This window comes from Strongylocentrotus purpuratus, unplaced genomic scaffold, assembly GCF_000002235.5.
Source record: "Strongylocentrotus purpuratus isolate Spur 01 unplaced genomic scaffold, Spur_5.0 spur5_scaffold_16, whole genome shotgun sequence".
Lineage (NCBI taxonomy): Eukaryota > Metazoa > Echinodermata > Echinoidea > Camarodonta > Strongylocentrotidae > Strongylocentrotus > Strongylocentrotus purpuratus.
The window spans coordinates 21,891,359-21,963,447 of NW_022145601.1; the positions used below are offsets into that span (position 1 = coordinate 21,891,359).

The following is a 72,089-nucleotide window of genomic DNA, read 5'->3' on the forward strand; positions in this document are numbered from 1 at the left end:
TGAACTTTTTATCTTGGCTCTTTCTCTCTCTCTCTCTCTCTCTCTCTCTCTGCCTCTCTCCCTCACTCGCTGTCCCCCTTTGATCTATCTACCCCCCTCTCTCTCTCTCTCTCTCTCTCTGCCTCTCCTCTCTCCCTCACTCGCTGTCCCCCTTTGGTCTATCTACCCCTCTCTCTCTCTCTATCTGCCTCTCTCCCTCACTCGCTGTCCCCCTTTGGTCTATCTACCCCCCCCCCCCCCTCTCTCTCTCTCTCTCTCTCTCTCTCTCTCTCTCTCTCTCTCTCGGTTTCCCTCTTTCTTTTAGTTTCTTTCTCTCTTTCTTTTTCACTCAGCTCCAGTGTTTGATTTATAGTTTAAAAATTCCCCTATAAGACAGTCTTATGAAACATTTTGATTTTTTTTGCCTTGAAATGCAGTTACTGTTCTTAATTTTCTTACTTCTCCCTTTGAAAATATACATGGCCTTCATGAATTTCAAAAAGTATGTTTGTATATTACGCTATGAATTTGTAGGGTGGTGAAAATTCAAGTCCTTTGATTATCTTGTCCATCCCCGGATTTGGGGTCAGAGTTATCATTTATTCTGACCAAGCGTTTGTCTAACGACCAATAAATCCATTAGGCGAATAACTTGTTATGGTTTAAAGTTACTATGTCCCTTTTGCAGCCAACCTCAAATTCTGTAGAACTTTGCAGGAATTATGAATATGTCATGTATGTCCTATCTGTGAAATTTAAACGTTAGCAGTGTCCTCATATTCAAATTATGCAAGGAAACCCGTTTACTCGCTAGACTTCACTGTCAGACACTATTGAGTGACTGACTGGCTTTTTTCCTTCTTTGGTAATAACATACATGAAAAGAGTTGTAAATGATACATGAGCATTTTTCTACATCAATAACCCACTTATTGTGATGGCCAAGATTAAACTCATTGAATCTTTGCGCAGCATAAAATGTATGACCATTCGGTACAATAATTGTCTGAAAGTCAAGACTATTACTTTTGGGCTCTATAGCCCTAAAGTCGATTTGACAACTAATAGTCGTTATTTTCCCACTTGAAGACATTTTTAAGCCTTACCTTTTTTAGGGGAGTTCTAAATTAGTATTATCTTTCAAATGCAGTTGGAATTCAACTTTTTCATTTTTTTGGCCTGCAAATGGGACATAGTACCTTTAACGCCTCTCTGGCTCCTAACGATTTAGTTTGACCACCGTCTTTTCAGTCGATTGACTCTCTTATGCTAATGTTTTGCTAAAAATTAAAAAACCGGATGACCCAAACGTATTGCTTTACTAGCCACTGGATATCAATAATAAAATAAAATAACAATGGTCTATCAATGGCAGCTTGAGCCATTTCAATAAAGCTATTGAATATAATTTCTCTAGAAAATGATGGCGTATACGTGCTGACCGAGTACAGTAAACCATAGACGTAATACGTCTATGAGTAAACATACCTCACCAATCAGTGCCTAAAGCATAATGTCACTATCTATACATAAACATTAAAATGCTTTAGAATCCGAGTACAAAATAAGGGAAGATTAGAACCAACATCTAGAAGAATAGACTTTTATTTCATACTTGCAATTGCAACTATGGCTTTAAGCTCTCATGCATTATTTTCATTTTATAAAGTTTAAAGTATATAGTCTAAATGAATTCCGAAAATGTTTTTCTGTTTTGTGGGAAATCCCGTGAACTTGATGAAAGCAATTTCAAAATGATCATGTTCAGGTTTTTTAATTTTGGGGTTAAAGATAGGCATTTCTTTGCATTGTATAGAGAATAATCATAGTGTGTGGGTGGACAATAATGATAATGATAACTTATTACTATCATTATCATTATTTTTGTTATTATTATTATTATTACTATTAATAATATTATTATCGTTATCATTAGCTTTATTATTATTATTGTTATTATCATAATTATTGTCATCATCATAAGTGGTAATATTATTATCATTATCATCATTATCATCATCATCATCAACAACAACGACGGAAATAGCAGTGATAATAGTTATTTAAAAAAAATTGTGTTGCATGTAGGGTCTATGGTAGTATTAGCAATACTAACGAGAAGAAATAGAAGAAGAAGAGCTGAAGAAGAAGAGCAGAAGAAGAAGAGCAGAAGAAGTAGAAGAAGAAGAAGAAGAAGAAGAAGAAGAAGAAGAAGAAGAAGAAGAAGAAGAAGAAGAAGAAGAAGAAGAAGAAAGAAGAAGAAGAAAGAAGAAGAAGAAGAAGAGAAAGAGGATGTAATGGTAATGCTAACAAAATTATAATGATATTCACTTTTGTAAAAAGCTGTATCAAGTAAGTAACTTGTCAAAGCGCTTTCAAAGTGTATTATCACTCCGGTAGTTAATAAGGATAAGTTGTGCTAAAAAAATGACCTAAAACTTCCTTTGACTTTAGAGGTTATAAAAGGCCATCGAAAAACGTTTTATATGAACAAAGAGACGGATAGAAAGTGAGATGAAGAAGGCAACGTTAAAAGAAAATTATTCCCCTAATCAAAGGCATATTGAACTCCTATAATTCAGGGGCGGATCTAGGGAGTTCAGGGGTTTACCCCCCCCCCCCCCCTTGGGCTGCCAAGTGGGAAAAATGTAATTTTTAAAAATTGAAATATTGGTCGGCGCGATTTTCAAATTTCGTCCCCCCCCCCCCTCTTGGAAAATCCTGGATCCGCCACTGGGTCAACCCCCCCCCCCCTAAGAAAAAGCTTGATCCGCCCCTGTATAAAGGCTAAGCTTATACACCACTATCGTAATTTCTTGGCCCCGTCTTATAAACAGTTGCGATTGATATCGATCGCAATTATGTACATAAGAGATAGGAGACTGCAAACTTGCTATTGATTAGAGGACTTGCGATTGATTCAGGTCAATTATTGCACCTATAAGACGGGGCCCAGGATTTCTAATCAGTCTATTGTGAACAACAGTTTTATTTGAACCATAGAACTAAAAACAAAAGAATGCACAACTGAAATATTTCACTCCAATTGAATGATAATTAAATGTTGCTGTACATTTTTCCATTATATTTGCCCAGAAATCTGATACATGAATTTTGTATTAATCACTTTTGGAAGTTAGGTGACTATTTCACAACTATTATATTATAGAGAGAGATACAGGGAGAGATAGAGAGACAGACAGACAGAGACAGAGACAGAGACAGAGACAGAGACAGAGAGAAAGAGCGAGAGAGAGAGGGATAGCAAAAGGAGGAGAGGGCAAATTCTAAACAAAAAAGTAAAATTTCACACAAAATCAATACAAAGTCAGTATTGTAAAGTAAAAATGTTATACTATAAAGATTTAGTTCCACTAATCGTGTCGATTCTATATGTGCCCCGAAGTCACCTTTACTATTTGAAATTTATTACGTAATCTCCTAGTGTTTGCATATCGGTGTAGCTTTAATAAGAGTCAGTAGGCCGTACCTAAATCTTCATTATGCGATGGGGGTGTATATACATTCTATTATGCAAGGCATGCACGGCACATGTGCAGGCAGACAAACGGCCACCAAATAATATGGCGCGTCTTTGTATAGGATTTAATCGCCTTTAGAGTCATCACAAAAACATGTTTATCATTTCGGGGGGGGGGGGGGTAGTTTTTTTCCGAAGGTTCTTTTTTTTTTTTTTTTTTTTTTTTTTATAAATCAGGGACCCTATTCATTTTTCGGGGATTTTTTTTTTTTTTTTTTTTTTTTGGGGGGGGGGGGGTCGGAATTGAGAATCCTATTTCATTTTTGGAATTACAAACCCTATCCAAATTTTTGGCATTACGAACCCTTTTTTTGATGAGGTAAAAAGGCCTTGTTTTAGATTAATCTATGATGAGTTATGAGCCCTTTCACTTTTCGAAATTACGAAACTTCAGAAAAACAAACGATTTTAATTACGAACGTTCGGAAAAACAATATGCAAACCTGCCTTTTTAAGAAAAAAAAGATCAAATTGATGGTGCTGGTATAGATTTCTTTCAGGGTTTGCCCGGCCAACAAGAGAGCACTGCATAAGCACTGGTGTACTTGGTGAATGGAATGGAGTGAACAAGGCGATCGAGCCAGTGGAGGGATGGGGTCGTACGTAGCCCCCGCCCCACCCCCTCCTCCTCATTTCAATTCCATTCATAGATAACTAAAATTTGATTATTACGAAGTCTTTATATTATGTGCGTGGTTTAATAGCACTCAATATGCCAGTGATGATGATAATAATAATGATGATGATGATAATAATAATAATAACGATAATAACACATGTAATAATAATAATAATAATAATAATAATAATAATAACAATAAATACACAAGTCATAGAGGTCTCTGCCTCCCATGATCAGAAAATTCAAGGTCTTTTTATCTTGTCCCAATCTGCCAATAAAAAAATCTTTATAAGTCGTTGTATCCACCGCAGAATTTTGAAAATGAAAGAAAAGAAAAATGAAAGAAAAAGATAATTATACCATCCGCCTATATCAAGGTTAAGAATATATTGTCTTTTTAAACGAAAGTCTTCTTTCTAACTGATTCGGACATTTAAAAGATAAAAACACAAACTGACTGATTCGGACATAACACATAGTCTAATTTCACATACTTAGATTCCAATTGCAAAACCTATAATCTCTTCATTCCGCATGCGCACGCATCGCATCGATAATGAATGATTGATGCAAAACTAAAAAAAATGAACGTTAATTTGACACTCTGAACAGGCAATTTTGTGTAAAGTAATCAAATGTACTGCATACGTCTTTGTGAAGTGCCTCGATATGAATTGTTTCATTCAACTGTTATGGTAACTGCGATGAATACGTCATCATTATTATGATCCGACGAATCCACTCCAAGGAGGATTATAGCTGGTATCTCTTTGTCCATACACAGTGTTATCCCAACAGTCAGAATGCGAATTGCATACACGTCGTTATTTTGCTAGGTATGTATAAGAAACACTTCATGGCTTGCCCTACCTAACAACAAGTAATATTATGCATTTTACATTCTAACTATTGACATACAATTATTCGTGACAGTTGAATGGAAACATTCGTATCAAGGTCCTTCACAGACTGAGGCGTTTAGTTCATTACGAAAATGGCTTATTAGTAATAACCATGACCACAGCTGCTTATACGTGGCACATTTATTCACGACCTTTTTTAATATTTTACGAGCATGCAGTGACAACGAAAGCCACTCAGGCATGGTCAAATTTCCATTGTAAACGCCATGTTTGTCAATGTACTTCCGTATTTTCTCCACGTAACTCCCTCGCGGAGTGTTGTTTTATGATGAAAAGGGAGATCGTGCGTCAGAGATAAATGTTAGGTACCCCTCCCCCTTCCCTTAATTTGCATCCATGCATGGTTAATTGGCTGTGGCAGTTCTATACTAGCGACATAGATGCATAATCTTCTAAGTTTAGGAAATGGACGACCCAGTATTGAACTTGAACTTGAACTTTAACTTGAAATGTATAATCCAATCATGAGCATACACATAACAACAAGTGTAAACAGTCATATAACCCAAAATAACATAAAATGATTTCAGGAACCAGGAAATAGCATGAATGCTTATCGAGCCTGGTACCTTCGAACATATGAAAAAACATTGTCTGGGTAAATAGAATAAACAAACAAGTATGAATTATTACATATAACTCTACTTACTAACACAACTATAATAAAATTGTATAAATGGATGAAAGGTCAAATCAAAATACCGGGCAAGGCCTATTACCAGTTCATAAGATTTGTACTAAAAGGAACTACAACATGTATATAATTGTTGGGGTACATTATATAAGCTAGCTATGTTGTAAAAGGTTTCTGTCCTACAAGAGGGGAAAGATTTTGTTGACATTAAAGTCACACAAAATATTAGTTCATCTATCTCCCTATAGATCATGAGCATGAAACTCCTTGCATTGAAGCGTATACTGCTAGCTGTACACTGTACTGGTCACGATGACGTCATAAGGGAGATCCCCATCTACGGTAAAGAACGAGCTTTTTGAGATTCAGAATGGACGCTGAATTCTACGTTAACTGATATATTATGGCTAACAATCCTGCGCCAACACCCGAAAGGGCGATTTATGGATTCGTCCTCTATCTTGGGTCAATTCTAGGGTTTGGTGAGTGCTAGAATATAACAGTTATAACAATGTTCGCAAAGTAGTTGGTGCCAATTTGGATTGTTCAGTCCCATGTATTGAGTCCTGTGTTACGCACTTTAGGAATTCAGTTTAATCGAACCTGTTGATATTTGAAAGGTAACTAGATCTACTCATTTTCTTTAGTTAAAACTGAATAGGATTAGAAGTGTGGTAGAAAGCTGATAAATTTATTGAGAACTAAAATCTACATTGATTGTAACAGGGGGCTCCGATGCTGAAGGGGTCGAAGCTCCACAGCCCGTTTATGAAAACGATTCAAACGGCGGGTTGGGTCACATTTTTTCGCAATGTAAAGAGGTAGTAATTATAATCTTGGCTTACAATGTTTTTCGTCTCCTCTGGGCATCTTTCCAACCACTCGAAATTATAATTTGAAGAAGTCTTTGATGGGAAAAGGGTGATTCTTCGTCCTAACCCGACGATTCATCCATGTTGTATCGTTGATTCAACTTGGCAGTAGCAGCGCGGCAAATATTCATATTCATATTATAGAGCGCCATTCACTCAAAATTGCTGAATATGCATGAATCGAAGAGACACAGCCCTTCTCAACCACTTGCATATATTCAGCGAAGTAAGTCAATAAAAATATATGAAGACAATGAAGTAAAACTTATAATCTAAAAAGAGAAACTTAATTGTAACCAGCAAGCATATATGTAGGGACGTTACAAAAAAATTAAATCTCAGAATTCAAGCTCTTGCTTTATGCCATTAGACAGAGCTTGATAAGACCTTTTATTTGATGCCTCATTCATCGTAATAGCCCCAGTAATAAGAACGTTATGCCAATTTTAAACGCCCGGAAATCATGTATTTAATTGCTTTGTTTTCCTTTGTTTTTAAACCAAAAGTTGTGATCTCATATGTGACCGAAAGATTCTATTTCATTACATAAAATTGCCCCAAAATGTATGTAAATACACAAAAGATGCTAATTCGGCCGTCATTTATGCATGACATTTTCACATTCCTCATAAAAAAAACATATTTCTAATCGATAGATTTTGCTGAAATTTCACCAAAAGCAAATTCACATGTTAATCAATCATCCTAGATACTTTTTTTAAATCCTGTAGGTGGGATCAGGGTACAGAATGGCACTAAACACGGCTCTTGTGAAACAGTGCAGCAAAACAAACTGCCGAAAACATAAATCATAAAAAGTTTAGTATGAAATGAAAGATAACAATGTCATTCTTCTCATCCAATAGAAATCATGAAACAAAAATCTAATCAGCCCATCAAAAGATCACATTTACCTAGGCTATCCAAATTGGTCTCCAATAGTGCATAACAGCCCCATGGCAGAAACCTTCATGGCGAAAGCACACACATTGTAACATACCTAATATATGTAAGATCTTAAGTATGGCTTCAAAACTTAAACGGTAATGGCTGTTTGAAGAGAAAAGAGTAACTTGTTCAAGGAGCTGATGATGCTAATGCTTTACCCCCCCCCCCCCCCCCCCCCCCCCCTCTCCAGGTTGTTTTAGTCCGGATTTCCTTGAGCCTAATATCACTAGATTAATGTAAACCAGAAAGAAATGTGGAATGGGTTGTTACAAGGGACAAAATATACTCTGGACCAGGTTATCTAGTGCATAATAGGTTAAGAGCAAAATTTTGTAGATTATACGCTGTTGAACATGGAGCCAATGAATAGATATAAGGATGGGAGTGATATATGTGAGATACATGTAATCTTCTCGAGTTAGTCTCAAGACGAGCAGCAGCATTTTGAACTTTTTGCAAGCGGTTAGTTTGGCTGTTGGGTAATCTAAAGAGAAATGACTTGCAATTATCAAGGTGAGAAGTATCACAAGCAGTTGAGTGGATGGAGGGGGGGGGCAGATATTGTCTAATCTCAATTTGGAACATGTGTTCAACTTCAAGTGACATAGAAGAATTGACTATTACACCAAGATATTTACCAAATATTTACCAAAGGGCACTAGCACATCAACTTGGTTTCGAACCCCGGACCTCCCGGTTACGAGACCATTGCTCTACCGCTGAGCCATCGCATCTCCTTTGAGCCTCTCGATCATCCACTTCCTGTCAGATATTCAAGTTTCAAGTATTTCCAGCAATGTATGCAATGCATGCCTTTCTCATTATTTTCCTTTAGCAAATCACCCTTGACCAAGAATGTAAGTATTCTGTTACTGTATTGAACATGTACATATGTATTTTATTTCCAAGAATTCACAATAAAAGTAACTGTCCATTTGTTATTCTTTTGGTTTCAATTGCAGGACTTTATGTGATATGGGCTTTTGTTCCAGATGAGTGGCTTAATTCTGCTGGGCTGACCTACTGGCCTCAAAAGTAATTCTTTTTCATTGTCTTGTAATTCGTCTTTTTCCACATCAATCCTTTGGTAATCTGTCATTTAGAACTGCTTTTACATTTTATTTCTGGTATTACATCAGTATTTGCAATTAATCTTGGATCAGAAATGGCATGTACATGTAGCAATTGTCAATTTTCTTCTTTATTCATTGTTATTACTTTTTTGTTCACATCAACATGTAAATACGCTTGATGTAGATCCATATAGATTGCTATATAAAAATTCACTTGTTATTATTATTATAATTATTATTAATGATGTGTGCTTAATCCTAGGGGAAGTAAAAATATACCTTTAAAAGTACTTAAATACAAAACAAAATGCTTGTTAAAAAAAATCAGTCCAAAATGGTTATGTGGAGCAATGATCCTGGTGTTGACATTGGTATGAAATTCCTTGAAAATATATTTATCTAGTTATGTCAATATCTATGGTTATATATTAACAAGTAAATTGTATTAAATTAAAAATAGAATTTTTATATTGGAGATAATCAGTTTGTATCTTTTCCATTCTACAGGTTCATAGATTTTTTTTACAACCTTCATGGTTTTTCTCTTTTAGATTCAAAGACACATTTTAGAACAAATTAACTGCTTTCCTGACTATACCAAAATGTTAAATAGTAATGCCTTCAACTCTGTCTTTGATTACTTGATTTTCAGATACTGGGCTTTAGCTCTTCCCGTCTATGTGTGTGTCTGCATCTCGTTCATCTATGTCTTCTACGCTGCGCACAGTCTACTCATAACGCCACCTCCCGATTCTATGAAAACACTGACCGGTGAGTGTAGTGATTATATCAATCATGACCCATGAGACCCAAAATATTGGTTTTGTGAAGCCTCAGATAGGCTACCTGTCAGAAAGTTTGCTGTTCCTGTGGACTGCCGGTCAACTAGGCTGCAAATACATGTGGTCTAGCAATGATCATCTACATAACGCATGTCACGTCTGGAGAGCCAGGAGGGTATTGATTACTACTTAATCAAGATAATTTACAAGTACATTCAAACCTGCTTTGGTGACCACCTGTCTACAAAGACCACAATTTTTATTTCCCTTGAAAATGGTTTCTCATTGAAACATGTACTAAAGGAACCTGTCTACAAAGACCACCTGTCTACAAAAACCACTTTTTGTGTTTCCCATGGGCAGTCACTATAGACAGGTTTGACTGTATAACCCCCCCCCCCCCCCCCCCCCCCCCCCCCCCTCTCGCATTGATCTTATAGATGGAGTACTTGGTTTAACAGTTTTGGAAGAGGTTACATTGTCTAGTGGATATGTTGATGGACTGTTGTATAATGATATGGGCTTGAATCACTGCCATGGCCCTAATGTCCTTTGGCAAAACATTACTGGTAGTCTTCATTTGCCTCTGTTGCCCCTGATGAAATAAATGGGTAGCTGCTGTAGGGAGATATTCACTGAATGCTCGTCTGAAGCTGGAATAATGCAATATACTGTACATCATTATAAATCAGAATGATTAAATTTGATAACTTTAGATCTTATTAAACTATAAGTAGTACATTCAAACCCGTCTATAGCAACTGCCCAAGGGAAACTTAAAAAGTGGTCTTTGTAGACAGTTCCTATAGTACATGTTTCAATGAGAAACCATTTTCAAGGGAAACAAAAAATGTGGTCTTTGTAGACAGGTGGTCACTAAAGCAGGTTTGACTGTAGTATCAAAGTTCAAATATATTTTTAGCAGTTATTTGTCTTGTATGTGGAATAGAAATATATATTGAGAATTAAGATGTTCAAATGTAAAATTTCCTTTTTAAAATCTCATTGCAGATAAACATGCAAGAGGCCCACCAGAGATCGACCCACCTCCGGATGCGATTCCACCGATTTATGATATTCACATCAGTGATGTTAATAGGCATTTATATCTGAACAAGGACCAGGGTAGATGACAGAGGCATGTCAGTGGATGGGATTATTCTTATCCCGTTACTTCTAGACTTGATTCCACCAAATTATAATACTCACATCAGTGAAGTTTATAGGAATTTATATCAGAATAAGGACCAGGAAAGATGACAGAGGATAGAGGAATGGTAGATGGAATTCATTAGCATCCAGTCAGCTATAACTCCTGTGCCCCGTCGTACAAAGAGTTGATATCAATCACAACTATGTACATAAGAGATAGGAGACTGCAAGCTTGCGATTGATTTGGATCAACCGCAACTCATCTTTATAAATTGCAAGTTTGCAGTCTCCTACCTCTCTTATGTACATGTACATACATGTAGTTGCGATAGTATCAACTCTTTGTAAGATGGGGCCCGGGTCTGAAGGATGTTGCCCATAACTTACAAATGTGATACCAATGTAGGAGGACTGATGAACAGGATTGGTGCCCCCTTCTTTAATAGCATTCATCAATGTCAGTGATTTCTAGATCTGATAGTTATTCATAAACTTCTATCAATAATTGGTGCTTTCTTTAGGGTGAACATGTTAACTTATGCTCAGTTGGCCCTGTCAGTGTCATGTCATATCGCCTGCTGATCGTCAGACAGGCTCTCGACAGACAATATGTGTATATTTTTATTGTCTTGTAAATTGCATTATGAGTTTGCGGTACATGTACCATACATGTAATACAATTCCTTTGCTTTTACAATTCTTTTGCTTTTATTTCATTGTGTCCATGGCTGTGCTCCACAGTACAGCATTACTTTGATAAATCATTACATTCCGTCCAGATCTTTACGCTCTCAAAACTGCAGATTTCTTGTTCTTCCTAAGTTCAATACCGTCTAAGTGGGATAAAGAACCTTTGCTCATGTCGGGCCTTCGCTGTGGAATGCTCTTCGTCAAGAGATTCTTAATTGCAGATCGTGAAGTGTAAATAATCTTAAAACGTATCTTTTTAATTTGGCATATGATTAATTTTTTTATCTTACTTCTTGTCCTGTGTTCATAATGCAGATCTCCTTTTTAATTATGTTCCACACGAGTGCCTTCAGCATTTGATTTCAAGTGTATTCGGTGCCTTTCAAATAATAAGGTTGGGCAACCTCCATCACTATGCTGTATTTAAATTTGATAAAAAGTATATATTCAATATAATTCAATATTTTCCATTTCTCTTTATTTGTTATGTTATGATCTTGTTACAATTCAAACTCATCACATGATTTGAACATGCAGTTTCACAGCAGAATCAAGAATGTGTGGATGTATATTTTCTGAATTTCAAGAACTCAAACTCTTTCCTTCGTCTAAAGCTGTGATATTAAACTGTTTGGCCCACATTTCCAGCAGCATGTACCTTTTCAGGACAGGGACCTCCTAAATCCAAATTGAAGGGGGGACAGCACTTCTTCTTTTTTGGCAGGGAGGGGGGGGGGGGGGGGGGGGGAGAGATATGTAGCTCAATTTAGAAAAAGGTAGGAAGTAGGAAGGTTGAAATTGTGTTGTGTATTTCAAAATGTTCAATCACATAATTCTATAACTACGGTCGTATAATTTGAATAGATTTTTATTCATTTATCACCCCTTTTTTTGAAATCCTGTCCCCAAAAGCCCTTGGTGGAAAACCACTGGTTTAGAATAAGGAAAAGCTCATCAAAGAACTTGTTCATCTCTGAATTAAACGATTGAGAGAGGGAGATTAAGAGAGAGAGAGAGAGGGGGAGAAAGAAAAATCAAGAAATGAAAAGAGATAAAGGAAACAAAACCAACAAAATGTGAGAGAAAGATGGAGCATGACAAAAACGGGAGAAATGAAGAAGAAAGAGAAAAAGAAACACCGGAAAGACTAAAAGAACGAGAGAGAGAGAGGCAAAGAGAAAACATAAAGATGGGGAAAGGAAAAGAAGAGGTGGTGGGATGACTTGTAGAGAAGATGTGAAGTACATTTAAGAAGGAGAGATCAAGATGAAAAAAAGAACAGTCCATGAATGCACTTGCTCACAAGAACACATAAACTCGCTTGGTCAGGTCTCTGTATTCGCCTACAAACACACTTGGGCGTACCCCTGTTCGATACCAAGTCGCGTCTTTCGGATGGGATGTTAAGGTCGGTCCCTAGACGTAATTAAACTTATCTGATTGTTACACGTCTGTAAAGACCCAATTACACGCAACGCACACATACGCACACATACTGTAAAATCAAATAAATATGTATGTTAGCCAAAAACAAGGTGCAAGTACATGTATATGGTGCTCAAAACGTTTCCAATCATTTTTTTTTTAAACCAGTGTGCTTGAAGTTCTTTAGTATTGTAACTCAAGAGTCAGTTTTGGTCTAAAATTTTATGTAGTACAGGAGTCGGTATGAGGAGAATATTGAAACATTAATTTGTTATTTGTGTGTGTGTGTGTAGAGTGGGGGGGGGGGGTATAAGAATAATAGTACAAAGTGCTGTTCAACATTCAAAATCCACATCAGAAAACAAAGAGAATAAGGCAATGGCATAAACCATATTTGGGATTGATATGAGGACGTAGATTTATTTTCGCATGAGAAACAGTCATAATATACTCTAACTACAAACTATACGATAGCCAATAAAGAAAGGTGATACATAGAAAAAAAAGATACAAAACAATAAAATAACAATTACAACAACACAAATCGTCTTGCTGATATTCAAATATCGAAATCCTCAAGAGTGTTAATATCCAAGTAATACTTTGATTTTTCTATTCATCTGCAGTATTACAAGCTAACATTTACTACATGGACTAGAAGAAATTCATAAGAGCGGCATATTTGTGGCAAAATAGTTAATAAGTTGTGTAGAAAATAAAAAAGACATCATTTTGACACATGTCAAAGTCTTTTGACCAAAGAAGCAGCTACTCAAACTGACATTTTCAATAAAGGTATGGCAAATTTGTTTGTTTTGCTCTGAATTTCATGTACATGTACTCTTACACATAAATACATACTTCTGGATGGAGTCTTACACAAGTTTCATCCTCTCATTATATCGACCTTCAAATTTCAAAAGTCGATTTTAACCTATATGTTGTAAATATTATTTCTTTCCTTTATAATCCATGCCCATACATATATAAATATTCTACGGCATGAAATAGAATAGTGAGCTCACGTTTCCTTCCATTTTTTAGAATTTTATAAAAAAATGACCATAAAACTTTGGATGTGTACAGTCTATACATGAAGCGATATGGAGAGACTTTGGTTTCGAGGCGTATTCACACTAATACGATATGAACATGCAATTTAAAAAAAAAAATCAAAAGCTTCATAATGTAAACTCAACTTTCGGCATATACAACAACCCTAGAACTTCTGTGTGAGAATCACTACTGGTCTAATAAAGCAATGTTATTGGATTTAAAAAATTAAATCATTTTCATTGACTGTGCTATACAAACACTTGCCCAAGCAAAATAGCTCGAGATTAATTAACTGCTATAGTTCAGTTGCTTAATCTACATATCAGTCAGGCATTTCCATTCAGAATCAAAGAATTACATGATCTTTATGGAAGAAAAAAAAAAGATTAGAAGGAAAAAAGTCCAAACCTTTACTTACTTTTCAATTATATTTTTTTTGATGTTCATATATGGAGAGTTACAAATGACCAAAATTTCTCAATGAATCAAAAAACATTAATTCCTTCACTGGGTAAATATATTCCTGAGTTATAACTATGAATTTTTAAACTTTAATATATTTGATAGATAAAATCTGGATGACTTATAATTTTAGATTCAATCAATTTGGTTTAAATGAGACACAAGTTCCACAAATTTCTGAAATATCAAATAAGCTATAAAATATGCTATATCTTATACATTTAAAACCGGGGGTTACGGGAATAATGGTAATATTCAAATATGGAGGGCAACTTTTGCTTTACCAAGTATACTGGATACACCTACATTTCACTTGCATATCCAATTATCCATTCAATAATATATCAGACAATGAAGTATAAATGTCCACCAAACAAGAACAAAATAATCAATTTTGAATAGTAGCCATAAAATCACATTCAATACGAGACCTAACAAATCAACATGAATAGGATGATAAAAATTGCCGTATGAAGTCATTACATAGTGCACTGATTTGTTCTATTCACTTTTGTTTTCGACTTTTGGTTTGATAGAACCATAGCAATCCAGCTACAAAGAAATAAACGCCATATATTGGTCTCACTTTCCATCTTGGGTGTTTGGGAGGAAATGGACGTCTCAGATAAATACATATTATTTTCTCATCACAAAATATACAATGGTCGAAATTGGACTGGAGGGACTTTGTCTATTTTTTCTTTATACTCCAATCGATTAAACCAAAATGTTAGGAGACGAAGACGATGATTGGCTGTATTTGCAGAGAAATATTGTTCTTGAATAGAAATGAAAGAATCAAAGTGAAATCTAGCCCTACCAGATCCATAATTTTGCCATACATAACTCCTCTATTCTTTTATTAATCTTAATGCAAGTCTCATAGGAAATGCAAATTTGCACAATCGTAAACAAAGGTTTACCTACATTTGTCTTGTGTTTGATAACCAAGAAAAAACAAAATAATGAATGAAAGTCATCTTACACCAACATCTTTTCTCATCTTCAAGCAAATAGCGACACAATGATGAAACAAAAATCATAAATCCTTCCCATCTCCAAGCAACCAATATATATTTTCAAATATTTTTAAATTGTTTCCCTTTTTTCAAGTTCTGTTTCACTATTTTGAAAATACCTTTACAGCAATCTTTCATGGAATGATAAGAATTTTGATATAGTACACATAAACGCCAAAAAAACACTACATTGAAATCAATCTCAGTTATTTTGTGTGCATGTGTGCTTGTACATCCTCTGCTACAATGGCATTTTAAACAAAAGAATTCAAGACTGCAGCTCTGTCACCATAACCATGCATCCAACAATTTCTCGAAGACTTTTACCTCATCTTGAAAGTCAGGATGAGAAATACGGGCTTGTCTATCAGAGGAACTCAATAAGACTCTCTAAATATCTACCATTATACATGATTTAAAATTGGAATATCTATATGAGATTCTATTTAAATTTCAGAGTATTTCAAAGTATGTTTCTATTTGATGCATTGTCATACACCTACATGTATGTCAAATTTAAAGAGAGATTGGCCAAAAATAGTAATGCCCCTTGACTTCACCAATAGAATAGAAATTTACTCTCAACCCTGGGGTTAATAGACTGAAAATGTCTACCCCAAAACAGAAATTGAAGAAATCTAAATCCAAGCAACTTTTTACAATTTTTAAGAAAAGTGGCATCCTTGTACATTAGGCTCTGGTAACTTTAGGACTGGCTGTGTGGTAGATTTTTGAATTGAGAAGAGGGCTCCTAAATACACCCAAGTGACCTGATTTGACCTATGGCATGAATATTCATAAGCCATGAACATCACACCGATGAACCATTCATGTACTATCTCAGTGGAGAAAATTGTATGAATACAGAGGGTATGGTGCCCTTGATTCAGAAGAAACACAAAGTACAATATTAAGGAGAGAGTTTAACTAGGAGAGGGAAGGGTCCATGTATAGAAATTCTAATCCTGCCAGATAGGGGGGCGACTACGACACCCCCTCTCCAACCACAACTTCTCACAACGCCACGGCTGCTTCGTTGCATCACGCAGGTCATGACCTCGTCTCGTAGAGGCCACTCCTGCTGATGCAGCGAACCCACTTGATGACGTCGTGATCACTGTAGTTGAGTTTAGGTTCAAAGACTTTCAGGTAGCGCACCTTCAGACCGGAAGCAGCAAACGGGACCTGGTCAATGATGAGAATGAAATAAAATACAATAATAATAATAATAGCTCACATTTATAATGCGCCTAATACTTTGTTTCTAGGCGCAGTACATATTATTACCCCGGTCTTCAGGCTTACCTGCACACAATGTACGCACATTGTCCACTCCCTGGGAGCATTGCGGCCAGTTGCCATTTTACAAGCGCCACTTGCTCATCCAACCCCATTAACTTTCGCATCCTACCGGGTACCCATTTAACACCTGGGTGGAGAGTGGCAAATGTAAATTAACGTCTTGCCAAAGGACAATAGTGCCGCGGCGAAACTCGAACCCTGTATCTTGCGATCTGCAGTCGGGTGACTTATCCACTAGACCACAACGCCTTTACAATTATTATCATTTCATATTATGCATGTCATTTCAAAACTTCAAATTGTGTATTTCCTAGCTATCCTTCAAAATCCTTTAAGAATAATTCTGTAATAATGATGGACTATCCGGGAGATGTGAGACTATACTGCACAAGAATGTTCATATTGCCAGAGTTGAAGATGAGAGCAATACAGTCTTATTGTCACACATAACACACAAACCCTAGCATATGGATAATATATCAAAAGCAGCTATTCTTTCTTGTCTCTCCACACACTTTACCTCAAAGTTCATGGAGATTGGTGGGCGAGCCCATTTCTTCTTGTCTGACGTTGGTAGAAGCTCAATTTCAGCGCTGATCTGGGATTCCTTCATTCCGCTCATCCTCTTGATCCTAACAAACAAAAACAAAAATTCCAGAAAAACTTTGTCATCTCAAGACTTTTTGTTGAGGAAAAACATGTCTATTACCATAATCACAGGCTCCAAACTTAAATGAATGCCAAGGTATACCAAAAAAAAAAAAAAAAAAAATCATAAAATATAAAATTCCATGCCAAAAATCCATCAATTTTCATAACATGGCCCTGCTTGTTCTTGACATTTATGTAGCAAAGGCTTAAGATATGATGTTCCCTTTTTCTAAATCTGCATTTGGCCCAAAATGTAACCCCCCCCCCCCCCCAAAAAAAAAAATCAATATTCAGATCATGATATCTCTAATAATATTCCGCTTTTATATAGTGCTTAATACAAATATCTCTAAGCACTTTACAGATATATCATTACCCCGGTCAATGGATTCAAAATTTACCCGCACACACTGTGTGCACAATCTAAGACTACTAAGACTACTACGCCAAATCTTCAAAGATGTCTTCAGAATTCATTGCCTAAGTTCCAGTTCTATGACCTAAATTTGCTTCTTTAAGGCAGATACAACGTGGCAAAATCGCAGCGTTTTATTAGGGTGACATGAAGTGTAATATGCTTCACCTTTCTGTATCTTACAACACAGAGCTCAGTGACAACGGGCAAATCCTTTGTTGCGCACAGTTGCCTTTCATTTTACACGTTAACAAAACGTGGAGGCTGTTTTTGCGCCTCTCCATATCTGAACACGCCTTTATAGTGGCAGTGAAGAGTTTGAAGCTTATCTGTACTAGTGTACAGGAGGGACTAGACCACTCTGTAAGGTCACTGGACAGGTGGTTATCTCATCAAATCAGCTCTCAATTAACATAAGAAAAAGAGGATCATGGGGGACCAATGGTCACCGATAAGGCATTGTTTTCTATATAGAGGGAGCAAGTAGCTAAAAGTAGGACAGTGTGGCTTTAAATGAGCTTGATTGGACTTACTTCCAGACAATAGCATTCTCGCTGGACTTGTACTTGGCCTTGCCCTTCATACAGATGACCTGAACGCCGCTGGTGTTAAGGGGTGTTGGGATGCGCACCTGTCACAAAAAAAGACAATATTAATAATAATAATATAATAATAATAATAGCCTAATAGTCCACTCCAAATTTTATTAAACCGAAACGGAAATTCTTTTTGCCCAATTGATCGTGAGCCCGGCAGCCACTGAGCAGCGCCAGATCGACGTTGCTCTATCCCTTATTGTTGAACGCCAAACAAGGTAGCAACAACTCCCATCTTTTAACGTCTTTTGGTATGACGCGGCCAGGGTTCGAACCCACGACCTCCCGGTTGTGAGGCGGACGCTCTACTGACTGAGCCAACACTCCGGTCATTAAAGGCATTGTTTAACAATGTTTCCAGTTTTACAAATCTGAGATGCATGGCTCTACATGTTGCCAGTGTCTGTGATATGTTGTAATATTGAAGCCCTAAAAAAATTCAAAATGATCATGAAGTGACACAAAAAAGTAAAAATCATTGAGTGACCGGTTTTACCATTCTCATTTTCCCGAATAGACTGCAGTGTAGTAAAAAATGTTCGGAAAAGGGTTTTTTCTTTATAGCTGAGGCGATGAGCCATGCTTAATTGATGCAAAGTCATTGTAATAAAATACTCCACATAAGATGATGTCATCAAGTTGAGTTTTTAGGTCGGCAACTTCCGATTTTCAATGCTTTAGAATTCTAATTTTTAGCTGTTTCTCCTCTACACTAAAATGGCATATAATTGATATTATTGTAACATATGGCTTATAAGCTTTCAATTGATATATAATTTATCTATTTTATTTTTCACTTCTTGCAGAGTCTTTAAATTTGGCAACCATAATACTAGTATTACATCCATGAAGACCTAAGCAAGAGTGCACTAGAATGCAAAACAAAGACTTTGGAGAATTGTTGGAATCAGATCCTGAGCTGGGAAAAGATGCCATGACCAGATAGATAGAAACTGCAGTCATGTTCAGAAATTCAATTATAGCAAACTTATATCCAGAATTGTATAGTTCCATCTACAAAACGCCTTAACCTAAAATATCATGTATACATGTGAGACATGTTTATCAGAATGTATTCAACCGTTTGTTAATCTAATCAATGTTTTTGTTTTGTGCAAATTTTTGTATTCTTATGTTATTCATTGTTATTTCCTGCAAGTGGAGGCCAAATTTCTGGGTGTTTTAACAAGGACAATTAAATTTGAATCTGAATCTGAATCTGACACAGATTTGAATTGATATCACCAATCTGTAACAACTATAAGGCCATTAAGATACACTTTCGACTTCATACTTACCTCAATCTTCTGCCCCAGTATTGTGGGCTTGAAGTTGGATTTCAACACAACCTTGACCTCCATCTTTGTCCTTCCCACCTCTCTGACTAATGGTATAACCCTGAAGGGCAAGCTAATGTCCTTAGTGGTTCTATACCTGTTGGGAGAAACCATTCAGTAAGAGGGGTTAATTGTAATCCAGAAAGGGTAATGCCATCTTTGTCCACCCTACCTCTCTGACTAATGGTATAACCCTGAAGGGCAAGCTAATGTCCTTAGTGGTTCTATACCTGTTGGGAGAAACCATTCAGAAAGAGGGGGTTAATTGTAATCCAGGGGGGACAATGCAATCTTTGTTCTTCCCACCTCTCAGACTAATGGTATAACCCTGAAGGGCAAGCTAATGTCCTTAGTGGTTCTATACCTGTTGGGAGAAACCATTCATAAAGAGGGGTTAATGGTAATCCAGAAGGAAAAATTCTATTTTCATCCTTCCCACCTCTCTGACTAATGGTATAACCCTGAAGGGCAAGCTAATGTCCTTAGTGGTTCTATACCTGTTGGGAGAAACCATTCACAAAGAGGGGTTAATTGTAATCCAGAAGGGAAAATTCTATCTTCATCCTTCCCACCTCTCTGACTAATGGTATAACCCTGAAGGGCAAGCTAATGTCCTTAGTGGTTCTATACCTGTTGGGAGAAACCATTCACAAAGAGGGGTTAATTGTAATCCAGAAGGGAAAATTCTAATCTTCATCCTTCCCACCTCTCTGACTAATGGTATAACCCTGAAGGGCAAGCTAATGTCCTTAGTGGTTCTATACCTGTTGGGAGAAACCATTCACAAAGAGGGGTTAATTGTAATCCAGAAGGGAAAATTCTAATCTTCATCCTTCCCACCTCTCTGACTAATGGTATAACCCTGAAGGGCAAGCTAATGTCCTTAGTGGTTCTATACCTGTTGGGAGAAACCATTCACAAAGAGGGGTTAATTGGAATCCAGGGGGACAATGCAATCTTAGTCCTCCCTACCGGTCGAAGATCCATCTAAATTTTCCATACCTTTGTACTCCAATTGCCATAACGCAAATTGCATAAATAAGTTGGTGCTGTTCTGGGTTGAAGGTTTCGCATAAATGAAACAGTTTTTTCAACCGCTATATTTTAGTATTTTTAAATAAATGAGTTACAATCGTTACCCTATTACTATTTTTCAACAAAAATAATTTTTACCTTCTCGGCTATGATTTTCCCTCATTGAAAAGTAAAGGTTTTGTTATTGAATCAACAAGTTTTTCCAATTAAAGCTTGGTGCATGATACATATACAACTCAGCCTGTAAGTCACATTTTCTGGAATATGGCTGTGCCCATGTCAAGCTACATGTAAAAGGCATTTCATCATGCCAACAAATTTTCATTTATATATCTCTTGTACACGTTCGTAAGATTTATTATACATCAAAAAGCAGGAATTCATCTTGTTTTTCAGAATATCTACACTGATTCTTTAGGGTTAGTTCTCCTTTACTTAGCACAAAAGGGGATTATCTCCAAGAGAACAGTCCTTTTAAACATCAACTTACTTCATGAGCTCAAATTCACCGTCTGGAGGGATGAAACTGATGCTACGTTCTGACTCAAATTTGCTGAGCTTGACGCACTGATGGAATGTGCAGTCATCAATGGCAATGGATGATTTGCTGAAAGATTAACGAGAAAGAACAAGGATTTTCCTAGTCAGAACATAAAGAATATGCATTCTGCAGCATGTACTGGCATTCGTTGTATGTAAGTAATCCGTACAGACTGTTCCAGCAGTCCAGCTGCCCGATGTAAGTTAAAGCTGGCTTACAATCCAGAAAATTCAATTTAATTCATTATTTTTCAACAAAATCCTTTTTAGGTGAGACTTCATCCAAAGAGGCCATTTTGTAGCAAGAATAAAGAATGGAATATCTACTTTAGGCAGGGCTCACGCTAACGTGTGCCTGGGACACAAGGGCGCCCAAGATCTAAGTCCAGATTCCCTTCTAAACAACGTTGGTGTGGGGCCCTGATTTAGGTATTACAATTTCATTATGAATGCTCATTCATTAACTCTTACTTAGCTTACAGATTCTAGGATCTTTATAGATGAGAATATCAAATTATTTGTCACAAATTATCAGTAAAGGACAGTTGAAATCTGTCTCAGCAACAAGGACTGGGACATAAAGCTGTTCTGTGGTCTTGAACCCGATCGTAGATAACAAGGTCGGAGGATTGCGTCTGTAGTGACCAAACTCGTTTTTACCATTTCAAAACTTGGTTTTTTATTTAAGAACACCGTACAGCATATTGGGTGTGTCTAATTTAAAACATACGTGTCAGACCCGAAGCCTCATTACTTTAATGGTCACATGGGTCTGTGTACTTACGTTAAGGATGTGCATTCATGCTCGAAAAGTAGTCCTTACGAATGCGCGCTATGTCAGGCAAGGCCCTGATGGGTATTTTATGTAGCGGACATTCGTTCACTTGCTTTAAGCGAAGCTGGTTGTCTCCATTTTACTCCGACACGCTTAAGCTTTGCCGTCAATGTAGCCTGTTTGTGTTGCACCATTTAAACAGGTATGTAGAGATAATTGAATATATTTGATGCTATTGAGTTTTACTTTGCTACCAGTGTTTATGATGCCGTAATATAAGAGTCTGTTCGTTAATTGTATATTATGTAATGAGATGTTTTATTCACTGTACGGTAGAAACGTACCGAGGCATGTTAAATGTATTCTTCTGTTATTTACGGGATTGATGAGTAGTCTGTAAGTATCAGACTCGGTTTATATATCATGGGGATTTTTACAACAAATACTGATTTAAATGTAAAAGTCCATAGTATATAATTGACGTTTCATGTTTTTTCCTACTTTAGCCGCTGAGGCGTAAGTTGAGGTTGTTTTATCACCACCACGCTACAAAGCTACAATTGACGATGACGTATGATTTTTCTTACCCGTGTGACATTTAGTCTAGGGTGAGTTGTGTAGGAATATTTATGTTATGTATTCAATAATATTGATTGGAGTCATGACTGTTTGATATCTATACATGTATTTACAGATAATATTGAATACTATGTATTTTATTTCTTGGTTTCTTAATTGCATTTCAATGTATATGAACTGAACTGAACTGTACTGCATTTGTCTACAGAAATTTAATCACAATCCATATGATGACTTGCATGATTTTTATAATGTGATTATGGTACTTATGATGCTTTTGTTTTATTTTTCTGTACAATGCAGGGGTTTCCGTTTTTATTTATAAACGAAATAAACTTCATTGCACTTCACCATGGCGTCTCAACTTCTTCATTTTTTTTTGGCTATGATTTGAACCGTGGAACACGCGTCCCACACGTCCTTTTACTTGCGTCCCTCTGGTTAGGCATTAATCTACTTTTATCGCTCTTAACCTAAGTGTAGTAAGTGGGTACCTGGTAAACGCGTTTCTTGAAACACACTGTTTGCTAGTATGGGATAAGTCCCCTGAACTGTGCAAACGCATGGTGGTATGACATCATAACATGACATGCATGTCGATATCTCTATACTATTCAATTCCAAGTTACTGCTGGTATGAGGGCACTTTTCAAAAGACTATTGACTGGTAGGCGGGTATGAGGGGAATGGCTAAAATCACGACTGCATTTCGACCATTCAGATGGCTAGATTTCTAAAGAGAGATATATAACTGTCATTATCATCAAATTTCTATCGCTACAAAGACCACATTTCAAGTGTTGTTTGGAATGATTACTTTGATTGAATACAGCTGGAATTTTCTTTGAGTAATGGGGGTTGTTCATACCTTTTTGCTGGATCATCTCCTTTCCCCTGCTTGTCCAGTGTGATTTTATCGTTCATGCCAAACTTACACTCGGGCATACCGCTGAGATAACTCTTCATTACGACTCGACCTGCTACATGAGCACTCAAAACCTGGCCTGAGAGACAAAATTATTAAAACAATTTGAATGAGGTCGGGTTCTGGCAGAGGTATAACAAACAAATATTTGTGAGATTGATCAATCTTCTTCTTGCTATGTGACAGATTAAAACGTGTTCATAAATAGCAATGTAATAAAAAATGCTCTCGAAATACACTCACATTTCAATTCATTGTCCAGTAGCGCATATAAAAGTAGCCAAACAAGCCTTTGGGCAGGTAGCAATGGATAATATTTGACCTCAAATACCTGTACATTCCTCATTGTTCACTATAGTTCCATCATGATATAACTACAACGTTATCATAGAGGAGGATTATTTTCTCATATTTTCAGTAGTGTTTCCATCAATTTCAATCCCAAGGGATCATTCATAATTTTAGAGCGCCAGGATAGACATAAACACTATTCAATAACCCACTTTTATTATAATTATTTATCTGGGATGTACCCCTTGAAACTTTTACAAATCACTTTGTGACACAAACATTCACAAATCTGAATCATTTACAATATTTAAGTTTCATGCAAACTAGAATAATCACGTTTGACAACATTGTGACACATGTCATTACTGTACATGGCCTTCATTTCACTTGTCTGAACAAAGACACAGGTAGAATCAGACACTTTTGCGAAGCATGACACTATTTTAAATTAGTCATTCACGTCACATTCATTCTGCAAAAGTTAAAGCAAACTGTCCTACCTTGCGGGGACATGAGTAGATTAACATTCTCGAGCACGTCAAGGAAGAGTTCATTACGACGGTACTTGATGCCTTCCCTTCTCCAACCGATCTGTCCTGTCACCTGATTGGTGATCTGTGCTTGTTCCTCTTTGCTCTGAGGATAAAAAGAGGACATCGTCTTTCAAAAGTGCTGTAGCCGAGTATTTTCGACATTTGACAAGTTATTCAAAGGTTATGGGATTAAGCCTTAGCATAACAATGATATCTTTTGACAAGACATTCATCTTCCTTCGCCAATATCAATCCACCAGTAAGATTCTCCTGGACATCAAAGAAGAATTCATTGTGACAAAACTTGGTCATCTTGCTCCATGTTGAATGAAATGCAGAGCTACCAAGTGTCACGCATTAGGCGTCTGGAAATGCTCTCACACACTGCGCGCGCGCTAGATTTCGAAAAAACGCTATACCTTATACGTGTGTTATACCCTTGCCCGCGCGCCAGCGGGCCGAATCATGCAAATGTCACGCATTGCTGATCTTTGAACTTGGCGTCTCTGGAAATGGGAGAGTTGTCCCATGACTACAAAATCCACTGACCATATTGCCAATTTGTATTTCAAATATTCATAACTTTATTATTGGTCTGATTTATTTCAAACTTTCGCCATTTCGTGTATCATATTTCAAAGCTTAATTATTACAAGATTTGGATTGCTATTAAAGAGAAGAACTTACTGATGATTTGATTCCTTGCTGTATGATGTATGTCTTCAGCATCCCTGTATCTGTGTTCTGTGGGTAACCATAGTCCAGAATTTCTGAAAGAAAATGGAACAACTTATTTATACATGACAATTCTAGAGGTTTCATTCTGCACTAATCTCAGTCTACATGTTGAAGCCCCACTGCACTACTTATAGCTACTAGCGCCCTCTATATAGCGAACAATGCCTAATCAGCAACCATTGGTCCCCCATGATCCTCTCATTCTTTAGGAAGGGAAGACACAGTACAAGATATTAAAATCTCAAATGTAAATTTTGGAGATCAAAATCACCTGCCGAGAGCTAGAACTCAAAAACTACAGTCTATTGGGGAACACGAGTATGGTAAAACCGGTCACTCAAAGATTTTTAATTTTTTGAGGCACTTCTTGATCATTTTGAAGCGCGATTTTTTTAGGGCTTCAATATTACACCATATCACAGACACTGGTAACATGTAGGACCGTGTATCTCAGATTTAACATTGTTAAACGATCCCTTTAACAGAGAAAATGATAAAACTTTCAAAGATTTAAGTTACGATTTGATCAATTGTTTTGATAACAATGATATTTTGCAGTGCTTACCGTCTAAAAGCTCATAGATGAGCACAAAGTTATTCTTGATGTTGTCCTCGGTGACCTTGCCAAAGTACGAGGTCATGACCTCCATCAGCTTGGCCAGGAACTCAAAGACCATGGGTGCATTCACATTCTGCTTGGTCACGGCCGCCACCCAGATGTTGCCCCGCTTGATGTGAAAGAAGCTGGTGCGTGCCATGTTGGTGACGGGGGAGCGCACCTGCTGGCGGGCGTGGATCACGTTCACGCGGAACGCGTCCACGGCATTTCGCCTTCAAAAGAAAGGGGTACAACATGAAAATGTGAATTAGCATCAATAAGGTACATTGTTCAGATTGGGAGGGATTCTTCATTTTGAAATATAATACACATGAAGGCCAAGTGCCACACAAAGAATGTTGGACCTGGCAAAAACAGAATTGTAGATATTTACACGTACATGTAAGCAGAAAAAAAACATCAGAATACAACCGATCTTACTGGAACTAGTCCATCATTACGATGATCACATGATGAATCCTTTAGTGTTTCCTTGGAATGACATCACAAATGAAATTCTACAGGAACTATGTCAGCCACGAGACTTGTCAATATTGTGGATGCGAGTAATTACATCATGCTTGGCAGTTTGACAGAGCTGATTCTGCTATGCTGTACATTAGCTCCTGTGAGTCCTGTAGCAAAAGGTCACCGTCATTCTTTTGTGGTTATTTGCAAGAGTCTCAGGGGAGGTGATTTTCATTAATTTAAGCTGCCTCTTCAAGGGGTTCTTGTCATAAAGAGAGTCAGAAAATTGATCCTTCATCCACTTTCCGTTCTCTGTAGAGAATTCACCTCTATCACAAAATCTATGAGATGGATTTAATTTAACATGTTCTGCAAGGCAATCATACATCCGCACATTAGATGATTTCATCAACAGTGACTCTGTGACTCAGATAATGTATGTGCTAATTGAACAGAACAGAAATCTTTCACATGGACAATTGAAATACTTCAGCTACTTTGGTGACAAACACATGCTTTGCAGCACCTGGGGGGGGGGGGTGTTTCACAAAGATCCGAAGTTTAACTTTATGGAGAGCCATTCGTAGCCTTAAAATAAATATTCAAAATAAAAAATTCCTGTATTTTAGACTATTCATAAATTCCACATCAAGAACATGAAATCTCCTTGATAATAGAAAATACGAATAATTTGAATCAACATTTTTTGTCTTTTAAAATAACTTGTACAAAATATTTTCATAGGTGCCAACGGCTTTCCATAATGGTTAGTCCAACTTAGAGATAAGTTTGACTTAGGATCTTTGTGAAACACCCCCAGTTGTAAGAGAAGTGGTACTTACCCTATGTCATCTCGAAAGACTCGAGAGATCAGGACCTCCCCCTTGTGGTTGTAAATAAACAGACCTCCTAACATCTTAGGCTAGCTCATTGTCCTGTAAGAGAAATAACAATAACAAAGAAATTTAGATCAAAATTAGATTCTTATAATGATTTGGTATTTTTATTCAGGGTATGTATGCGTACACGTCAGGATTATTACTGCTCTGCCTGTAGGCCCTGCAATTATTATTAAAGGTGAGTTGTTGTTTTTGTTTTACCTGACTGCTAAGAAATCATGTGTAGTATACTTGGAAGTAAGTAACCAGAGGACCTACAGCTCTAAGTCCTCTCCGAAGAACTTGGTAATAAAGGATAATGCATTTCCAAATGGCACTAGCGCATCAAATCATTTATGAGCCAATGACCTCTGTTATGAGACCTCTGCTCTACCACTGAGCCATCGCGCCTCACTTTACTATTATTGTTTCTGGATTGACATGTACCTTTGTAATACATGTACAGTTGGGTCAAGACAAATATGGGGAAAACACCTTATGACAGGATGTAAGCATAAATCAACGATCGAACCAAGGAGCCCTCGTATGAGATTTGAGAGCCCTTACCACTATCAAACGGTGCTGCCTTGAGGCCAGACCAACTGCTTCAGAGTCTCTATGCATGGGCCCCTACTTCAAAAATTTAGATAATTCTATATTTCTGCTTTTATTTCAAGAATTTCATTCCATTCAATCCATTCCAATTCCATTTTGTTCATGTCATACCAAACTTACGATTTTATTTCTAGCTTGACTCTACAATTTGTTAGAATAAATATTCATGAATGTATATTGCAAAGCAAAAGCAATCTTGTACAAAAGTCGCTTTTTTTTAATTAAAAAAAAGCAGTGTATTGAGGAAAAAAGTGAGCCCCTACACTTGCAAGAAAAACTAGATAAACAAATAAATGCAACATTATAATTAATGCATAAACTTATAAACGGCAAGGGCAAATTACTTTTTTAATAAGGAAACTCCGCTTAAATCAATATGACTTTTGGACTTGCGCGTTCCTCTCTCAGTCTCTATTCCTCTGACAAAGAGAGGGTACATCAAGTCAAAAGTCTGATTGGTAACAATCGGAATAAGTTGGACTTGTCTACTTGTAGATTACAGATTGGAGTCATTGAAATACATTTGTGATTTAAGAATTGGTCCTGAAAGCATACTACATGTACATGTACATCAGGGGCATCCTTTCACAAAACCGTCAAACATGCAAGTTCACCGACATCCCATTGAAGTGTGCAAAAATAATGGTTCAATTAATCAATTGAATATACGTGTTTCAATGGGATGTCCACGAACTTGTACATTGCCGGTTTTGTGAAATGCTGCCCTGGTTGCCCCGACTGTAAATCAAATATAAAAATTTGATCACTTAGTTCTAGAATGGAAAAAATTCATGATTATTGTGGACATGGTTCAGAATGAAATACAAAATTATTTTTAAATACAGTCAAACCTGCTTTAGTGACCAGCTGTCTACAAAGACCACCTGTCTACAAAGACCACTTTTTGAGTTTCCCTTGGGCGGTCGCTATAGACAGGTTTGACTGTATCATCAGTAGGCCCATTTCATTGTATTTTGATTTTGGTGCTTGTTTTTACACAATTATAGTTGTTTATATAAACTTTGACTATCACCTTGATTGACCAAAATTGTAAACATGCATTGACTTAAGCTGTAAATTCAACAAATATAATCTAGCATCACAGTTCTCTAACACAACTTTTAAGTGCAACTTCAGTTCATTTTTTTTCATGTTTTACTTGTGTAGAATTGAGGAAAGCAAATATAATTTTGCCTAGCCCTAGGAAAAAAAATGAGAGATGATCATGACTTTCACTCAGTTTAAAGAACATACATGTAGATCTAGATCTATTCTGCCAGAATCTCTAGTCACCGCACGTAGGCTACAGTGTTTTAAGACTGGTTTAAATAAACACTGGCTTGCCAAAAAATTTCATGTAACCCGACATCCACACATTTTGCACTCCGTTTAAGTCACAAACTGTCAATTGAACTTATATTTTGGAAGACGACCTGGACATCTACAGGATTACCCCACTCCCCTTTAATGCTTTATCAGATGATGATGATCATGAGTAATTATACAAAACCAACAAGGCAACAGTGACCAATTGACACTTGGCTTACATGTATGGCGGTGTGACCAAAGTTCGCGCGTGACCAAAGTTCGCTTTCTCAAAAAATCGGTAAGATTTCGAAAATCTGATATCACCAATGGAAAGAGGGTCATAAAATTACCCAGAAACGAAATTTTCTTTAGAATTGGGTGCGAAATTGTGAAAATATTGACAAAAGATCGGCAAATTTTGCAGTTATTTGCGTCCGTTCCGAAAAATTATCAACTTACCGATAAGGGTCTGGAAATCTTCATTTTGAGATCAGAAATCCTCAAAATTGTAAGTAAAGAGTGGTACTAACTGATTGTACGATATCTTGTCTTGCAAATTATGATATTACCTTATTTTTGATGGATCGCATTTTTTGATAAATCAACTGTAAACCACCGTGCGCGAAGTTAGGTCTCATTGTTTTTATGACTTTTTTAGATGCAGCGCGCACGCACGATCGGACATCGAATTTTAAGATCGCGATATCTCCGAAATCCTTCGACGGTAAATTTTTCTAGTTGAACCAATCTGTAGTAAAAAACTTTGCCGTCCATTTGGTAATAATTGAAATAAATAAAGTTGTGTAGAATGTGAGAAATCATAGATCGAATATCACATTTTGTAATATGTTCTAAAATGTGCGCGAACTTTGGTCACCCCTTCATACATGTATCAGTATCACAGACACTTTTTTTTTTCCTCTCTCTTTGCCATGTTTGCAACTTTATTTGTGATCTCTCAATTTAACTTATATTTTGAAAGACGACTGGGAGATCTAAGGGGGGAACCACACTCCCGTATATCAGATGATGATGATGATGATGAGTAATTGAACAAAACCAAGTGACCGATTGACACTTGGCTCATCACCGACACTTTTTTTTTCTCTCTCTCTCTCTTTGCGATGTTTCAATTGTTTGTAAATTGTAACTTTAATTACACAAATAACTCGCTCTGAAATTAAACAAAGTGTTCATGCATAACACATAGAAACGAAAAAATACACAGATTTCGATTCATGACATTAAACATGCTAAAAAACTACTTGAAACTAGCAAATTCGTCCTTCGATCGGCACTACCCTCAAATACACAGTAACACTCGCCCACGTACAATTCGTGCAAAATTGTCAATTATGAAGTCCATACACAACTGGAATTTGGCGTATTTAGAGCGTATACTTCCAGAATAACATTATATAATAAGAAATGTACATTTAAAGAAACTCTCTGATAATTTTCACAAGAATATATCATAAGATAAAGGTTAAAATTGTGTTTTTTTAATAGTAACACACCCACCTTCGGTTTCTTGCACGGCTCAAATCCTCGATCAATTCCTGTACGAATGAATGGCAGCGGAAGTTGGGCGGATCATGCAGTTGGCGCAAAATGAACGTAGATGGAACTAGATATGTAGAACAAGAGATGCAGTTTGATATTGATGATGATGAAGACAAATTTGCAAAAAGGAAAATTACAAGAAGAAGAAGAAGAAAAAGAAAAAGAAATAAAGGGGAAAATAAAAATAAAAACTGAAAAACAAGGATGATGGTGAGCCGAAGAAGAAGGAGGATAACAAGTGGAAGAAGGGGAAAAGAAAAGGGAGAAGAAGGAAGAAAGAAATAGGAGGAAGAGGAGAGGAGGAGAATTTAAAAATTTGCTTCAACTTAAAGGTTTCTATGTTAATTTTGGACATGTTCTGTGTATGAATTTTGGGAATATTGTAGTATACTTCGCATAAAGTATGTGACATCATAATTATAACCCAATGTTTGACTTTCCCATTCAGTGGACTAAAATCAAACTCGTTTCCAAAAGCTTTTTACAAAATCAAATAGGAAACTACCACCCAATAAATAATAATCTGCGAAGCAATATAAATACTGGAGAATACTGGAAAATGGAGAAAACGAAAAACTATTGCAAATATTTATAAAATATTGAATGGCTTTGAGTGTAATACAAGAAGATATTGTCATAGCTCGAGCAATATATTCTTGTATCACACTCAAAGCCATCCAATATTATATAAATACTGGAAAATGGAGAAAACGAAAGTTTTTTTTTCCCCTGGAGAAAAAGAGCCTTATTGTATCGAGACAATGAAAGTAGGAGAATCGAATTTACAATCACATCCACCTTCATTATAGCACCAAATAACACAGTTTTATAGAGCCATCATAACAGCCATGTGACCCTTCCCTTTATAATTCTCCCAATCCATTTGAAAGCTTTTTTTTTAATACAATACAATAAAGCGTGCAGGGCGACACCCCCTTCCACTGCCCTATACAGACTAGTCGTAGGCCAGAGCTTTCCCCATAATGATTTTGTCAGAACAAAGACGAACGTTGTAGGTGCCACTCTACAAAGATTTTTTCTTCTCTTCTAATAAAATGCGTGGGCGTTTCTATCAGCCAGCTAAGTTATGAGTCATCATATCCACAAAGAGTCATGGCATTTCAGTCACCCTAACGAGTTGTTATAATCACTAGCTATAATCCTTTGCGGCAGTTATTTTCCTTATGACGATTTTTTTTTCTTTCTTCTTTTTCTCTTTCAATAGCATTTATTCATAAACTGAAAGCTGTCATATCAAAATATCAAATCATGACGACCTTAGCTTGCTTTCAAAATGTGAATGATGTACATAACGCCTTAATGTTGCGTTCGAAATGTAAATTATAATAGGCACGCGCGCAATCGTCTCCTTCTCCTCCTCCTTCTCCTCCTTCTCCTCCTTCTCCTCCTTCTCCTCCTTCTCCTCCTTCTCCTCCTTCTCCTCCTTCTCCTTCTCCTTCTTTTCTTCTTCTCCTTCTTTTTCTCCTTCTTCTTCTTATTCTCTTTCTTCTTCTTCACCAAAATGTGAAGCATATTAGACATTAGTTGAGCAATTAAGTTGGATAAATACTTATAAAAGGACATTAATTTTGTGCCGCGTCGGGACTCGAACCGCGGACCTTGTGATTCACAGTATGGCATATCCACTCGACCACGACACCTCTAATATTAATGTAGAACCCTATTGTTGCATTGTTGCGGTAGTGAGGAAAATTGTCACGCAAAGTGATGCAATTTTTTTTCACTACCGTCACTTCGTGAAAACAGCGACGAATTGTTGCATATTTGTTGTCCGACTTACGTTTGCCCAGTAACATCTGCCCAACTAATTTTGAACATTTAAGTGGGTAAATATACACTGTCGGTCATAAATGGTGGAATACTTTTTTTTTACCCCGATTTATGGAATGATTTTGACAATGAGTTATTCCTAATAGATCTAAATGTAAGTATACATTCTCAGATTTTATTGCATACTTATTTGCGAGTGTTTGTTTTGCGTGACTGCTAAAGCATGTGCAGTGAGCTACTATGCTAATAAACTAGGGGACCTACGTCCTTCACGCTTTTTATTCTGGGGCCTCACAGTATAACGAGGCCATTGCTTAACCACCGAATCATGACTGTACGCAGCGGGAGCTAGGGTACGACGCCGCCCCCACAAATAACACAAAAATAAGAAAATGCAATAAATTATCAATAATTCATTTGCATTTCCCCCGGTCCCCAACAGAAAAAGTTCCTTTTTAGGGCCATGCAGTATGGTTCAAGGCATGCCCACATAGAGAATTTTTTTATATTAGGGATCGGGGCAAAATGCAATGAATTATTGATTATTTATTGCATTTTCTTTGCTTTTTTGTATTTGTGGGGGCGGCGTCGAACCCTAGCGCCCGCTGCATACATTCATGATTCAGTGGCTAAGCAATTGCCTCGTTACCGACTGTGAGCCCCAAGGATCAAAACCGTGTCGATGTGCTTCATCCATGCCCTTTTATGTGGCATTAATCCTCATTACTGTCAGTTGTGACTTATGCTACGGTCACAAAGGTTCGTACGAACGATAATTTCGTACGAATCTCCCTGTTTTTCTATTGTCTTCCCGAATTTCCATTGTCTGAAAATCGTTCGTACGGCGTTCGCAGCAGTTCGTGATGGCATTTGTGACCGAGGCTTTAATGACATAGGTCCCCTAGTTCATTAGCATAGTAGCACACACATTCTTTAGCAGTCACGCAAAAACAAAAAACACTCACAAATTATTATTCAAAAAAATCTGAGAATGTATCCTATTATCTATTTATTCTAAACCTATTCGGAATAAATCATTGTCAACATCATTCAATAAATTGGGGTAAACAAAATTATTCCACCATTATGACCAACAGTGTACATGTAGTAAATGTTCGGGAGAAAATAACCAAATGTTGGACAAAAATGGCCCATCTTTAATTTGCCCAATAACATTATTTATTTCGTTGGTTACTACATGGTTGGTAAGAAATAACCCAATAATTATTGGACGACATTTGCCCAACATCGATTTGCCAAGTAACACCTACCCAACCTATTTTTTAACCTTTCATGTAGGTAACTTTATAGTAAAAGGTTGACGGGAAAATAACCCAATTATCGGACAAAATTTGCCCAATTTCGATTTACCCAGTAACATCTGCCAAACTTTTTTTTTACAGTGTAGTAGCATTAGATCGTCTGGGGTAAGCAGTTTTGCAATATGACCAGATACGTTCTATTCAAAAGAACAATCTTAAGCAAAATAATGAAACAGGCGATTTATTCATATTTTTTTATATTCAGGTCTTCTTTAGAAAGGGTAACCCTCTCAATAACAAATATTGCCCCTACAAGGGGCTCTGTTTTCATAAAACATGTCATTGAAGATATTCATTTTAAGAAATGAAAAGAATCTTTAAAATTTGATGTTCTTGACCACTGCTTCTTTCGGGACCACTACCCTTATTAGATGACAGGAATTGACGAAAGATAGGGTCGTAATCGAAATCGCCCATCGTATGACCGTATCAGTAATGTTTAGTTAAATTATGATTGGGTATTTTCTAGTATTGTTTCTGGCATTGCTTTAAAAGTAGGCCTAAATGGGTAATCATACTTCCACGACCATGGATACATTTCGGATGCCTGCCTCTAATTAGAGAAAAACTCCGAAAGAACATTGATTACCCTTCCTCCCACTCCACCCCCCTCTCCTCCCTCTGCCACATAATTATAATTACGTTAATGAATTGGCATTTTCCTTTTCATTTCTTCTTATTCTGGTATCGGGTTAGACAGTTTAGCTTTAGTTGTTCTTTTGGTGTGCAATGTCACTTTCTCCGATATTAGTGTAAAGCCTATTTAAATACACTTCCATAATATTGCTTTATGTGCCACAAATTTCTAATGGTCAGGGTTAAAAATGTTTAGTAAATTTTAGTGATATACATTTGGATTGGCCTATTTGGGAATCCTGTTACATACGCTGCTGGTGTTACCAGCTTTCAGCAATATCAGTGTCTGTTGATATCTGAACTGCATGGATAGTGTTGTTCGCAAATGCACAATACAAAAACAAAAACAAAAGATTATCTGTAAAAGTCCTTTTGGAAATATAAGCCTGTTTCACATCCAAAAAAGTAAACGAATGCCCGTCCCGCATGCCTATGGCTGCTAAGGACAGGGGTCACCCCCCCCCCCCCCATTGAATGGCGGAAAACAAGAAGAAGGAGAGTGGAGAGAGAGAGAGAGAGAGAGAGAGAGAGAGAGAGAGAGAGAGAACGTGAAAAGTGAACCAACTCCCACCCTTCCTGTGGTCCATAATTATCATCCACCTCATTTTCGGAGCACCCCCCCCCCCCTACACCACGGCCCTTTCAGTAAAACAAAGAATCAGAATGTCATTATCAATAATGTGGTTAACCCTGAGCAATGCTAAATGTTTAGAATTAATAATTAACTTTCTTCTTCTTCTTCGTTTGGTATTATAATGGCTATTAGTCAAATTTGACTATTGTTGCCAATTTCATCGCATCTCTTTCTTGGTAATTTTTTTCTTTCCCAAGCTCTGGTAGCCCGAACCGGACTATAGTTTACAGGCGCATCCTAAAAAGAAATCGGGATGGGCACTAACATATTAACAGATACGGGGGGGGGGGGGGGATGCTGCTCTAAGGGGTCATTTTTTTTTTTACACAAAAGTCCCTAAACATGGGTCTCATTTTCAGAACAAAAATATCCTTAAACATGGATCCGTTTTTTCAAAATGTCCAAAAATCTCCCAAAATAACCCATAAAAATGGGTAGGGGTATCGAGACTTGAGCGGCACACCCCGTCCAAACCAAATCTGAGTATAAAAACGGGGGGGGGGGGGGTGCTCCCTCTTCTTTGCCTCCTCCCCCTATAAATCGTTGGTACGTTTAACATCATATCTGTAACTAACTGAGCTAATATTAATACGTTAAACCTATTCAAAGTCATCGGCATATTCATTTGGGCTGTCCCCTCTAAACAGGGCGTTTCCAAGTTTGAAGCGAAATAATATCGTCTAAATCGGTCTGAAAAGGCGCCACGGAAAGACTATTTTGTGTGCGAATCGTACTCGTAGTAAGGTTGAATGAACTTCGCGAATTCGTCAAAGGAATGCTGGGTAAACTAGTAAAGTCGTAAACAACTTTGTGGCCGCTACTACCGAGTACTGAGGACAGTGTATGCCGGTGAAAAATGGGAGTTTTATGCTCGTAAATAGAATTGTAAGTATTTCTTGTCTGCAATTTTCCGTAGCTTAATATGTTTTAGATCAATCATAAATATCGTTTCATGTGTATACGTTGAATAAAAGGCATTTAGATGTATGAAAATGTTGATGAACGTGTGTGACCGAAAATCGTGCGGCTGATGGACGGTGGTTCATCCGTAGATATGGCAAGACGATTCGGGGGGCTTTGCGTGCTGTGCCGCTGTCGCCTCGCTGCCTCTTCAACTCGGCGCTTCCATGCAGTGCATGCCAGCCAGTAGGCAGTGCAGTACAGTGTGGCTGTGGTCTATGATACGAATATGACTAGGAGTTTGACTGCAACTCCTTTAAGTTTAACTTGCACTGCATATAACTTCATATACCTGCTAGCTCTGTGTTGTAACTCTTCTTTTGTTGATGTTCATGAATATAATGAGTAGATCTAGTTTAAAAAAAAAAGATAAAGATGAGCTAGCTCTAGATATTATTATTAAAATGTAAATTGTTGGGTTTGAATTTCATGATTAGACTTAGAAGTTACTTGAAATACTTCTAAGTTCTAACGTTAGAGTTAGACTTGAGTTCTAAAAGCAAAAATAAAAACTTGAGCTAAAAGTGTAGAAAGCCCTGAAATATAATCAGATGAGCAGCATCTTATTTTCTGACAAAATTCCAGATTTGTTTAGGGACTTGAATGCACTAGCAATTAAACTTTATGTTATTTAATATATTTGACCATGTTTTGAAACTGAACAAGATACCCACACATCATGTCTCCTGATACTGATTAGTACCAGTAATGGGAATAGGCTACAGCTTATGATGGCCTGTACGAACTACTACTACTATATTACAGGGAAGAAGACTTATTGGTTTTCCAGACAGGTCACTTCAAACAGCAATTTTAATTGAAGTTTACAAGCAGTATTTCATCAACCTTTGAAGGCTTATGTTGACAGTAAACCTACATGTAGGCTGCAAGTAGAAACGGAAAAAATAATATTTATTTTTCGGGGGTTACTTTTCAAGCTTGCCTGCACGAAAATAACATTCTAAAATTTGTCTTGCATTGAACTCTATGCAAATTTATGGGGCTCTTTTCTGAATTTCGGGGGCTCTTTTGGGCATTTCAGGGGCTATTTCTCCCCGAGCCCCCGTGTATTTTTTTCACTGAGTAGAAACCAAATCTTTTGATGAATTGAAGTGCTACTATTAAAGTACTTTAAATAAAATAGTATTTTCCTTTTTCACAATGCTGCGGATTGCCCTTACCTTTCTTGTGTTTTTTTTTTAGTGAGGAGGAAGGGGGGGGGGGGGGTTTAACTTGCGATTAACAGGAAATGTGATGAAATATGTTTTTATAGCAGTCTGTTCCTCAACCCCCCCGCCCCCACCTCTAATCATATTTACATGTATGCTCAATTTTGATGAAGAATGATATTTAAGAATTTAGGTAGTTTGAAGTGAACTCGATAATGGATACATTTTATGCTTTATAAATTATGGATTCGAATAGAGAAAATCTAAGGAATTTTCTTATTATTGTTAACACTCTTTCTTAAATTCTTCTTTAAATCACCCTTTTGGACTGAATGTTCTATGTACTTGTGTATTTCCAAAATAATTTAGTTAATAATGAACTGTATTGAAATCTGACTACTTGTATACAATCTGATGAGAACAAAAATATGTTCTCTTGAGAATCTATGCAATAATGTTTATTGCAGTGTATCTGCATTATTCCAGTTACATGTACAAATATAATGGGAATGTTGACTTTGTTCATCTTTGCATGTTAAGCTTCCTGGGAGTAATTTCAATTTTTGTAAAGAAACTTTTGGCTTGCAGCCAGTAAATAAAGATAGCATGCTTGTTCTTATAAAAACAAGTCAAAAAAAAATCTTGGAACCTGCTCCTGCTATCTACTGGCGGACTGATGAATATTAATAAGTCAGAGTAAGTCAGGAAAGCTGAGGTATTTGTTTTCAGTTCAAGATGACCGAGCCATGGACCAGTGATGGCTTTGTGGTAGAGCTGCTGGTTCGTAGAATTGTTATGACCTTTATTTTTTTCAGTTGTTTCACAAGACCAAGCACACAATCTTCATTTACTGAGTGCAAGCCAAAATTTTCTTTACAAAATTGTGTTACATGTATCTTCGTATAATACATGTAATATATAATTTCTATATAATGTACGTAGTACATGAATGTACTTATTAAAGATGCTAACATTCCAAAGATATCTCAAAATCTACTTTAAAAACAAATTTCTGTCCACAAATACTGTTAACTTAACAAAATATTGAATATTATATTAACTTTCCCTATGGTTCAAATGATCTCCTCAACAGGCAAATTCTATGAATGGAGATGTTGTGCATTTTAGTGTCCCATAGATGTAACTAAATTCATTTTTTCTTCTTCTTCAAAAAAATGAAAATATCTTCATGATTTGATATGATGATCACTTTAATGGTAGTGATGAAAAAAAAGAACCATTTGTGAATGGCCCCATGAAGAGAATTTTACTTTGGATGTAATAATCAGAGAAGTGAAATGGATGATCATGAAATGGATGATCATGAAATGCTCAGTGGTATATAATTGTATACTTCATGTATACAGTGGGAATGAATAGGAACCAATAAATTACCTGGCCCATATTCTGTAGTCAGGTTTAACTAAACCTGACTTCAGAATATGGGCTCCTGTGTTTATCCTGCTAGTTTAAATGCTAATGCATGTTTTTCACTCTTTTTGTTTCCTCAGTTTCATCCAAGAGGGTGTGATAAAAAGAAACAACTCGTTCCTTGCCAACGCTCCTCCAAGCCAACTCGACAACAACAACTCACAAAGCATGTCGGTGCATTCGCATAAATTACTTGGATAGAGGCAGTCGCTATCACCAAAACATCTCTCTCTCTCTTAATTGAGCAGCACAGTGTCTTCCCCCTGGTTGGTGTAACTGTCTTGTCTTTTTGAGCCTGGGATTAACAGGGATTTTTGGATGTCCTCTTCATCAAGATAAAGCCATATATGTGTGTCTTTGTTACCATGACGATCGGTGAAGATAAGCTGTAATTAGGTGCTTGCTAGATATTGTGAAGTAAACAGACGTTATTAAACACAAGGATAAAAACAAGAAAATATATTTGGAAAAAATAATCTTCTGATCCAGTCATATAATTGGAGAATAGTTATTACCGGGTACTTTTTTTCAAGTGGTCTCTAGTGGATGCAAAAGCGTAAACAAGGTTGTTTTTCTCAGAATCTGAATGTCATTAAAAAGCAGATTTTTGGCAGAGATGCAAAGAGACTGACAGCGGAATTTGAGTCTGGTTAACAGATGCCACCATCCTCTGGAGAACTATGGGGGTCGCACCTGATGCCCTCCAAGATCCGGGTGGAGTGCCTCCTGCCCAACGGGATCCTGGTGGCCATGGAGTGTGTGAGGGAGGCCACCCTGGAGAAGGTCAAGGCCATGCTGTGGAGGGAGGCCTTTAAGTATCCCCTGGCCCACCTCCTGGGGGAGGCCTCCTCCTACATCTTCGTCAGCATCACGCAGGATGCGGAGAAGGAGGAGTTCTACGACGAGGGGCGGAGGCTGTGCGACCTGAGGCTCTTCCAACCGTGGCTCAAGGTGGTGGAGCCTGCGGGGAACAGGGAAGAGAAGATGCTCAATTATGAAATAGGTCAGTATTGCCTGTATGTCATAATAATAATAATTTTGGGTTCTCGTATAGCGCTCATGTCTATCAGACTTGACACTCCTGGCGCTCCCGATTATTACCCTGGCTTTAGCACGGCTGCCATTACGGCGCTATCTTGTATAAAGAAGTGTTTAGGATCCTTCGATATGAAGGGGATGTACGACACCTGGCCCTGTTTCATAAATTTTTTTTTCAATAAACAAGTTCCAATAACTGTTATAAACTACTGAAATTGTGACATTTAATTGGTTGAGAGCAAATTTGTCATAGAATTGTGTAATTTGTTATTGATAACAAGTATTATAGAACAAGCCCCTACTCCAGAGACGATTACTTCTCGGTCAAGTTCCTACACTAGCTATATTCCTAACTTCAACTGTAGACGGAATCACACTCACCAAACACAATACCCGACTCCTAACCTTAACCTAACCCGAAACCCAATTGCAATCCTCAGGGCTATTAAACCTTAAAGGGATTGGGTATCTTTGTCTCAGGTTCTAAAAAAATTCCTGGATTTAGCTCATGCTGCAATCATAATTATAAACTTTTAGGTCAGTCAGGAATCCCATGACTTTTACAAGCCGATCACCTGTCTGATTATCAAGATATTTGTGATTGTATTTTGAAATTTTGAAATCCGTTTTCCCAACAATTTTTATACACTACAGTCTATTGGGGAAAATGAGTATGGTAAAATCCGGTCATTCAAAGATTTTGTACTATTATATCGTCATATTACAGACACTTTAACAAGAACAAAGTAGGGCCATGCATTTCAAATTTGTAAAACTGGAAACATTTAAACAATGCCTTTAACTCTATATCTGTGACAAAATATTCAAGGAGCATACCCTATGTTAAATCGCTGTTGAGGGTGGTACATACTTCACATGGATGTGAAGCTGCCCTGCTGTTAAATTCATTCTCTTTGTTTCTTTTTTTTCTCTCTTTCTTTCAATTATTATCAAATTCTATGCACTATGTATCATAAGTACTCCTACTTGTATCCACTTCCCGATCCTAAAACCAGTCATACCGGTAATTGAATTTTGAAGTTGTTGCCTTCATTCTTTTATCAACAACTATCACCATGTAAATACATTCATAACAATCATATCATGCAAAACACAACATCTGGTGTTCATATTTTTGTATGTTTAGTGGTGATTATAATGTACAGGTGTTGATTATAGTTCTGATGAAAATTTAATTATGAAATATAGAGATCTGCACAATCATTGGCATACGGTACAATGTACAGTATGTGCTGAGAATCTTATGGCCCATGTGAGTATACCGAGGTTAAGTTTTTCCCAGAAATGAAACCGAATCGATGGCCATGTCCTTAGGTTAAGAAAAACAGAGTGCATCATGTATTAAACAGGATGTCTCCTTTTTTCTCCCCTTTTCTCCTTTCACCCTCCGTTGCTTGGAATTAAATAATTCCTTTTTTCTCCCCCTTTTTATTCTTTGCTTGCCAAATATGTCCTGAAGTATTGTACACGTACATTGTGGATATCTTTCGCCTCAATCTTTTGTCCCCTTCAGAAAACCTTGGTAGAAGATCAGATCATCTACCGCCTGGGCTGCTTACAGCTTACAGCCCAATGGACTCAATCAGCCTTTTCACACACAGCTAAAATTATATAAACATGATTAGGGCTTTAAACTAATCACCTGTACATACGACATCATTCACACACAGAAATTTTGGTGCGATCGTTAATCGTTTCGTGATTAACTACTGCTCGTAAAATGCGCAGTAGTGCCATTGCGCATTGAAGGTCATGTCATATCAATCAAAGCGCATGCTCCATCCAGTTTAAACACGTTTAAACACGAATAACCGTTCACACACAAAATGTCAAGCTCTCTAGATACAAACTTCGTATCTGCAGCCTGCTTTTAGGGGCGTATGAATGGTGACTTCGTATCTATCCCAACATCGTATAAACGATGTTCACACGGAAAATTTTCTATAAACATGTTTAAAACTGTTGAGTTAAACACGTTTATACTAATCATCTCTAGATACAATGAATTTTAGCTGTGTGTGAAAAGGCTGAATGTCACTTTCAACTCCTTTCCCCGTTCTTGATTTTTTGGGGTCTATATATCTTGGCTTTCTGTCTCTCTGTCTATCTCTACCATCTTTCTCTCTCTCTCTCTCTCTCTCTCTCTCTCTCTCTCTATCTCTCTCTATCTCTCTCTCTTCATGTCTTATATGTTTTCTTCTTCCTCCTTTACTGACGTGTTTAATTAATGTCTCCTCTCTCCTGTACTTTCCTTCTCTGTCTTCCCTGGTTTCTTTATGACGTATTATTATATTGTATTGTTTCGAAAGGTATACAGTAGAATGGTCAAGTGTGACATCATCAAATATATATTTGTGAAATTTCTAAATTTGTCTTCATTTTCCGAAAGAGCATACAAAATAATGTCCGAATGTCGAAAACCAATAAATATTTTAAGTATTGGCTGAGATATGACCATCTGAATAAAGTTCTATAGGGACTCAGTGTTATTCCGATGATCATATCTCAGCCAATACTTAACATATTCAATTTGTTTTCGACATTCAGACTCTATTTTTGATGCTCTTTTGGAAAATTAAGAAATTCTGAAAATAGATTTTAATGATGTCACAGCTTCGGTACTCTATTATCATGCATGTACCTCTTTCCTACGTGCATTATCTTACTCGCGATGTGGCACGTTTTATGGGGATCGGATGCACATATTTCGATCACACAACAATGTTTCCAAAGTCAAATAAAATTATTACTTGACAAACCCCTAAGGTAAAAATTAAATATTAATAATTATTTCTTGTATTTTTTGTATATTATCTTGAACTTGGAGCAGATATCTAGATTTTCTTATGTACAGGTGTATATCACCGTCTCACACTTTACTTTTGATTTCTTTTCTACATGTATTTTTCACCCATTTACAGTACTTCTCTTTCGTCTCGTCCTTGCATGCTCCCTTTTTAATATGGATCTCCTTTATTCCATGCAAATTTTATTGTAATTTCTTGATTGATGTACATGTATTTTCTTATAAATGTCTTTCTCACCCTTCTTTCAGGATTTCTCTTTCTTTTCATCTCCAAGTTGTGTCTTCGTCTTTATGGCTGACTCTTTGTCTTTTAGTCTTTGTCTCTTTCTCTTCTCTTCTCTTTCTTGCCCGCTTATTCTGTGCACATTTGCATTTTTCATAGTCCAACTACAGGCTGTAATCATTTACCCATACTGTACTTGTAGGCCTACATTCACACTTTCTCTTCTCTTTATTGCTTGCTTATTTTATCCACTTTTGCTGTGCATGTAAACATCATATATTTCCTCCCTTCCATCTTCCTTATTTTCCCCATTTCTAAATGTACATGTAGGCTACCATACTATTTACAGATAGATCTACATGTACATGTATGTAAATAGGTGTACATGTACTTGTAAAGCCTACATTCACACTTTCTCTCTCTCTTTCTCTCTTTCTTTCTCTCTCTTTCTCTCTTTCTTTCTCTCTCTTTCTTTCTCTCTCTCTTTCTCTCTTCCTTTCTCTTTGGCAATGATTTCAAGATGAGTGTTTACTCTTTAGGCAACATCACCAGAGAATTGCTTGCTTGCTCAAAACAGCCCAGCCTAGATTGTGTAAAAAGCACCATGAATACTCTACATGGAGTTATTAAAAGGCAACAACTTCATTATATTTCAAAGTCATTAAACATGAGCTCATTCCTTATCTATTCCATCGATTTTTGTCTTTATTCGACTATACTTTACTTCTGCTACATACATGTACTATGTACACTGTACATGGATATTTTCGTCTATTTGAACATCTCTCTCTCTCTCTGTATGTCTGTCTCTTTCTCTGTCTCTCTATATGTCTGTCTCTCTCTGTCTGTCTCTCTCTCTCTGTGTCTGTCTCTCTGTGTCTCTCTCTATGTATCTCTCTCTGTCACTGTGTGTGTATGTGTGTCTCTCCATCTCTATCTCTCTCTCTCTCTCTCTCTTTCCCTCCCTCCCTCCCTCTCTCTCTCTATCCATCTCTCTCTTGCAGTATGTGGCTGTACAGATTTCAAGATAAGTGTTTACTAGTTTGGAAACATCACCACGGGGATCGCTCTCTTGCCTCCAAAACAAGTCTAGTGCTCAAGACAGCCCAGTCTCAAGAGAATAAAAGCATCATGCTTACTCTAGTTTAAAGCCCCACTGCACTACTTATAGCTACTTGCGCCCTCTATATAGCAAACAATGCCTAATCAGTGCCTGTTGGTCCCCCATGATCCCCTTTTTTAATGTTAATTGGGAGCTGATTTGATGTGATAACCACCTGTCATTGAACTTGCAGGGAGGTCTAATCGCCTGGCCAAACTAGTGCAGACAGGCTTTAAGAGATTGGGTATCTTTGCCTCAGATTCTAAACAAAATCCTGGATTTTGCTCATGCTGCAATCAAGATTATAAATCTGTAGGTCAGGCTGGTCAGTCAGGAATCCCATGACTTTTTCAAGCTGATCGCCTGTGTGATTTATATCAAGATATTTATGATTGGAATTCTAAAATGTGTGAAATGCAATATACAATGTAAGATTAATTTGCATTTCCAGTCCACTATGGTATACAATGTACCTTGCCCTGTACCAGGTAGTGTCTGCTTATTTGTTTTTTTCTTCAGGGGGGGGGGGGGGGGGGGTCTTCAATCTACTGCCATAACTATTTTCTTCTTTTCCTATGAAGGTTTTGGACATCATAAATAGGCTACCATTTCAAGTGTCAGCAGACACGCATAAGTTTGGGAAAACAAATTTAATTCTAAGATGTGGGTTCATCTGCATCTGCTCTGAGTAATCAGACACAAAGTGTTATTAAGAAAAGCTCAACCAAAACTTAAATTTCTGCCATTTCCGGCCCATTTGGATTTTGAATTGAATGAATGGAGACAAATTAAACAGAACAGTGAAAGAATCTTCAAAATCAGATGATAACAGAACAAAGTAATCAAATCATAGATACATACAAACAGAATGTTGATTAATTACATTATATTGTAAATTGATTTATATGATGTTTCCAAACAGAATATTGATTTGTCACATTACATTGTAAAGTGATTTATATGTTTATAAACAGAATATTAATGTACATCAATTAAATTTAATAAATACCGGTACATGAAGCATCATAAAAAGAGAAGTAAACCAATTGTAAGAGAAGTAATTTTGAAGGGAGGAGCATGCAGGACTATACTACATGTATTCATGAAGAATTTTCTCCATCCAAAAGAGGCAGGCATGTGCATAATTATTGATAACAAACAAATAATTCATCTCTGTAGCAACCAGGAGGCCTTGTCGAAGGTTGTCAGAAATAGCTTGTTGACTCTAAATACAAACCTTTCCCATCTTGTAAATAATGTCCACTTTCAAGCAACAATTATTGTTCATTAGTTTTTGAGATGAAAGGGAGTAATCAGACACAAAGTGTTTATATTTCTGCCATTTTGTTTACATTCAGGTGTATTTACATATTTCATGATGCACTGAATCGAGTAAAAACACAATTTCAGTAATATTAACTTAGATGTTATTGAATTACATGTCGATTTGAATTTGATTGATTAATGAAATGAATGCATAGCACTTTTCATTGTACACTTGTACACCCAGATGTTGTGTGGCCGGGCAGGTGGTGTATCCGGAAAGTGTGATGGCTTTATTTTTGTTAAGCATACAGACAAACAACCCCCCCCCCCCCCCCCAGCATATATTACATGTCCATGTACATGTGCAGTAGGTACACTTACAAAATATAACTGTTGAGATACATGTAAACGTCTGCAAAAAACAAGAGTGCAAATAATCCCTATTTTGAACGTACATACTGGTATCTGAATAATTAAGTACATTTGTTCCTGGAATTTACTTTAAATAGAAATGACCAAAATAGGTGTTTATGTTTTTTCTTTTTTGTTATGGCTTCTTTATTAATTGAAGGTAGAAATGAGTATTAAAATAAACATCCAATCTATCCTTTATGGATTATAACATTACATACATGCACCGGTACATGTATTTACAAGATGATCCATGCATAAACATAACTTGTTGGAAAGGACTGAAAAATAATTTGTGACGTTATGCATTTTATGTCAGCCTTTAGAAAATGCCCTCATATTTGAAATCTGACCATCCCCAAAATAGCTGACGTACGAAATTTGGACCAAATTTTCACACCCAGATGTTTGTGTAGTCCCATTTACACACTTCTGTGTACAGTGCATGCGACTTTCAGAAAGACCGTCTCCAGTTCTTTTCATTGTGATGATACCAAAACCTCACAGTAAAATTCTCAACCCTCCGATCGCTTTCAAACAGTTTTTTTTTGTTGCAATATAATCAAAAATTGCAAGAACTTTTCTCACTCTTTCTTTAAGTCAGAAATCCCTGTTGACAACGACAGCAAATAATACTTTCTCAATTCTTACAGCAAATGCTAAGAATATATAGACAGATATATCTCGTACATACACGTGTATGTGCTGTAATTGCTAGATTATTGAGGGAAGCCTTCAGAATCGATATCGGTGGTATGGCTGTTTATGAAACTGGCATAGAAAGGGAGGACTCTTTATTCTAGAAAATGCGAATAAGGCTTTATCAGGAGTGACCTTGGTGGAAAAAAAGTAATTAAAAATGCAGCTTTTCTTTGGCTTTCCCTCGTTGATCAATTGATCAGACAATTTGCTTCCCCGTGACCGCTTTCTACAAATGTACAGGTAACCCTGTCAATATCAAGGCATTGATTATCAATTTTTTATCATAATAATTTCATTATTGACATTTATACTAGGTTTTTACCTACATGTACATGTACATGGCCTTGCAGTAGGCAATTTTCATGATGTAACCAAATTTATACTTAAGTGCCTCGTTACAAATTATTTCATTCACCTGTTACAAATAATTGTATTTCAATAATCAGATATCAAATTGCAAATATTACGTGTTGTTACAGGTGTAGGTATGGCAAGCCATAATATATGTGTCCTACCTACTTGTAGCAACAGCAAATGTATGCACATTTCAATGACTATTTAAGCAAGAATAAAAAATATAGTGAACAACTAAAAATATTGGATCGCATTTCTCAGGCATAGAAAGGGACATGAGCAGAAATGCAGTAGCTTTAGTAGTTGTTGTAGAACATACATTTTTTAATTCTTTAGACTACATATTTGTGCTTTATACTTTGATTAATTGTGAATATTTCAAAGTAAAGTAGCTTTCCTATTAAAACAGAAATATTTCTCACTGTTTTGAAAATGATTCATAATTCATATCCAATCCAATCCAGGTACATGTACATGTATATAAAGCACCAATATTTAGTTGCCTAAATCAAAGGTGCTGATGAGACTGAAAAACTACCAAAAATGTCTGTTCATGATTCTAACTGTGAAAGACAAAAAAGCAGTGACTAATTGTAAGCAATCTGAAATAGGTATAGTTGAGTTCTGAAAGTATATAACTGGTGACAAGAGCAAAGGATTTTGGGAAGAAAGAAGAAAGTAAATTCAAAGAAAAAAAAGAATACAATTCTATCTCTCTTTCGTCTCAGGTGCTGCCATCGGGGTCCCTGTCAACGAGTTTGACTCCATCAAAGATCCTCAAGTCGTTCACTTCCGACGCAACATCCTCAACACGTGTATGAACGTCGTACAGGAGCGCGAGGAGCACGGCAAAATGGGCCAGGCCCTCTACGCCTATCCGCCCAACCTCGAGGCCTCTGAGGTCCTACCCAATCACATCTTGCAGAAACTTGACACAGGTAAGGCCAAATTTTAAGACTAGGAACTATGAATCAGTTCTATGACATATATATTCAAAAGCATTTACCTGTGACAATTACAATGTCCATGGTTGTACAATGCGGCTAGTGCCAAAATGGAATCTTTTGTGGCAGCTTACATCACTTTGCCCAAGTGTACGTCTGGGCCCCGTCTTACAAAGACTTACGATTGATCCAAATCAATCGGAAGTCCTCCAATCAATCATAAGTTTGCAGTTTCCTACATGTATCTCTAGCTGGATTGATATCAACTCTTTGTAAGACAGGGCCCAGGGACCCATTTCACAAAGCCTTTTTTCAATGACAAATAACAAAAATCAGTGACAAATCTGTTAACAACCAATCAGAAGCAAGGATTTCAGTAGCTTATAACAAAATCTGTCATTTGTCACTGATGACAAGTTTTGTGAAACGTCCCCCTGATGTATTGTAGACGTCTGGACCATAGACATTGAACTGTCGCGGGAAATCACCTCTTTAATGTGTCATACTTGTAGGACTGAATCCTTATGATTCCAACCATCCTGATGATTCGGTTCAAGGAATGTTGCATCATTTGTGACTTTAGATCGTAATTATCATTTAATATGGTGTCATTTTGGTTTAATAAAGAGTTTAACAAGATAGGCTAAGTCCGCTTCTGCCACTTAGAGGACCATGCCATTATCATGTATCTTTCAAATGTACAACATCATTTGTGACTTTTGAAAATGATTATCATTTAATATGGTGTCATTTTGGTGAAAGAATGTAACAAGATGGGCTAGGTCGGCTACTGCTACAAATAGAGGACCCTGCCATTATCATGTAACCTTTCACATATACATGTAATGTATACATACAGCTTCCAGAGCGAACAGTTTGCACACAATCGTAAGTCTACCTTATTTCTACTGCCAGGTAAGGCTGCGACGGGTAGTCGAATGCTCGAGTACCCGCACGGTTGACAACTACTCGGGTACGATTTCTTGTACCCGAATATTCGGCCGCAAAAAAAAAAAAAAAAAAAAAATGTCCAGGCCCACGCTTACCTACCCGTGCCAGGGAGAGCAGCGTCCGCTGGCATGGTACCGTCGGTAAAAATGTTTCCCAACTCGAGCACTGTCAAACTCACCTTTCAGAAACTGGGACCAAATGTCCAGATTTCTGTTTGGACTTGGAGGAAAATGGATTATTCTGCCATCTTTGGTTTTTAAAACAGCATTGTTTACTGTTATTATTCTTATTAAATCGGCGCCTTCAACTGCAACTCAAAGTAAAGTTGCATGCGTTTTCAGCGAGGGACCTGAGAAACTGCCGAGTGGTATGGTAGTGGCAAAAAAAGAAAAAAAAGAAAAAAAATCCAAAAATTAAAAAATTAAAAAAAAATCAAAAAAATTCAAAAAAAATCAAAAAAATTCAAAAAAATTCAAAAAAATTCAAAAAAATTATTAAAAAACATGGCGTCCGAATATTCGAGTATTCGCCTGTGAGCCTGGGAGTGTACTCGGGTACCTCATTACACTGTTGTGCACAGCCCTACTGCCAGGTTTTCCCCACCATCAAGTCACATAAGCATACAAGCATGTCTCTAACTCTTGGATGGACGATTCGTTTCTGTCTGGATCGAATGGTACAAGTAGACTTTATGTTACAGAGAATAGGCTTCTAGTGTGTATTCAAATTAAACTCTTTTCAAAGATGGTTCAGGAGTCCAAAATGTGTTCAAAGTAGACAAGTGTGTCATAAAGTGACGTTTGTATGATTCGTTTTACATTTCAATGTAAGGTGATATCAGTCAAAGAAGGAGCCCTACTTTCCGAGTTAACATTTGATGATGACATTGGCACATTGTTAACATTCAAATTTGTCAAGTCCTCTTCGGAATGTTCAGCAGTTTTGCAGAAGCATGATTGATTCGTCGACATCCGCTAAGAATGGTTTGCTAGCGTTTCAAACGAGGTAGCCATTCCGAAAAACGCAATCTGTCGGGGGTGGTGAAAAGAGAGTTGGAGAGAGAGAGGGAGGGAGAGGCAGAAAAGGCCAGTCTGGATTTCCAATCACCCATTTATTGGCTTATGATCCAATAATTGAATTAGGAGACATAAGATTTGGCTTGCAAAGTGAATTACCCCGTGCTCCTTGCATGCATAACTGATCTGTTCCTCTGCTTCTGGCTCGGCTCTGCCTCCCGGCAGAAAGATGCTGTGCATTTCAAATGATGAACATTTAATATATGAAATTGCCTGTCTATGTCTAAGTACACCCTGTACGTCATCTTGTGCAACCCATCATTCTAAATTTCTTGGCATTTGAAAATGTCAAAATACATCTCTTTGAAAGACACTCTAATGATCCAAGGACAAATCTCCTTTTTTCTTTTTTAAAGCTTTCAAAGAACTTATCTTTTCACATCAATAACAAAATCCAGAGTTGGAATCTTGATACAGCTTCAAATGTCAAGCTGTATTACATTTAATACGTTATGCAAAGGATATTTTAGGAAGTACTGTCTCTATATTCTATTCCTGACTACATTAATAAGTCTTTTCCAAGTTTTGCAATATCAAGTTTTTGAATCTCAATCTTTCATAAGGACTGTTCCTGGGATTTAGAGAAGGTGAAAAGGAAATGGAGGCTGTGTGAAAAGCCAATTAGGGGATAAAAAGATCTCCATACTCAGAATTCATGAATGCTAATTTTATTGTGAATATATTGTAGACCTGTAACCTTCACAACTATTGGTTTGCCAAAAGTCTGTCTGACATAACACTACCAACAAATCCTTAAATAAAGATATAACAGCACTGGGAATATATGGTTAACCTGTAACCTTCAAGCTATTGGTTGCCAAAGATTTGCCTGACATAGCACTACAAACTTATGATTAGATAGCGAAATAACAGCACTGAATAAATGTATATGGTAAACCTGTGTAATAGTTACCTTCACAACTATTTTAGTTGCCAAAGGTGTGTCTGACATCGCAACATACACTGTAAACTAATGCTTGAATACAAACAAAAGTGACTATGAATAAATGTTAGATCTGTAACCTTCACGATTATTGGCTGTTAAGGTCTGTCTGACATAGCAACACACTAATGCTTAAATAAAGGAATGATAGCGTTAGGAGACAGTTTTGCAGAATAATCGATTGCAATCTGGATTGTAAGCTGGAATGGAACGAACTACGAGGTCATACAACAGAAATGCTTTCAGGCTCTTTTAATACCAGTACTTACACGTACAGCCCATCCAACTCTCCAACCCTAATATTTCAATATTTTGATGCTCACTTTTTTAAGTGTTAATGGTTGAATGCTTATCTCTCGCGCTCCATTAAGCTCCATCTCCATTTGCTATAGATTGTCTTCCTCTTCAAGGGCGCCTGCATACAGTTGCATTATAGGCTCCTTTCCCTCTTTTAGACTTCTAAAATTTATTGTATACATGTTCTTGTAGAGCTACATATTATATAATAATAATAATAATAATAATGTTGATGATAATAAATTAATAAATTAATAATATCATGCAAGTACCTTTGGATTTGAATCTTCGAAAAGTTCCCTCAAGAAGGCCAAATAAGATTGTGTATACTTCTTAATATATATACACTGTATATGTACTAAGACCGTGAAGAGGAGTTCCATTTCACTGAAAATATAGCTGTTCAGGGCCAGAAGGGCATTAATTATACTTCATGAGTTAGCAACCTTCTGGCTCTAAACAGATGTGTAGGTTTCTGAAAAGAAATTAGACGATCTCCCAGTGCAGATTGCAGAGCTAAAATCAGTTCGCCATAGTCTAGACGGTATACATTTGTACATCGTGGCAGAATACAGTATATATATTAGAGTACTACAAATACAATATTTCCACAAGTTTACAATTTCCAGCGCGCGGAGTATTGACAGTGAATTTCAATTACAGTTGAAGCAGAAAGGAGGAGATTGCTTGATGGAATCGTGGGTTACACTGTAACCATGGTTACTATTTTGCCTCAGAAACAAAATGGGAAGAAAAAGTTGTTGGATTGAGATCGAAGAAAAATAGGTGATGACTTTGGAACGTCAATGAGTGATGTAATGTAGAAGAGAGAGTTAGACATGATATTTTGAGAAGTAAAGTAAAACAAGGAGGGGGGAGAATACCTGAATATTTTTCATCAGGTTTGAGCGCATAGGGACTTAAATTTAAATTTATTTTTGTGATATGCGCTGTATAAGAATGGTTTATTATTATTATTGTACACCCATCAATGATAATGGTATTTTCACCAAGTCTGGTGTCACTGAATAATGGCCTTCTGCACATGGACAACTGACAACTGACAACTGACAACCATCTCCCTTTAAAGGGAAAGTCCACCCTGAAATTAAGTTAGTTTTAATAGGAGTAGAAAAATGAGAGAAACAAGTCAGTGAAAGTTTGAGCAAATTCCGATTAAAAATAAGGAAGTTAGGATTTTTTAAGTTGTGATCAATCAAACACAAATTGGCAACTCTATGACGTATCATGCGAGCTCAACTTCCATTTGCTCAGTACTAAAAAAATCTAAAATTTTCATTTTTCCTCAAGAAAAATTTCAACCATACATGCACCCTAAATATAATAATTGCAAATATGTTTCTATACTCCCCCTGCAAAGAACAAATATATATTCCGTCATCAATAACGAAGAAAACATGATTTTATGGAATATTATGCACAAAGCAAATGAAGGAGAGCTCGTATAATAAGTCACAGAGTTGCCAATTTGTATTTGATTGATCACAACTTCAATAATTCATAACTTTCTTATTTTCATTCAGAATTTGCTCAAACTTTCACTCACCTGATTATCTACGGCAGATAAGCTTTAAAGGTACTATGTCCCATTTGCAGGCCAAAAAAAATGAAAAGGTTAAATTCCAACGGCATTTGAAGGACAATACTAACTTAGAACTTCCCTAAAAAAATTGGGAAAATAACGACTACCGGTATTAGTAGTCAAATCGACTTAGGAGCTATAGAGCCAATAAGTAGTAGTCTGATTTTTCAGACCATTGTACGGACTACTGAATGGTCATACGTTTAATTTTGGCCATTACAAGAAGTGGGTTATTGATGTACAGACAAATGCTCATGTACCCTTTACAACTCATTTTATGTACATGTATGTTATTACCAAAGATGAAAAAAGCCAGTCAGTCACTCAATAGTGTCTGACAGTGAAGTCTAGCAAGTAAACAGGTTTCCTTGCATAATTTGAATATTAGGACACTGCTAAACTTTAAATTTCACAGATGGGACATACATGTACATGACATATTCATAATCCCTGCAAAGTTCTACAGAATTTGATGTTAGGTGCAAAAGGGACATAGTAAATTTAACACTCTTCTATCTGGAGCACTCAGCAGATGAAATATTATCTGGAAACCAATGAATTTAAATAAAAATGGTGCACTCACACTTATTTCTCTTTGGAAAAAGCTCACTAAAAGCTCTTTATCCAGGAAGACCTGACGTACGGAAACAAACTTGTCAATTGTATCATTAAAGATGTTCAGCCTTCCGCTCGTCTGGGTTTTTTTTATTGATCGTGATAGCATTACTGTGGCAGAAGCTGGAGGCTATGTCTGCAATGTGCCTATCAATTCCCAGTCTGCAAGTACAGACTCTTATTTGACACTTTAATACAATCCCCAAAGCATTTAGAAGAGTCTACACATTACAGCTCTGAACAGCGTCAATTTTTTTTCTCCCTTCTCTTTTCTGCTTCCATTTAAATTTGTTAATGCAACTTGAATTTGGCGTAAATATTCATAAATGAATGATACACGCCATAAAAACTAAAACAACAATATCAACGTCAGTTTCTGGCTGTGTCATATTAGAATCAGGAGTGGCTTAAAGGGGGAAGTCCACCCTGATATTATATTGGTTTTAAAAGAAGCAGAAAAATCGGAGAACAATTCAGTGAGAGTTTCAGAAAAATCTGACAACAGAAAGTTGTGAATCTTTCAAAATCATGAAAATCATGGGATCTTTGAAACAAAATGGCAATGCGGTCAGAAATTGTGATGTCATCCCCTCAAAATTTGCCACTGTTCTGAAATACAGAATGAACCAAAATCTCCATTTCTCTGAATGTTAACGGAATGATAGACCCAAGTTACATGTATGGGTCGCAGGAAAAACATGTTATCCGTGATATATGATCGAGATAATCTTTTAATCAAAATAGAATTCGATGACATTTCATGCATTCAACAAAGGATAACATGTGTCATGTGAGGGGTGACATCATATTTTGAGACTGTGTTGCCAATTTGACTCACAGATTTGAAATATTTCATGAAAAGTTATGGATTACAAAAATAAATAACTTTCGTACATGTATTTATTGTCTGATTTTTCTCAAACCTTCACTGATATGTCCTTCTCATTTTTTCTCTTTGTATTAAAACAAACTTATTATCAGGGTGGAATTCCTCTTTAAGTACAGAGCCTGTAGTGTGCTGTAGACAAGCAGTCAGTGTAGTCTCGCATTGCAGACACTGTTACCCGAGAGGGGCAAAGGTTTGTCCCTGAAAACTAATCGATTCCTAGTGAATCACAATCTATCGTCCACTCTTTACGGTAAACATGAACTCTTGGTGGATGTGGGTCCCCACTTAAAAACAAGGTTGTGCTTGTTCGATGCTCAGAGATAATGTCGGGTTGTGTTCATGCGATGACATTATCAACGAAACTGGCTGGAAGCAAGAAGGAAAGGCGTATAAGAGTGAATTTTTACTTTGAAGTTTTGAAATGATCAAAATTAAAATAAATTGACTCAGACATGATAAATTGACTCAGACTTGATGAAAATCTTATGCACTGCACACAGACATTGATATATTGAACTACACACATACATGTATGTTTGGACTTTGGACCAAACCTTTCAGACACTTTTTGACATACAATGTATTTCCACTTCAAGTATGAAGGCATTTTAGGAGCAGTCTTGTGGAGGAAACCATTGTCCTGCATAAATATATGTACATTGTATGATGTTCATCCAAACCAAGACTGACAGACATGGAATTATAGAAACCTCAACAAGTTATTTGTCATCTGTAGCAGAATTCAACATTTTATGCATGCCCTTTAGGGGCCAATATTTCCATCTTCAGTAGGAAACAGTAGAAATAAAAAAAGTTCCCCACGTGTACCTCCTAATTAGCATTTTCTTCTAAGAATACATCTGAAAGAGGAAGCCTGCATGTTATGAAGCAAAATGAATAATTTCTGTGTATGTACGTTGAGTATTATTTTTCTCTTTTGATCAATAATAGCCTCCTCCCTCAGTCCCTTGGTATAATAATAAGAACATGAGCAACTAATTCCGGCCTTACGTTTTGGATATGACGGCGGTGGCGGCGGTGGTAATCGTACTTTAGGCATCACTGAATTATTAAGAGTTGTTTACCTCCACGAAGCAGTGCATGATTTCCCCATGGCCGCATTGAAGACATCCAGGGCAGGGATGTGAGGAGGATGAGAATGGGAAGGAGAGAGTGAGAGAGAGATGGAGAGGTGCGATCAAGGGAGGAGGGATGGTGAAAGGGTAAACAGGAAGAGAGGGAGAGGAGGGGAGAGAGGGAGATAGGAGGAATAGAGGCATCAATGGTTGGGACTTGAGGAGAAGACTGAGAAGGAGAGAGTGAGATAGATGTAGAGAGGGGAAAGAGAAAGAGAGAGAGAGATGAAGAGAGGGAAAACAGGAAGATACAATGTAGAGAGTGAGAGAGAGATGAAGAGAGGGAGATAGGGAGGGGTAGAGACATCAAGGGTAAGGACTTGAAAGGAAGACTGAGAAGGAGAGAGATGGAGAGAGGCGATAAAGGGAGGAGAGATGGTGGGAGGAAAAACAGGAAGAAAGAGAAAGACATGAAAATAGGGATATATAGGGAGGGATAGAGACAAGGAGGGTTTGGGACTTGAAGAGAAGACTGAGAAAGAGAGATGGAGAGAGGAGAAATTGAAGGGAAAGTGAGAGGGCATCAGAGAGAGAGAAAGACATGGAAAGAGGGGGATTGGGAAGGATTTCATAAAGACATCTGATTTTGTGGATGTGAGGAGAAGACTGGGAAGGAGAGAGGGAGGAGAGATGGAGAAAAGAGGAGAGGGGAGATATGGAGAGGGAAAAACAGGAAGAGAGAGAGAAAGGGATGAATAGAGGGGAAATGGGAGAGATAGAGAAGGGAAGGATAAAGAGAGTGTTAATGAGATAGAGAAGAGACAGAGACAGAGACAGAGACAGACAGACAGACATGGATGGAGGTAGGGAGGGAAATGGAAAGAAAGAGAGGTTGAGAGAGGGAGAGATAGAGGGAGAGAGAAATATGGGAAGTGGCGAGGGGTTGGAAAGACATGGAGGTACATGTATCAGTATAGAGGAATGAGAGAGAAACATGCAAGTATATGGAGGGAGGGAGAGAGAAGAAGAGAGAGGGGGATGGGGGGGGGGGGGAGGATCCCCAGAGTGAAAACCAATAAACCAATAATTTATTGAACTGTACTCTTAACAAAATTATCAGCCCACCATCACATTGGAATCAAGATATCAACAGTCCGACATGGACACACCCTTGTACCCCTACACCCGGCCCCTCCCCTCACCCCTTCCTCACCCCTTCCTCACCCCCCCCCCCCTCTCCTCTGCCCGAAATTCCTGTTCTCCAATCCTCATCAATGTTATCCAATCCACCAGATTCTTGTTTTTGTCCTCCTTGAATAAAACATGTTATGAAACCTTCATGTCGTTACTTACATCAAGGAAGTGTTTCATCATGGTGATTAAAGAGAAGGTTGAGTTCTGTGAAGAGGTGAAAATTAATTTGTGAGCGTTATCATTGTTATTATGCAAGGGTGGAAGAACATCAGATAAAAACATGTTCCCTGAAAAGCATGGCTCTTCAAATGCCTTTATATGCAAAATATTCTCAAATTTCTTAACATTTTGATGATTCCAGAAGCGTGCAATACACACAAATACTTATATGCTAGATTATCAACCTTTTTTCTGATCGATTCCACACGTTTTTTTCACAATGCAATTGCATGCCCAGAACTTAACTTTATCTTTAAATCATGAATCTTACATGACATGGTATTCTCTTCTCGTCTCGTCTCAACATCGTTGTCACTGTTTCAACACCGTTTTTGTCAACTTTGGGCGCGTTCATGCTTGATTTTGACGGCCAGAATCAGGCATCTGTTACGCGTTTAGTTTAAAACACGATTGCGTTCATGCTCACTTTTGTAGAATCACCGAAAAACGGCGATCACGATCGCCGATCGTAAACTCACAAAAAGATGCGTTTACAATTTGTAAACGCGTTTAAATGGGGTCAACGCACTGACCTCTAGTGGGTCTACGTAGCATGCGCACACAGGTTTGCGAATCCAGCTGAAGGCCACCCAAGGAGAATTGCCTGGAGAAGTGAGCATGAACAGTGCACCGTGGAACTGCGATTACGATGAGCGTTTACGATGAGCGTTACAAATCGCTCATTCTGCCTTCAAAATCAAGCATGAACACGCCCTTTGTCTTGTGTGAATTTGAAGATCTTGTAAAGATACCTGGGCCCCGTCTTACAAATAGTTTATATCAATCGCAACTATGTACATGTACATGTAGGAAACTGCAACCTTGCGTTTGATTGGAGGACTTGCGATTGATTTGGACCAAACGCAACTCTTTGTATTGAAGCTTATCTGCCGTAGTTTACAGGAGGGATTAGACCGCTCTGCAAGGTCACTGGACAGGTGGTTATCTCATCAACTCAGCTCTCAGTTAACATAAGAAAAAGAGGATCATGGGGGACCAATGGTCACCGATTAGGCATTGTTTGTTATATAGAGGGCGCAAGTAGCTAACAGTAGTGTAGAGGGCCTTTAAAGACGGGGCCCAGGTATTCAGAAAGTATGAGCATGTGGACATCACATACATGTACATGTAATTATATTTTCTCAAGTTTTAAATCAATACCTTTACTCCATGACATGAATACGGACAAAATCTGCATCATAGGCATCAAAACATACTCTACTTGAGTACAGATACAGTACACTCCCCCTTGTGCGAATGTTCCTCATCAGTACTTCACCATTCGGCCCATTTACATTGCAGAAAAACAACATTGTTTTTTTTGGGGGGGGGGGGGGAGGGGGGGGGTGGGACTATCACGCTACTGAAAAAAGCGCTCGAAAAAACGTTGGTGTTAATAATTCAGTTTTTTGGGTGAGTTTTGCGCATGCACCACTTGTCGCTGCTCTGCATGTGTTAGCTTGGAAAGGGAGGAGTGTCACATGACTAGACAACTGAATAATTCACAGGTGTTTCGAGAGCAGGCATTTACCCTTCGAGACAGATGCGTGTTTTAATTTTGTTCTTTTGTCGTGTTTATAGGTATCGTGAGTGTGAGAAAAACAGAAGGTTTTCGCTTACTTGTAAATCCAGCTACTGTTAATCAAGTAATTGTATCCCTCGAGAGTGCAATAAATATGTTTTCCTGCAGGCGATTTCTAAGAAAACTCCTACATTTGAACTGTTTTCAATCAAGCCATAGTAGTAGTACCCATTGGTGTACTTCACAAGGACTTTTTCTCTTAAAAATACTTATTAAAGTATTTTTATTCAAGCCTTATCTTTGTGGAGTAGGAGTGATGAATGCGCTTGAGAAAGGGTTTAATTGCACTCAGTGATGTAGCTCATGGTGGGGGGGGGGGGAGGGGGGAGGGTGAGGTTTTTTAAATAATTATTTTGTTCTTTTGTTGTTGCCTAGCAATTTCCAACAAAAATCCTGAATGTAAGAAAAAACTGTTGGTTTTTCGCTTATAGTTTAAATCCAGCTACTGTTAGGCCATTAAAAAAAATATACATGTTTAGCGTCACCGCCCGCTTCCTTTTTGGGGGCTGCCTCCTATTTATTTTTTTGAATTTTTTTTTTTTGAAGAAAAAAAAACATGAAACGCACTGCTAAAATGGATCTATTTCTGATTTAAAAAAAATTAATTAAAAAAAAAAATGACGGCTGGCATCTTGAAAAATAGCCCGTCTGTCAGGGATAATGTACCGAGAGGCCATTTTGAAAGGAAAAAAAGAAGAAAAAAAGGGCCTCCTCCTCCTTCCTATTTTTTCAAAAAAACAGGATGCTAAACATGTTTTTTTTAAATTTGGCCTTAATCAAGTAATTGTATCCTTGAGAGTGCAATAAATTGATGCTTTCCTGCAGGCGTTTTCTATTACTCCTACATATGAACTGTTTTCAATCAAGCCATAGTACCCATTGATGTACTCCACGAGTGCTTTTTCTCTGAAATCTACTTATTAAAGCATTTTTATTCAAGCCTTATCTTTTTGGAGTAGGAGTGATGAATGCACTTGATAAAGGGTTTAATTGCACTCAGTGATGTAGCTCATGGTGGGGGTGGGAGGGGGGGGGGTGAGGTATGTGCCACCTTATCGAATGGCAAAGAAAGGAGAGCACTTCAAACCATTTAGAAACAAACTTTTTAATCAGGCCATGTCGGTTGAGAGTGAGAGTTCTGATTGGGGGGGGGGGGGTGCCCCCAAAATTCAAATGGCACAGAAAGAAAAAGGAAAACACATTTGACAATTTGTAATCAATTCTTATATTAATGAGGGTGGGAGTACGAAATGCACTTGAGCAAAGGTATGATTGCTTTTGATGAGATAGCTTTGGGGCGAGGAGGGAGGTGTGCGGCCCCCAAATCAAATGGTAAGGAAAGGAAAACACATTAAACCATCTTCAATCAAGCCATATCTCTATGGCTATGTGTGAAAAGAAGATGATGCCACCCATTCCCCTTGAATTTCATTTAAGACCAGATGAGACCACTGCTTCTGCCCAATAACAGTACCCAAGGCCATGCTATATGCTATATACGCCCCTGGTTGCTTAAGATTGCAAAACACATGCTGCTGCTGCTGATGAAAATGACTTTCATATTGCAATCTCCTGTCAGAAATTGATCTGAAATAGATGAGAGAGAGAGAGAGAGAGAGAGAGAGACACCATGACAATTATCTTGCACTAACATCAAATCTTTTTTAATGAACTTTGCATTTAAGATGGGATTACTCAAGTGAATTGGAGAACGCATCACTATAAATATATCATCCTTTATTCAATTCTGCATGAATAGTTCTTCTAGCTATTGAACGATTTTATAAAGTGGTTGTATCAGCGTATATAAAGTGATTCAATCCTTGGAGCTTAAACGTTCCTGATTGAAATTTAATATTCTGTGAGAGATGACGCCTTAAATTTGTTATTGGAATCTTCAACGATTTGATATTTTACAGGATTGAATCTCATAGAACCCCTGGTGGGTTGGGAAATCCCTTCATAGGAATTATTGGCCTGTCTTCATCAGCTCGAGCTTCCCAAATAACCCGCTTTTTTTACCCTCCTGATCCCAAATTAGCCAGTTAGTTTGTGTGTTCATCAGCCTGCAGTTGTTATTATAGGGATATTTGGTCAAGAAAATATCCCAAGAAATATTGGTCTTCTTTCCAAAATATCCCGCTATTTGGGAAATAGCGGGCTAATTTGCGCCCGTCCGAGCTAGTTTATGATGAGCGTATCGGTCTGGTGAAGACACAATTTCGAGCTTCTGGATTATATCTCTTGAGTCTGAACATAGGGGGTTATTTGGCAGACTTGAGCTGATGGAGACGGGCCTTGTGGGTCTATTGAACGTGCGGATGAAAAAGAATGTCGAGGCTTTTTTCTTCATGAACGGAAATAGAAACAAGAACTTTTATTGTTCAATGTATGTTTGGATGAATAATTTCTAGACTTTCCTCCCTGAAACTGAAACAAATAACAAGGAGCAGTTATTGTTGATTGAATGTTTGGATGAATAATTTCTAGACTTTTCTCCATGAAACAGGAATAGAAACATTTTATTTGTTAATGTTTGGATAGGGATAACAGGGTTTTATTCTTGAAAATGAAAGAGGAACATGCGCATTTATGCAAAACAATAGATAACAAATAGAGATGGATGGATGGATGGACAGTTAGAGATATAGATCGTTAGATTGATAGATAGATAGATTAATTACTAAATAAAATGAATTGGAGTAATTAGCGATGAAAAATATAGACAGTTCTGAAATAGCCCTCCAAAATCTATATGAAGAAAACAAACGCATCTTCTTGAAAAACCAGACAAGGAAACACATATAATTGCAGTTCCAAATTGGTACTTGTAAAATCCAATCCCCAAGAGCTTAAATGAACTAATTAGTGGCACAGAATTAAACTGTAAGGCATCAGCTTCATTTTGAGAGGGTTGTTGCATTACATGTCTATCATCATTCTTCTGAGGATACGCTGTACCCTTTTATTGTTTAAAAACAAATTGTGAACATGTTCCTCTAAAAAAACAAGAATTATTTTGGAAGCAGACTGGAATATTGTTAAAAATGTTGTCAACATGTTCCTCTACCGTATTTAGAAAAGAAACAAAAACAGGATGTATCTTTGAAGTAGTCTAGATTATTGATCAGAGAGAGAGAGAGAGAGAGAGAGAGGGGGGAGAGAGGGGGGGGGGGGGGGGGGGGGGAGAAAAAAACAGAGAAAAAGAGAGGGAGAGATAATAGGGTTTGTTGAAAAGAAACAAGAATTATTTTTGAAGCAGAATAGAATATTATTAGAAATGTTAAAAAGCTGTAAACATGTTCCTCTATTTAGGAGGGGAAAAAACAAAAGGATGTATCCTTGAAGCAGTCTAGATTGTTGATCAGAGAGAGAGAGAGAAAAAAAAAGGAGAGGGAGAGATAGTAGGATTTGTTGAAAAACAAAAACAAAAATTGAAGCAGGATAGAATATTGTTAACAAATGTTTAGAAGCTGTACAAATGTTCCTCAATTTAAAAAAAAAGGAACACAAACAGGATGTATCTTTGAGGCAGTCTAGATTATTGATCAGAGAGAGAGAGAGAGAGAGGGAGAGAGGGGGGGGGGGAGAAAAAACAGAGAAAAAGAGAGGGAGAGATAATAGGGTTTGTTGAAAAGAAACAAGAATTATTTTTTGAAGCAGAATAGAATATTATTAGAAATGTTAAAAAGCTGTAAACATGTTCCTCTATTTAGGAGGGGAAAAAACAAAAGGATGTATCCTTGAAGCAGTCTAGATTGTTGATCAGAGAGAGAGAGAGAGAGAGGGAGAAAAAGAGAGAGAGAGAAAAAAAAGGAGAGGGAGAGATAGTCGGGTTTGTTGAAAAAGAAAAAAAAAATTGGAGCAGGATAGAATATTGTTAACAAATGTTTAAAAGCTGTACAAATGTTCCTCAATTTAAAAAAAGGAACACAAACAGGATGTATCTTTGAGGCAGTCTAGATTATTGATCAGAGAGAGAGAGAGAGAGAGAGAGAGAAAGAGAGATAGGGTCTGTTGATAAAAAACAGGAATTATATTTAGAGCAGGTAGAATATTGTTTATAATGTTAAAAAGCTGTAAACATGTTTCTCTATTTAAAAAATAGAACCCAAACAGGATGTATCTTTGAGGCAGTCTAGATTATTGATCAGAGAGAGAGGGAGAGAGAGAGTAGAGGGAAAGAGAGAGAGAGAGAGAGAGAGAGAGAGAGAGAGAGAGAGAGAGAGAGAGATACATTAGGGTCTTTTGAAGAAGAAGAAAAAAAGAATTATTTTTGGAGCAGGATAGAATATTGTTCAAAATGTTAAAAAGCTGTAAACATGTTCCTCTATTAAACCCAAACAGGGTGTATCCTTGAAGCAGTCTAGATTATTGATCAGAGGAGAGGGAAAGAGAGAAAGAGAGAGAGAGAGACAGAGAGAGAGAGACAGGCAGAGAGAGAGAGAGATACATTAGGGTCTGTTGAATGTGTCTCCCACTTCCCTTGGGAAACGTTGTTTGTCTTGGTTAATCACCGAGGGAAGCGCTGGTCGTCTTGGATGCAATCTTGCGCGGGGATTTCACGTCTGAGGGGGTTTGCTGTGGTAGCGCGATGGATGTGGTGATGTATGTTCCCCGATGCGAAATCCAAATGAGGGGTGCAGTGATGCGGAAGGCTTTTCCGTATGTGTGATGGATTAAACTGCGGAGGGGGGAAATAAATTGCAGGATCTTATCTAACCGTCTTCTGTGAAGCAGAACAGAAATGACTTAAAGGCATGTTTATAGATTGCAAGAGTAAAAATAAGAAGATACTGTGTGACTACTGTAGTTATATTCTTATTTTGGAAACTGGAAAATTCTAAAAAGTTCTTTTATTTGGAAGAGAATTGCAAAACAGGCATATATATATATATATATATATATATATACTTATATATTGCAAGAGTAAGAATGAGAAAATACTGTGTAACTCTAGTTACATGCAAATATCTATTCTTATTTTGGAACCAAGAAAGTTCCACAAAGGTTGTTTATTATATATTTAGAAGTCTCTAATATTTCCAAAAAAACTTGACATGGGATACAAAAACATGACAAAAAAGATTTGATTCTGGTTTAGGGTACATGTAATAAACTCTGTTTCATCTTTACAATCCTGCTTGTTTATGGGAAGAAAATGAAAAATTAGCAGCCTTTGAGATCATTATTAATCTGTCATTTTTATTACACTTGATTTAGGCAGTTAATATTCTGATAATAAACACATTTTAAGATAGAAAATTTACTTTTAGGCCTTAGATAACAGGTGGCTGTCATTAAAAAGACAATTTGGTCAAAAATCAGGATTTGATTGTTAAAAAAATGACTACGGTAGGCAATAATTTCATTAGCCTGACAATAATCAAAATAAATTCACCAATATTTTTTCGAGAAAATCTAAAAGCAGATTTAATTGGCAAGAACGTTTTTCCCTGGTAGTATTTCTGACAACCAAACATAGCTAAATAAATAATGAAAAGAAAGAAATGAAATTATTTCCCCTTCCCCCTGAAAATGTATGTACATATTCCATACTGCGAAGTCACAAAACAAACAACCTATTTATCATACTTGGAAATAGAGCGCAGGTGGGTTTGTCAATATCGTTTAATTTCCAATACATTTTTTTTTCTTTTCCCACTGTACATGATGAATCTCCCTCTTTTTCTTTCTCACTTGCTCTCCTTCCCTCTCCCTTTTATCTTTTGCTCCAATCGTCGCCGGCAGACATTGGCTACAGTACAAAATGTATTTCTGAATCTCGTTTTGGAGAAACGTATTCAATAATTTTAAGTACGTGGCGCGAGTGTTGACAAGCCGTTGATGTGTTCCTAGCTCGGAGGCAACAAACTGGAAACGTAAACAAGGTTCTTCTTTCCATCTCACTGATGACCCCTTTCTCACCAGAATATTATCCTGATCATTGGTAGGATTGCAAAAAAATTGAAATGTGATTGAGGCTTTACTCTTTTTCAACTAATCCCTACTTACGTTTCCTGCTTACAAGTTACAAGGCTCTTCTTTCCATCTCACTGACGACCCGTTCTCACCAGAATATAAACCTGATCATTGGTAGGATTGCAAAAAAATTAAATGTGAATGGGGCTTTTATCCTTTTCAACTGTTTCCTAGTCTTTATATGTACATATACATTGGTAATGTAAACCTGATTATTTTTTTAATTATCAATGTCATTATACAAAACTACAAAGCTACAGTGTAATGAAAAAGGCTCCCATTGAACCTCAATAGGCTGTTTTCATAATGTAATGCAATTAAATGCACAAATCTTTGTTAACAAGTATTAACAGCATGTATACATTACAGTCCTGTTGTTACTTGTTAGGTAGGAACAAACTTTAATGTTTGTCCTCCATAGCAAATTCCCATTCTGGCTATTATTCTTTGTTCATACAGGTATCAGCATTATTAGGCCCTTTCACACATAACAATTAGTGCAATTTGGATCGCAATGCAAAGATGGATTTATTAATTTTTGCGATCATTCACACACAGAGAATTCTCGCTCGACGGCAAGAACGTCAACTTGCACATGCGTGAATCTCAACGATTTATGCGCGCTTGGAATCCTGGGATTAAATAAATCATCTTTAAATCTCACCTTTTTTTTCTGTAAGTGTGAACTCCCCTATTGTAAAAATTGTAAGTTACATGAACAATGCTCTATTTTCCTAACTTACCAATGCCCCATTCATACTGGCAATGATATTTTAACACTCTATACATATGTAGACAGATTGCTTTTATCTTCACTGTTTTCATCTAGCAAATTTTGATTAACCTAAAAATTGATAAGTTGTCGTGACAAGGAGCTATTTGAAGTAGAAGGAAAGGAAGGGGCCCTCATGTTCTTCCAGTGTTATATAGAAATTGATATTGAGGAGTCATTTTGACAAAGGGGGAGATGGAGGGGCCCTCTTCGATTATTCATGTAAGATTTTGATGTGAGATATACAGTATAAGGAGTCGATACACTTTGTAGATGTGAGCAAACAGCTTTTTTTTAAATTACACAACAGGGAATCTTTTAGGAGGTAGTTGTCTTTCTCAATTAGATGGTGATTGCAGTTTAACGATACAGTCTATGAGGGAAATGGACAGAATGGGCGGATATAATCCTTTTCAGGTAATTGGTTGATCTGCTGTAAAACCAGAAAGTGTTGTGATGCACAAGCGATAGCAAGTTCACGGCAAGAACCCTCCATAGGCGTGTCCTCACTATCTCAAGATTGCCAAATATCCAGCTATTTGAACTATCCCGATCGAAACTATCCAGCTAATTTTCGTCTTCATTAGACCGAAGTAGCAAATTAGCTGGATAGTTGGTCGGGATAATATCCCAAGATATCTCGGTCTAGTTTGCAAAATATCCCACTATTTCCGAACTAGCGGGATAGTTTGCGACCATCTTCAATTGACCGAAGTACGGAGTCAAATATCCCGATCCATCATGCACAACGATTTCAGGTTTTCCTTGTTTACTAGTTGTACTAGACTAAACTAGACCGATATATCTTGGGATATTACCCCGACCAACTATCCAGCTAATTTGCTACTTCGGTCTAATGAAGACGCAAATTAGCTGGATAGTTTCGATCGGGATAGTTCAAATAGCTGAATATTTGGCAATCTCGAGATAGTGAAGACACGCCTCATGAATTGCACGATTCGCACTGTTCAGAGGCAGCAGAGCATTTACCTCTAGATGTATATTCAAGTCAATGCAATTCAAGACTTTATTCCAGACTCAGCTGCAAGAGCAGAGGTCCAAATAAAATATTTTCGTGTAGATATTAAACAATGAACAAGAAGAAGAGGGGAACATATTATTAAAAATGGCATATTTACACATAATGCCTTTCTATTTGTAAAAGGTGAATGAAAAAATTTGTAACAAGGTACTAAGTGGCAAAGATTTGTGCTTTAAATTTGATTACTTTACCAAAATGGCCTATTGCAGTGCAAATGGGGCACATGTTCATGTACATTTATTTATAATGAATTTCTCTAGGGCACATGTGCTGATCATCAGATAATCAAATTAAAGACTGCTCTTTATTATTGCGCCTGGGAGGCAAAAATCAAACTGAATCCCTGTAACTATCTGGTCTCTCCACCAAGTATAACTGATTGGGGGTGTGCGAATGTACCACTACACCGGGGTTTTCCCCTAACATTTTATACGCGCGCACATGTAACTCCAACCACATTAACGTTTGCATTCTACGGGGCATCCACTTTACACCAGGGTGGAGAGTGACAAATGTAGATTAATTTCTTGCCAAAGGACGTTAGTGCAGCAATATTAATTTTCCTGAGCATTTGTGCAGATCAACAACAAAAATCCAATAAAAGAATCCTCACTTTATATGTACCCTAAAGTAGAGTACCAGTATATCTAGGTTGCAGTGTGAAAGGGGTCTATTGCCTCCTCCCAGGGCACAAGAAAAGATGAGCAGATGAAATCCATACTGGGAATCCTCCTCTTATTTTCAGCATCTCACTCGGTCAGCGAGATGAAGGAGTGATGTATTTTTTTCCTCCGGCTGTTTTGCTTTCCTGTTCCGAACACTTTTGTTCACCCTCTACGTCCCAGCGAGTTAATCATATTTTGATCTTGTCAAATAACATTTTATCTACTTGTTTTTCATTGCTCTTCATTGCTCTTGTCCTTCATTGCTATAGTTTTAATTGTTCATTCATTATATTTTCATCAAGATTAAATCTTTCCTCATTATTTCCATCATTATTTTTTCCCTTTTAGTGAATGCTGATAAGTTGTCATGGAATTTCAGATATTGTTTTTGCTATACATTTTAAGTTCTCTATCTACCTTATCAAAGTGATGAAAATACGTTTGATACCTTCAATGCTTATGGAATATGAAGGTAAGGATTATCCTTGCTCATAAACAGGATTTTTGTGTAAGAATTCTTGTCGTTTTAAGGTTTCATCAAAGTCCCTTTTATTCTTTCTTCCTTTTTGTCTTTGGAGTAGATGCATATCATTGCATATCATTGTTTTCTCAATCTCTCAACCCACACCCCCCCCCCCCCCTGCAGAAAACATGAAGACACCCTTTTCAGACAAGTTTAATCTATTCTCTAATCCTTCATTGCGCCTTGTTAATCTAGCAGTCTTGTCGCCTCTTCTTGGGATATTTCATCTTCTTCCCAGGGTAGCGAGACCGGTGTTGTTCGACTCTTCGAGAGCATTTTGGTCTCAAGTAAACAACACTACACGCACATCTGCATCTGTGTTTCCTGGTTGTTATGATTTCACCATATTTCCTTTCATGAATGCATGCTTTTTTTGCTGTCGGACAGCACGCTTTTCTCATTCTGACGAGTGGTTTGGAAGTACTAGGGAGATTCCTTGCAATAGGCCTGTCCTCATCAGACCAAAGTTGCAAAATAACCCGCTATTTTAACTAGCCCGATCACAAATTAGTTGCCTTCATCAGCCCGTTGTTGCAATTAGCAGGCTATTTGGTTGAGAAAATATCCTGAGAAATCGTGGTCTTGTTTTCAAGATAGCCCGCTATTTGGAAAATACTAGTAGCTGGCTAATTTGAGACCAGCTTCATCTAGTTTGTGATGAGCGTATCGGTTTGGTGAAGATGCAATTTCGAGCTTCGGGAAAATATCCTGAGTCTGAAAACAACAGGTTATTTTGCAACTTCAGTCCGATGAAAACAGGCCTCATGTCTATTATATTTATTTCATCTCCGAAGGGCCAGAACAGATCTGGTCAAAAAAATAAAGATGAGTTGCACTGACATGTTTAATAAGAATATCATGTCAATAGCCAAGTATAAAGAAGTAATTGAAATACATGTAGATGAATTAATTAGCTCTTGGGTAAGATTGAATATATATGCGAAATTTACAGTGCAGTACTGATACTTCTGAACAACAGTACAAGTAAGAATTAATTACATGATATTAATGGATTAGCACATATGCAGGCCAAAAGATATCCAAAGTTTTATTGTTGAGTAGAGGATCTGCTTGAAGTCCATTTGAATTCATGACAGTTCTGCATACCTCTCACAATGAAGAATACTAACTCACATCTTGTAATCAAACTCTAATTTAATAATTTTATACAAAGAAAGAATTGTGTGACCTGATCAAACGTGGTCCCCTTTTGTTCTCATTTCACAGCTCACATTAGGGTTTGTTGCACTAAGTAACGGTTTATCACACAGCAGGGATGCACTCCTTTCACCCCTGCCAGTGCCATGGAGGCAAGCCCATGCTAGGGATGACCTCTGTATAGTACACCAGTCTGATGTCATTTGTGGAGAAGCAGGAAGGCGATTCTTTGAATTGTATCTTGTTAACACTCAGTCTTTTAAAGGGATCCGGTAACTTTGTCTCCAATTCTGAAACAAAATTCTGGATTTAGCTCATGATGCAATGATAATTATAAACCTTTAGGTCAGTCAGGAACCCCATGACTTTTACAAGCCGATCGCTTGTCTGATTATCAAGATATTTATGATTGGAATTACAAATTTTGAAACCGTTCGGCTGACGGTTTTCATAACACTACAGTCTATTGGGGAAAAAGAGTATGGTAAAACCTTGATCATTTTGAAGCACAATTTTTTTAGGGCTTCAATATTACACCATATCAAAGACACTGATAACGCGTAGGGCCGTGTATCTCATATTTAACATTGTTAAACGATCCCTTTAAATACCCCATCTGAAGTGAAAAGTTTTGGGAAATTTTGAAAATTGGTCGGACAGTAATTCTTTACAATTCTGATATATTTGGATGCCCCTGTGGATGTATTATAAGCACTAGAAAATTTAGCCTCTAAAACACTTCTGCTTTCGAGTAAAATTGAATATCAAAATTTACCGGTGCTCCCGGTATATTTTTATAGATTTCAAATAGCGCTTACGGCCATACGGTTGTAGCTGCGACCATGGAAATCTCAGAATATGTAGTTGTGATATATAATTTCCAAACGGAAATAGGCAATCGGTCGATTTTAGTCAACAGACATTGTTTTATGGCTTAATTGCTATCTTGACCTTAAGAGGGAGCTATACAACATAAAGACTTTATTATTTACAATTCCATAACTTAAGACTCAATTTCAACCGCGACAACGATCACTGGATATTGTAAGGATCGCATAAGTTTCCAATATGTTCATTTGAACCAAATTCATGACCCAATACCAAAACTTTGTATTACCTTTAAGGTGGATAAATACTTGTAGATGAATTGTATACACCGATTCGGGCGACTTCTGGTGGAAGTGCGCCCTCATAAGGTGACGCCATAACTGGGGGGCGTCTGACTGCAGCTAGCTAGCTTACATTGCAACGGGTATGCTATACCTATACCGAACCTCGCCCAGGCCGGCCAGGGTCGCTGCTCCGCTAGCTAGTAACCGCTCTCGAGCTCTCTGTACTGTCAGCTGGATCGGAGAAGCCCCCCAGTTATAGCGCCGCCACCGGCGGGCAGGTACATAAAACCCCCAAACCGAATCGGTGTATATCAAGGGAAGGCTTATATAAGCCATAGATTACAACATTATCAATTATTACATTATCTAAAAGTCCCTATTAACTATTTGTGGAGTACGCATATATTAACAATGACTTTGCATTACTTACTGTACATGTAAGCACAGCTCATTGCCTCAGCTATATACATCAGACTTTTAAAAAAATACAATGGTTAAAGACTTGCGTGAGACTGCACGCATTTCACAGAATCATCCAGTAGAGCATAATCTTTGTGGTTAAGGATATGAGAAAACACCCTTATGGTTCTTAGCTAAAAGTATAGAATGTACCTTTATTAATGATTACAAATATAACCACAATCACAGTGGAAACGATAGAATCATTCATGATAGCTATTCCCTGAAAAAAAAAATTAACATTCAACCAGACAGAACAATTCTCAAATGGAAATGATAGTTGGCATTAATATTTCATCAATGATTAAGCAATGATTCTGAAAATTTACTACAATTACATGTAATACAATGGAAATATTGAAATCATTCATGAAAATTTTTCCCTGAAAACAAAAAAAAACCAACAAGCAAAACAAAACAATTATCAAAACGAAATGGTAGTTCATTTCCTTCTAAATATAAACTTCAGTATGTGGAATTTTTGTTTCAAGCCTAGACTGATTGGTAACACTGTATGCTACAGATGAAGTAGGCCATCAGTGTGTCCTTTTTTGGAGACATTTTCTTTTCAAACTGGAGTGTAACACAGTGGCTGCTAAGTACTGTGAAAATTATCATGTATGCACGTGTAATTGATAGATTTTTTCCTGGTGGTGAGCTGTAAATTAGAGTAGAACTTCAGTAACCTTTTCTCTTCTAATTCTGGTACCAGACCAAACCTTCATTGTGACCTGAAATGACCCCTGGTAATAAACAAGGTCGTCTTGAGGTCATCGGAGCTTTGGCAAAACAAGCTCCTATCAAAATAGTCTGCATGCCTGTTACTTCATAACAAATATCTTTGTGTCATGCTGGGAGACTAGTCTCAATAATTAGACCCTTGTATATTAAAAGTCCTATTACTTGCATGGTGTAAAATGTTGAGAGTAGGTCAGATTCACGTGCCACAAAATAATTGAAGTTGGACACAGATACAATATTGAATTTTTGTGCAATTTGTGAAAGTTTCATGCAGTGAAAATCGCCCTTAGTAAAAAATCATGACAGTTACGTGTTGCGAAAGTTTCTTGTCCCCCTCTCCTCCACAAAGCTTTTAAAAGTCAGGGTGACTGGCCATTTTGGTCGCTCCGTTATATCTTTAATACCCCCATTCATACTGCAGCCCAAAGTTGGGAGGCCTTTGACCAGCCTAAATCCACTTACATAGCCATTTAAGACTACCAAACTGCATGCAAGACCCGGCTAAAGTTACCACAGTAATCAAATCTATCACTGTGCCCACAACAATCCAAATCAAATTTTGAATTGTTCGAACTTAAAGTTAAGAACGTACAACACTTCAGATTACCGTCAACTCGATTCAATTCGATTCAACGACATCTAGTCTGCACATAAAAAAGGAGAGAGGTACGTTGCTTCACTCTGTATACAATGTACACGCACGCTATTTAGTAAATATGTGCGACCCGGAAGCGTTATACGGTTTCCGGTTCCTAGTACAAATGGGGGTATTACACAACTGCTATTGCAAAGCTTTTTCTTGGGGGGGGGGGGGGGGGGGGAGTGGGGGGGGTGAGATTTTTTTCTCCATTTTTGTAAATTTTTCTTGTTTGCATGTTTTCCATGTCTATTAGCCAAGATACATCTTTGTAAACAACCCAATTTACTGTACATGTAATTATCTCCATATCTTTCTTTAAAATTTGATAAATCTCGTTACCTGTTTTCATTTTTTGTTTGGGGGGGGGGGGGGAGGGATATCATCACTACCCCCTCCCCCAATCAAAGGCGGGGAAAAAAATTGGACTGGCCTTTGCATCTTATTATTGAAGTGTACAAGTAATTCGCAAGTGTCATGTTTAAACCGTACTGAATGAGTAGACTAGTTTATCCATCCCTGAGTTGCCCAGAGATGTTTTGCAGTGCTACTTCATGTAACCAAGGAACCGAGATGTAACAAGATGATTGCCAAAATAGCACGGATGTTTGTAAAGAGCTAGAGATCTATACAAGTGTAATGGTGAAGTGAGAGAGAGAGAGGGGGTGGGATAGAGAGAGAGAGAGGGAGAGAGAGAGAGAGAGAGAGAAGGAGAGAAGGAGAGAGAGGGAGAGAAGGAGAGAGAGGGAGAATGAGATAACACAGAGACTGAGAGTATGAGAAAGAATAAGACAAATAAGAGATACTGAAGATGTTTGTAAAGAGCTAGAGATCTGTACAAGTGTAACAGAGAGAGAGAAAGAGAGACAGAGACAGAGAGAGAGAAGGAGAGAGAGGGAGAGAAGGAGAGAGAGGGAGAGAAGGAGAGAGAGAGAGAGAGAGGGAGAATGAGAGATAGAAACACAGAGACTGAGAGTAAGAGAAAGAATAAGACAAATAAGAGATGCTGAAGATGTTTGTAAAGAGCTAGAGATCTGTACAAGTGTAACAGAGAGAGAGAGAGAGAGAGAGAGAGAGAGAGACAGAGAGAGAGAGAGAGAGACAGAGAGAGAGAGAGAGAGAAGGAGAGAAGGAGAGAGAGGGAGAGAAGGAGAGAGAGAGAGTGGGAGAATGAGAGATAGAAACACAGAGACTGAGAGTATGAGAAAGAATAAGACAAATAAGAGATGCTGAAGATGTTTGTAAAGAGCTAGAGATCTGTACAAGTGTAACAGAGAGAGAGACAGAGACAGAGAGAGAGAGAGAGAGAGAGAAGGAGAGAAGGAGAGAGAGGGAGAGAAGGAGAGAGAGAGTGGGAGAATGAGAGATAGAAACACAGAGACTGAGAGTATGAGAAAGAATAAGACAAACAAGAGATG

General features: G+C 37.3%; 3 protein-coding genes across 3 annotated transcripts; 2 read left to right on the top strand and 1 right to left on the bottom strand.

Annotated features, from left to right (window-relative positions):
• Positions 1 to 5,882: 5,882 nt before the first annotated feature.
• On the top strand, positions 5,883 to 10,778 carry LOC100893369 (phosphatidylinositol N-acetylglucosaminyltransferase subunit P). Its single transcript, XM_003724581.3, has 4 exons — positions 5,883 to 6,181; positions 8,482 to 8,554; positions 9,245 to 9,363; positions 10,386 to 10,778. The coding sequence occupies exons 1-4, from the start codon at positions 6,103 to 6,105 to the stop codon at positions 10,505 to 10,507; spliced, it is 393 nt and encodes a 130-aa protein (XP_003724629.1). The 5' UTR covers positions 5,883 to 6,102; the 3' UTR covers positions 10,508 to 10,778.
• Positions 10,779 to 13,034: 2,256 nt separating this feature from the next.
• Positions 13,035 to 30,396, bottom strand: LOC576205 (AP-2 complex subunit mu). Its single transcript, XM_774810.5, has 11 exons — positions 30,284 to 30,396; positions 26,804 to 26,896; positions 25,461 to 25,726; positions 24,845 to 24,927; positions 24,125 to 24,260; positions 23,277 to 23,412; positions 21,005 to 21,121; positions 19,441 to 19,576; positions 18,080 to 18,177; positions 17,001 to 17,112; positions 13,035 to 16,363 (listed from the first exon to the last, which is right to left on the bottom strand). The coding sequence occupies exons 2-11, from the start codon at positions 26,875 to 26,877 to the stop codon at positions 16,229 to 16,231; spliced, it is 1,293 nt and encodes a 430-aa protein (XP_779903.1). The 5' UTR covers positions 26,878 to 26,896; positions 30,284 to 30,396; the 3' UTR covers positions 13,035 to 16,228.
• A 5,091-nt stretch (positions 30,397 to 35,487) lies between these two features.
• Positions 35,488 to 47,226, top strand: LOC100887997 (phosphatidylinositol 4,5-bisphosphate 3-kinase catalytic subunit alpha isoform). Its single transcript, XM_011665082.2, has 3 exons — positions 35,488 to 35,593; positions 38,349 to 39,271; positions 46,920 to 47,226. Exons 2-3 carry the CDS (start codon positions 38,926 to 38,928, stop codon positions 47,144 to 47,146), a joined length of 573 nt encoding a protein of 190 aa, XP_011663384.2. The 5' UTR covers positions 35,488 to 35,593; positions 38,349 to 38,925; the 3' UTR covers positions 47,147 to 47,226.
• Positions 47,227 to 72,089: the final 24,863 nt, after the last annotated feature.

Coding starts and splice junctions, on each gene's coding strand:
- LOC100893369 (XM_003724581.3), top strand. CDS start 6,103: ATGGCTAACAATCCTGCGCCAACACCCGAAAGGGCGATTTATGGATTC. Junction 6,182..8,481: donor TGGGTCAATTCTAGGGTTTG/GTGAGTGCTAGA, acceptor TTTCAATTGCAG/GACTTTATGTGATATGGGCT. Junction 9,364..10,385: donor TTCTATGAAAACACTGACCG/GTGAGTGTAGTG, acceptor ATCTCATTGCAG/ATAAACATGCAAGAGGCCCA.
- LOC576205 (XM_774810.5), bottom strand. CDS start 26,877: ATGTTAGGAGGTCTGTTTATTTACAACCACAAGGGGGAGGTCCTGATC. Junction 24,928..25,460: donor CATCTATGAGCTTTTAGACG/GTAAGCACTGCA, acceptor ATTTTCTTTCAG/AAATTCTGGACTATGGTTAC. Junction 21,122..23,276: donor GGAGATGATCCAGCAAAAAG/GTATGAACAACC, acceptor TTAATCTTTCAG/CAAATCATCCATTGCCATTG.
- LOC100887997 (XM_011665082.2), top strand. CDS start 38,926: ATGCCACCATCCTCTGGAGAACTATGGGGGTCGCACCTGATGCCCTCC. Junction 39,272..46,919: donor GATGCTCAATTATGAAATAG/GTCAGTATTGCC, acceptor CTTTCGTCTCAG/GTGCTGCCATCGGGGTCCCT.